The sequence below is a fragment of the Pezoporus occidentalis genome, unplaced genomic scaffold, assembly GCF_034315485.1.
Source record: "Pezoporus occidentalis ecotype Australia unplaced genomic scaffold, CSIRO_AGI_Poc_V1 ctg13, whole genome shotgun sequence".
NCBI classification, from domain to species: Eukaryota; Metazoa; Chordata; class Aves; order Psittaciformes; family Psittacidae; genus Pezoporus; species Pezoporus occidentalis.
This window is the reverse complement of record NW_026913103.1, coordinates 5,552,126-5,624,214: the sequence shown is the minus strand read 5'-3', so window position 1 is coordinate 5,624,214 and position 72,089 is coordinate 5,552,126. Positions and strand designations below refer to the sequence as shown.

Genomic DNA, 72,089 nt, shown 5'->3' with positions numbered 1-72,089 from the left:
AAATCACCACCGCTACCACCAACGACAGCAATGATAAGGGAAAATAACAAGGGAAGAGAATACAATACCACCCGCCGAGAAATGAGTCTGACCTGGAAGCCCGTGTCCTACCGGGTTACCCCTTGTCCTATCATTACATGCCTTGAAAAAAGTCTCTTTTTTTCTCACAAGCCCACTTTGAAAGGCTGCTCTTCCCAGAACCTTCTTTTCTCCAGGCTGAACAACCCCCAACTCTTTCAGCCTTTCTTCTATGAAGGTTTCTTCTATGAGAGGTGCTCCAGCCCTTTGATAGTTTGATAACCTTTCTTTCCCTTATTTATCTTAGAAGTCTCTCTCTGTTTTTCAGCATGTTTAATTCACTTTAATTCAGAGATCTCTATTCAACCCTCCTTCAGGATCTGTGGCAGTACTTCAAGGGCTGCTTCAGTGAAATCTCTTTTGCAGTCCTTCCAGAACACAATTGACCAAAATCCTTTCCATTTTCATCCATTTAACCTCTATTTCACTGACCACAATGATTCTCAGTCTCACCAATTTAATTTTATCTTTCCTGGAGAGCGCACACTTATTTTCCACTGATGATTGTAATTTCATTACACTTCTTGTTGTTGTACAGGAAAGAATTAGATGATTTAAGAAGATCCAGATTGATGAGCAGTATTTTACTCATATTTCCAAGAACACAGAAGGATGCAGGAAATGAAAGTCAACAGGCAATCATGCTGTAAAGGCTGATGTGCTAAACTGAAAGCAGATCCTGTTCTGCATAAGCACAAAGTATTACAGAGGTGAAATAACCATGTAGAAGGCATAATGCCTAAAGTGATAGTGCTTCCTCTTTTGGTTTGTATAGTTAGCCAGAATGACACACCTTATTAGCTATTTTTGCTACCTCCTTATCTCTGTTCAGTGGGGAATCTGATTCAATCTGTTTACAATGGATCATAAAGGGTTTTTTTTTCCTTTTATCAGAGGAAAAATCTTACAGCAAATTTACAGTGCTAGGCCTATTGAAGATTCTGCTGCTCATTGCAGGGGTGTGGACTATATGACCTTTCCAACCCAAAGTATTCCATAATTCTATTATCAGCCAGTATTAAACCCAAGAGCGCCCTCCCTGCGGAGTACTACAGATGTTTTCTCAAGCACCTGTGGTAGTTTGTCCCTGAGGGTCCTAGTGCTCATTAACCAAATACCAAGACTTTCTATGAAGTCCATTTCCTGACCTTTCATGCAGATCCTATTGCTACCTATATATGGACTGTAACTTTACAAAAACCTTGGCTTTCAGGCACTGCCCCTTTATGCCCATTTCAGGCACTTTTACCATGAAAGAGCTAAATTGCATTTAATGAGGTTGTCAAACCCCACTCCCACATCCCTCCCTGGGGTTTTGTTGAGCTGCAGTTCTGCAAAACATACACAGCACCCAAGAGAAAAGACGGTCATGCCTATACCAGTAAACCAGTCCTGAGGTCCACTCACTAATCCCCGCTCCAGCTGGTTTTCCATGGCTGTGCCCATACTGTTCATTTTTCCTAGTCTCCAGAATGGAGTGGCAACTTCCAAACTGGCTATTGTGAATGGACTCTGGCCCAACCTGTGCTGCTGTGCTGCTCAGAAGGGTACTAGTTCACTCAGATCGAAATGTGCTAGGGAGAGTTTTAATAATTCATGCATGCATACATTTGATCACATCAGTTTAAATTATCATTGAAGACAGCCACAATGATGCTCATGCTCTAGCATTTCAGTTACAGCACTCGTATGCATGTATTTTCCTCTGTGCTCCTGAGAATTATCCCTACTCAGGGTTGGATATTAGTAGTGCCAAAACCTCCATTTGCAGCTGTCAGAAGGTCTGGGAGTTCAAGAACTTCTAAGATTATATCTCCTGAATTACAGGGATTTATGCCTAGCAATTACCATTTTTGCATCCCCAGGTCTTGTCTTTCACTGGCATACAGGCAACCTGCTTGGGGTGCAGAGGCCTGTGGCATTTACTGTTTTGTTTAATGATTTCCAGAGCCTGGAAAAAAATTATTTCATTTCAAAAAATCTACAAAGAAGTACAATAAAAGTGTAAAAAGCTAAAAAAAAAATAAATAATAATTTCTCTACTGTTTAAGTATCATGACAACTGCACTGCTAGAGGCAGAGCTGTATTATTGGAAGTCTTCCAGGATGTAGAAGTAGGATAAGAAATAGGATAAGAGAAGTAGCATTAGAGAACCACAAAGCCCCATATTACTCACAGGATGCTTGCTCTGCAAGATGTCCAAAGGAAAGAAGATTGCTGAAGTGATGGCAAAAGGGAGAGGTAGAAGAAAGCTGAGCTTGGGGAAAAGAAAACTAGTATCAGCAGTCCCAGGAGCTTGAAAATACTTAGATATGTTGTCCAAGTTGTCCTGTTCTTATGCTGAAGGGAGAGTCAGACCATGGCAATTCAAATAAGGCAATTCTGAAGAAGTCAGAAGGGCCATGAGAAAGCAAATTATAGATAAAAAAAGAAGAAAGTTATTTGGAAATACTATTTTGCATGATAATGGGCAAGCCAAATAACACTCTGGATGAAATCACCTTATACAAATAGGGAAGATGAAACACAACAGCCATATAATTGAATACAGTACTGAGATGACTACTTCTGATAAGCATTCAGCACACAGGATTGCAAGTTCATAAAGAAGACAAGAGAAAGCACATCACAGAGACACCTACATTTGTGATCACTGTTTAACCAATCAAGCAGTTGAATAACTCAAGTGAAGATTAAGTATATTAAAAATCTTACTATTATATTAGGAAAAAAAAAACAAAACTGAAAAAAAACCCCTGTTTGCAAGAGAATTGATCTATTCCTTTGGAATTAGAAATATGAAGGAACCGTGTTTGTAAAACTGTGAAAACAGTTCTTAAGCAGCAACACATAGGGTAGTTCGACAGGTAGATATTCTGCATTTAAATTAAATGTATGCAGCAGTTAGAAGTTGCTGTCAGCACAGGATAAGCCATCTGTATAGCATGACAATTTGTTCACTATTTCCTATCTATTTGTGTATTTGCTTTATTGGTTTTGAGTTTTCATTCCATATCTCCACAAATCTTGCATTCTTCAAAATAAAAATAGGCAAATTGAGGCAGAGGTATTATTTACTGGGTGCTTATTAAGGTCTGGGTGTTAAAGAAATTGATTAGCCTTTCAGAAACCATAATACAACTAATCTAGATCAAGGCACAAGGTCACATAGTCAAATTAAGCTTCGTTTCCCATCATTTTCTATGGTTACCTGTAGGCTTCCAGATTAGACTAGACAAGGCATCCAGTTATTGCTAGCCTGCCACATTACAGGTAGAAATTGCTTTAATTGAAGTACCTGCCACTAAAAGATGCACTTTATGCATTTGAATAGTTTTCAGACGTTCACATTCTGAAAGATACCATTTCTTTTCCATAGAAATATTAAAAATATATTATTTCAGTCTGAGATCTTGGTAACATGGGTTCCAAGAAAATAGTTTTATATGCAATAAATTGAACCCTAGGATAACTTCATATTCTTTATATATGAAAGCAGAGATAACCTAAATAATCTAAAGTCAAATTGTCAACACATTGAAACCAAAGGTTATAACAGAAGATCTTTTAATTGTCTGCGTTTCCCCAGGTTTAACCAAAGTTAAATCCTCTACTCTGGGTTTAGGATGGATATATGTATGTATGTATGTATATGTACGTATGTCTCTGTGTGTGTAGAAACAGTTATTACTGTGTGTGGATGAGGAAATAGAATGTCGTTTGGGATGGTCTTGTTTAACCTTTAATCAAAAGTAAACAGCAACACATGAATGGTATAGACTTCTCTAGAACTCTCAGTGTTTGATAAAAATGGTAAATATGCATACTAAAAAGACGGTGTAATAGTAATGAAATTATCAGCAAGAAAATGTTTAAAAAAATAAAAACTGAAAATATGATAGAATTTCGCTGTAATCATGGAAACAAAAGAAAGAAGAGTCCTAAAGGGATAGACATAATATTGAATAATTTCAATATTCAGGTTGTTTTTTTTTTTAAAGAAAGGCAGAAATAAACAGAAAAAAATATAATTAAGAACTCCAGAATATTCTTCATTTATTAACTCAATTTTTTTTTTTCTTTTAAGAAAAGGAATGGATACCAAAATTATTCAAAAGTATTCCTTTGTACTTAGATTAGGAAGCTGCTAACATCTCAGACACAGCTGTCTTAAGTATTTGACCCAGGTTAAAACTGGAGAAACAGGAATTATAAATCATCTCAACTGCCTGGACAAAATGAGTATGACCTTTAGCTCACTTTGAATCACTTCAGGCTAAAGAATTAGGATCTCAACCTGCAAATAAATAAACAAGTAACAAAATACTATGTCTCAAGATTATTTGTGCTTTTCCCACAGTATCAGCGAGCCTTTTAGGATGACCCTGCACAGCTCTGAAGAGTAGTATTTATAGTATGTGGAAGAGATCATACAAAGCTAGCAGGAGGGTTATGAAGGAGGAGATAAGGAAAGAGCACCAACAGGGAAACGGGGAATTGGAATCCAAAAATAGTACAGTTTTTCCAAGGATTAAAGTAGGTCTTTAGCTACAGAAGGCTACTCAAAATAATAGCGTGGTATTGAAATGAAAGGCCTCCGTTAGAGACCCAAGAGCAGACCCATTCCTAACTTAGTACTTTACAAAGACAATACTATTACAGTGAAACACGGGGGTGGAGGAGGAGCATTTCTGTAAGACAAAAACACTTTTTTAGGATGTTTGGGTATTGTTTCTAAGTTTCTGGATGATCTAAGACTAAGTTCAAATCAGTAAAGCAGCCTGTGGGAAAAGACATAAATCAGTCCCAACCATAGTGCCCTATAGTGCCAGGATAAAAAATATATTGCCTATTAAATAACTTGAGAGTTTTCTTCTTTGGGAGCATCTTGCTTAAATTAAGCCCAGTATTCTTATAAATTATGTGTAGAGCTGAATTCTATCTTTTCAAAATTAAACCCCAATCAAATAATAACCTCCAAACCCAAAAGCAGAGGTTGAAATATTTCAGCTTGCCGCTGGTATATTAAATATTAGTTTGGGGCTGGGTTGCATGGCACTGAGGTGGTTAAGTTGCTTGAGGTGAGTAAGAATAGAGAGAAGGCACAAAGACCAGCTCTTCGGGAGCCAGTGCAGCTGTTCAAAATGCAGACTAAATTGTAGGAAAATGAAATTAAAGGCTTTAGTTAAGCTCACAGTGAACCCAGTATCTGGAAATGTCAAAAAGTGTTGTTTAGCTTAGAACAACAAAACAAAAGAATGGGATGCTGTGAAATTTTACTGCTGTGTAAAGAAAGTGTCAATATTTCTTTTTTTTCTGACAGAGCACAGATTTTGAAACCCTGGCATTTTCACAGGATGTAAGTATTAATTTGCAGGCAATTCTGATAAGTTCAAGCACTGTATACTGTTAAGCAAAGTATGTGTGTGCAGTGGCATGAGAGCCAGGTAAGGCTCTGAGATGTATGTCTTGACCCTTGCCTTAGGGTGGAGACCAGAAAATCAAAAAGCTCTTTCCACTTAAGGAGAGATTTTATTAAAATATAAACAGCTCCCTCTGATCCCTAAAGTTTCTCTCTGCCATGGTGGGGATTGAGTTATGGGTGAGTCAGGTCCCAGCTTCTTTCAGTACTATCTTGATGAGCTACAGCTCCTGCCTTCTTGCCATTTTTCTCTCACCCTTTTCCCTCCCCTGGGGCCAGTGACCATTTCCTAGCCCTCTGGAGGCACTGCCTGAGCCCACCACTCTGCTGAAAGGCATGTCACATTACAGGCAATCTGAGAACAAACTGTCCAGCACATGTGCCACAATCTGGTTTTATTTAGTTTTAGAATCTGGTGTTTGGACCACAGAGCTATACTGCTTGGCAAGATGACAGCTTTCTGATTTAGTGAGTAGAAAACTATCATTTATTTGAGTATATGAGAGGAATGTTGTTTCCTCTTTGTGAATCCATTGCCAATATTAAATTAGATTTTTCTCTCTATGAGGGTTTTTCCTCTCTCTAAGAAAGTCTTCTGATAGAGTCTTTTGGAAGTTTAAAGACTTTATTTAAGCTGTATTTAATAGCTTTTACATCAGCACGATACATTTTGACTTTTTAGTGGGTGCCATTTTTATAGCAGCAAATTAAGGAAAAAGTTGAAGAGCTGTCACCTCCAAAGGAGAAACGATTTCAATTTTGTTCAAAATAGCACAAAGAAAATTGTCTGAACCAAGAAAAAATAATGTACATGTATACTAATGAACATACTGGCACCTTGGAGATGATGAGCTCCAATATTCTGCTCCTGGAAGGAGGCACTGAACAAAAGACTCAAAGACAGGAAGATATCCCTGAAGTAAAGACTCACCATGTGCAACATCCAAGAAGATGTATTGAATCAATGTGGTCTAGGCCCAGTTCAGGACACTTAACTACAAGGAGTTACTTGCAGTAAAAGCTGCAATATTTGCTGAAGAAATTGCTTACATATATTAAAAATGTTTTCTTGCTATTGTAGATTGCTTCAGCAATTATCTGTAATTCTTGTTCAGTGCATGGCCTAGAACCAGTACCATCATGTATAGACATCCTTAGTGAGACATTATGCATGCAGTATAGCTAAATTAAAAAAAAAACAAGTTTCCATTACATTGTTCATATAAGCTAATTTAAACATCCGAGTAGAAAATACAGTCCCAAATTGGGAACATATTTGTGCAGTCACCAAAATTACTTGCAAAATCAAGTGTTCATTCACACAGATTTCCATTATACAGGAAAATGATGGTATTTCTATACAGAAACAAGCTCACTTAAATTTTCTGTCTCTGTCTGATGGCTGGATTTGCATATCTAAAAGCAGGAATGCAATAGATGTGGCACTAAGTCTTCCTTAACATCTTGCTCGATGAATGGACAAACCTTTTAGGTTTTCTGAGACTATCTCTGGAATATCTCAGGGTTCAGCATTAGTTGGATAAGGTACCAGAATTACTTTTAAATAGATTATGAAAAAAAGACATTACAGTGTGAAAATTACCATGAATTGCAAGAGTCTGGTTATTTCACTGTTTTGTGGAGTCATTCAGAAAGAAAATGTGTTGAAAGTTCAACTAATTAAAAGGTATATAAAATAGACATGTGGTGCTAAAACCTCAAGACAAATATACATAAGAGATCCAGGAAGAAAATACTGAAAAAATAATTGAAAAAAGAGCTATCTGTACAGTACAGCCATCTGGTTAAAAGCATTAGTCATGTTTAGACTATACTTGGTACTGGCTTGAGCAAATAGCTAACCTGTGCTTTAGAGAGAAAACAAGACAAACATGTTGTAATTGAGTAAAATTGCACATGGGGATAGATTAGAGAAGCTTCCACTTTTGTTGCACCTAGTCCTGTTAAGAGAACCATGATAACAGTAACATTAATAAACAAATAGCAGTCTTAATACTAAAAGTCATGTTCTTACTGGATTTTCTTCTAGCAGCCTTCCATCATGGAAATCTGTTTTTCCTCAGGAAGTCTTCTGAATTTATTCAGACAGGTTATTCTGTTAGAATAAAAAATAGAAGCTTATTGAAATTGCCCTTCTATACATATAGAGAAAATACACACATTTAAGTGGAAAGGATTTCATTAACAAAAGAGGGAAGTGAGCCACATTTTTTTTAATCTGTATGACCAGTTAAAACCTAAAAATTGTTAAATTGCTAAAGAAATTTTCTTTCCTTTGATTCCCTATTGTAATAATTTTAAATCCAGAAGGTTCCTTTTATGCTTTATAGCACTAGCATATCACCCCAGGCTTTACGCAAGACCCTGATGTTTCTGTGTGTGGTGTCAAAACTAAAATGCATCCACATTCTTGGCTGCTTCTGAGCCTGGACTTGCCATCTGCATCTGACATTTGCCTATGCCCCTATGGCACATCTACTCAGTGCAATGTATTGCCATGGAAAGTTGACCAGACACTTCTGAATACCAGTCTCAAGCAGAGGCGGTCCAGGGTTCAGATCCTGTGATCAGCCACTTTAGCACTTTTTAGAAGGACTAATTCATACGGGTGGAGAAGCCATTGTGCTTCTGCTTATAGACTAAGCTCAGGTTTCTGTGTGTAGCACTGCACTAGACAATATTGATACATTTTTTACTTTTTACAGTCAATGGGGAGAGATAGGTGCTGCCCAAAGGCAATGCACATTATCTGTTTCATGCTATTCTGTGATTCTACGCTTATCTCAAGGTGGGCTGAGTCACTTATCAAAGACTGTGCTTCAGTCTGGGCCCTCCAGGGCCTTTCCAAAGCTTAGGAAAGCTTTTGCCATTTGAAATGAAGGGAAATTATATGCAGAAAATTATTCATTGCTTAGAATGAGTTGGAGTAGAGCTCTTCGTAACAAAATGCTCTTGCAAGTCAAATGGGGAAAAAATGGTATTTGGACAGGAACACAGCAAAGACCTATAGAGATCAGCATACTAGGGGGACACATTTGGACAACTTAAGGAATATGGGCAGTTGTTACCCCTTTTAAAAATGACATAGGATTCTAGCGGCAAACTGAAGCAAAATTGTAATCTAATGTTTTAACTTGCTACTTAACAATTTGGGTTTATTTAACCTGACAACCTATCCTGTTAGTCTGTAAAGCTGTTCAAACTGGTGGCTTATAATCATTAATGAAACTTCATTTAGATTAATAAATATGTCAAAGTAAGGCCAAATCAATAGTAAAGCATAAAGAGTCATTGTTCTATAGAGTGTTTGATATATGATGGTGTGCTTTAAGATGTTGTCCAATGCATGAAGAAAATTGTGAGGATCATGTAATAATTGAGAAGTCTTGAAGAATATGTCACCTAAATGTCAGAAGCATTTTTCTGCCAAAGAAGATTGCTGTAACTGAAAACATGAGTAGTACTGAGATTTGCAATATGGATATCTTGTTCTAAAAGATCAACATAACACCATGTGGCCTCCTTTCTCATGGCTGCAAAGATGAATTGCAGAGAGGAAGCTTATCCTCTGAATGCAGTAAGTTTCCACAGAACTTACATTTTTTTGCTATTGAGAAATAAATCAAAAGCATTAAATTTTCAAAAGCATTTATTCTTATTCAAATACAATGCTAATGTCTGATAAATATATCTTTTTATTAGAATAATTCTAACCGCTTGAATTTGTACTTTGTGAATTGGTTATGGAGGTAATTATAACCATTCTTATATGTCCTCTAAAGCCTCATGACCATAGGGCTCAGTGAGGGTGAGTATGACAGAAGGGAGATCCTGTATTCTTACCTATTTAGCAGTCTTTCAAAATGCCATGAAGATTTATAGGAGAAGGAAAATTAATTGACATTATTTACTTAGATTTTGAATCTGCCTTTGACAAAATCTCTCACATCAAACAGATAAAGAAATTCAGCAGGCTTAAGGTGAGAGGCGATTTGTTGCCATGGACTAGAAATTGGCTAAGAATCAAAAAAAAAGGTGACTGCTGATGTACAGCAAATATATTCATGATATTAGTGCAGTTATATATGTGTAGCAGTGTTCTGGGAGGGTGATAAACAGCAAGATAACAAAATTACATAGATCAAGCAAACCCAGGCAAAACTAGAAGGACTAACATGGGGAAATAGGCAGTGTAATGAGGTGGCAATATGAAATTCAATGCTACAATAAATCTGGATGCAGTCCTAGATTACTAATCACAGCTCTCTAAGGATCATTGCTCAACAGAGATGAAAATCAGATGATAGTAAATATTAGGCTACAAAAGGCTGGTGTGAAGAATAAAAACAAAAGGAACAGAAGACCATTTATAAATAAAGACATCTACTACTGTGCAAGGAATACTGTCTCAAAATGTAGTCTTTCTAAGTGCGCAGATGGGAGTAATAAGAAAGATTAGGAAGAGAATCAAAAGTCTGTACTAAGAAAGATGAGAACTGGAACTCCGTGCTTTACAGAGACCTAACCTACCTTGACTTATCCAAGTGAAGACTGGTGCTAAGGACGATAAAAGGAATATAATCTTACAAATATGTGTGCTTCTCCCCTTCATGCTTCTGACACAGGTTGTGGAGGAGGAATATGTTTTTTAAACCATCAAAACAATGTGAGGTTCTATAGATATTAAATCCAGGCTTATATGGAAATCAGAACTTTTTGATATAGAAAGTGGTAAGATATTTTTCCATCTGAAGAGAACTTAATCATTGTCCATATAGTAGTAAGCACCATACAGAAGCAGCATCAAGTGTAAAATATGATGAGTCCCCATTAGGATTTGCTTATGAAATATCTGCCTTTTTAGGGAACTCCCTGAAGATGAAGAAGGGGAAGGAGCTGGATGATGCAGAAGTATCATGGCAGTGACCCACAGATAGTCATGAAAGGTGATGAGGTGAGGTCTTTTTATACAGGCGGTCATATTCCTCTCATGAGGGGGAATCAATCAAATGCAAGGAATCTTGGGGAAGGCAGGTGCAGTTAGGATCCCTACCCTGGATGTCATGAGCTGAAAAGGCACACCAATAGCTGAAAATCTCTTTGGTTGCAATGGTATGATATCTTGACACCTAACACCTCAATTTAGGAGGAAAAACCCCAGGCTCTAGTCCTTATTTTCTGACCTAAACATCATGCAATTCTTTAGTGGAAAATGAAACTTCCCATAAAAAGAAACTCAGCTGCATTTATGAAGAGCTTTGGGATCATTCTAAACTAAAGCTGCTTACCCAAATCTTGTTCATTTTACATTTATTTTATAGTGCAAGGAAAGACAAATGAAACACATTCCATTTCCCAGACAAAATTTACCAGGCTTCCTTCTCCCCATATCCATTCTTTCGAATTTAATTCTCAGATAGTTAAAACCCTTTTTCCAGAAAAGCAATTTTCCTCCACAGCCCAAGTCCTTAGATTCAGATTACAAAATTAACTGGGAAGAAAATGGTGTAAATGACATGGAAAATATAGTAAGTGCATTAATGCTAGCACTGGCTAGAAACTAGTGACATCTTTATGCTACATCCCTTCTGTGCTTCATTTTCCACTGCTGCATTCTGCTGCTAACCTTTGTCCTGTGCCACTCAGAAAGTGCCCATATTATCTGAGTAAGGCTCTAAGCCTTAATAATTTAGTTTATTGGTTTGAGCTGGCACAAAATGTGGCAGAACTGATGGCAGAAATAAGACCAAAATAGATTTGATGAAATTAATGGAGCATTCGTGGGCAGAAGTTGGCTTAACACATTAAAGATAATTTTTTTTTCCTAGCCTGACAGTGAAATGCAAGACTGTTATCTACAGGGGATGGAGTTAACAGGGACTGATAAATCAGTGTAATGCAATAGCTAAAACCACAGATACATGGGGAAGAGCCCAGAGGGAGACAAGGCTGTATAACACTTGGGCTGCTGGAAATGTTCTGCTTTGGAGGGTGATGAAACAGGCAGAGGCAAGTGCCATTTGCTGCACAGTGGAGCACAGAACAGAGCAGAACTGAGCTATCCGTCCCCTGACCCTTGGATTGACTACCCCATAGGTGTGGTGCATGCAGCATTTGCCTTTCTGTGAGCCACAGCTGCAAGGGACGTGGAGACAAGGGTGAGCTTCTGAAGCTCTCAGGTGGAATCAGTGATCTCAGTCATTGTATGGCCCCATGAAGATGTGGGGAGGGCCTCTGGATCTGTCAGATTTTGTTCATGATCAAGGTGGGAACAACACATGACACTGGTCTCTTTGTGAGAATGTTTTTTTTGAGAAGGAGAGAGATGACTTAATTTCTGAGGGAAGTGCCAGGCTGTCTTGTGGGAACTCCTAAACACAAATTTGCCTTGTCAGGGTACAGCTCGATGTCCAGATTGCACATTCATCTGAATAAAACTGAAACTTCTCAGTTCTTATATAGTTTCATGAGGGAACCTGTCCCACATGCAGGTTACCCTGCAAAGAGATTGCCCTCTTACCTTCTTCTCCTGGGTAGCTGAAGCAAGAAATTTCTAGCTTTAAAGAGTTGCAACACATTTAACTAGTTCAACTGTGACTCCCTGAGCTGCAGCTCCAGGATGGCCAGTACACAGCCTCCAACTTCTGGGTGACTCTGCAGCTTTGGAGGAATATCAGAGAGGCTCAGGGATGTTCTTTTCTGGGAACAGCAAAATCCCCCTGCATGTGAGCAGTGAGCTAAGAGAAGAAAGGTGGGCTTTGAAGGAGGGAGTTCTGTAGATCTACCGCTTCATAAATCGTACTTTCAGCATCTTCTATTCTTTATAACTGTCAAAGTAAAAAAGAAAGAGAATTATATAATAATCTGGCCTTCAGACTGAGAACCTTGAACAACTTCACCTTGATGAAATACTCCATCCATGCTGTGGCACAACACATCTGCAGGCTGGGTGGAAGGTCTGGCCAGTATAGCTGAATAGGCAGTTTGAAACCCAGAACATCAAATGTTCTTTATTTTGCTGCTCTTGAGTACTCATCTTATTTTCCTCACTACGCAACAATTATGCAAGTCTGAATAAACACCATCGAAACTATTTTCCTGGGGTTTCCCTCAGTGATTGGAGCAGTTTGTTGTACAACAGGCTATCTCTAATGCTAACAAGCAGAATTAACTTGAGCAACAAAAAGACCCTAAATCGAATTTGAGAGTGTAATTAAAAGAGTCATCATACTCAAGAGAAAAAACTTCCTTTGTATTTTATTTTAATGTTTTATTTATTTTATTTTATTTATTTTTGGTGGAGTTAGGAAGTAGGGAGGAAATTCTCCTATCTATTTTAGCAATGAAATAACATTAGAAATGAGACCTTAAAGAATGCTGCTGGGGATGAGGGGTGGGGGAAGCAAAAATCAGATTTAAAAAGTAAAGACTTCTTGTTAGTAGAAACCAAACCTACAAAATGTAAAACTTGCTCTATAGAAGAGCTGGAGGAAGTAGTGATTTAATTGTTTCATTTTGATACTGAAGATAGGCCTTTCATATTTACCTAGTCATACTGAGAAAATATTGTCCATCAGAAGCTGCAATTTTGTATAGATCAAAACATGGCACAAACATCAGAGATGTGTAAGGGATCAAGACTTGATTTGTGAGGAAAGGGTGAGTGTGAAAAGGTTGCACTTCTCAAAAAGAATACAGGTCACCACCTACATTGAAGAGAGAGAAGTAGGACTGGGATGCTAGAAAAAAGGCGGTAGCAGTGATTCTCCCATACTATTCTTTTCCCTTTCCACAATAGTCTGTATTTACACTCCACATCTGATGCGAAAAGTCTGCCTGGCAGATGTGGCAAACTACTGATGATGTAAACATCTTCCAGTGGAGTCAAGGAACACCAAAGATGGGCACAAGCACTTACTGAAAAGAGGAGAGATCAAAACCCCCCCAAAACATCACTCTCCACACACACATCTCCAGCCCCATGAAATCAGATGTATGTGCCTAGGCCAGAACACTTTTCTTTGGCTGGCTGAGCTTTCCGGATATCGGAATAAGTTGCTTCCCAATTTGACTGTCCCTCTGTTCTGTTCCTTATAAAAAGAGTCTAGAGGATAACAAAAGAGAATTTTGTTTTCCTCTAGAAAACAGAGTTTTCTAGTTTCCTCTAGAAAAAAGAGTTTTGTTCCAACCCCAAGTCTATGACAAAATCCTTTATGATTCATTACGCTGTGCTTCAGCACAGGTTACAGCTGTGAGGTCACAGGCTAAGTCTGTACGTGCAAAACTCAGGAAGATTAATTTTACTGCATAAGAAACTCAAGGGCCTGTGTGATTCGTCATTAATCACTATTGGTTCCTGTCTACGCCTTTAGCTTTAAAGAAACTTAGCAACAAACAAGATATGATGTGGGATGAGTTCCTGGACCCTGACAGTGAAATAAAAGATTTGGGGAAAGTCAAAAGGCTTCAAAGGAAGAGGTTGAACCTCTGAGAAACCTCTTGCAAAGTGACTAATGTAGCTGTCCTCAATTTGGCTGGCGAAGTGTTTTTGGCAGAAAGATAGGACATTTTCAAAGAAAAAGAAGTTGTCTTAAGAATACAGCAATGACAACTGTACTTGCTAACCAGCAATTTCAAGCATATCTAGATGCCAAAATTGTAGAAAGCTGCCTACATCAAGGCATTCTGAGGATCAAAAATGTCCATGGCAAACAATGTTCATTATAAGTACTCAATGCCTGTGCGAATTAGGGTACTTCTTCAACAAATGAATACCTAAATATAGATTTAAGAAGGTACGCTTGAAAAGCTCACCAGTTTACATTTATGTCAAACCTAATTCTGCCAGTCTTAATGAGGAGAGGTAGTAGCTGAATACATGAGTGATCTTATTAAATATATTTTGCTTTCAGTAGGAGTTATGCTCTTAGGATCAGGTCCAAAGATATTACAAAAGAAATATCAAAAAATATTTATTAAAGCAGGAGAGCATACAGAGGAGCATCCAAAGCTTGTATATTTGTAAACTGACATGCAAGGCAAATGAAAATAAATCTAATCCAACCCCAAAGGCAAAACTGGCTTTCTTATTGATACAACAAAAGCAATGACTAAGGAGCTGCTACTCTGGTCTTGCATTTCTAGAACATATATTTCTGAAAGCTTGACATTACTGAATTGCTCAGAAAATACTGAAAAACAGATCTTGCCAAGCAACAGTTTGCTGGAGTGGGTTTGGGTTTGATTTGGGGTTAGTTTTACTTATTTTTTTAATGTATTACTGATGAAATAAGCCTACATCAATGACCCTGCTATCTTGTAATCCTAGATGTGTTACCAGGCAACCATTACTTGCAACAGCACCTAGCTTGCCCCCCTCTAAAAATAACCCAAACCTCTTAAATCCTTCCACTCCATGCACTAATGGAAGTGGCATCTTTCTACTGCTAAATGCTTGTTCGGGTATTTCCTTAAAAATTTCAGAGTGACAAAATGTGGGTTATCCTTTCCTGAATGTGCTGCTCTTCAGTTCACTATGTGCTCAGTTAACGGCCTCTAACTGCATATACTTCTATTTTCATTCAGCTATATACTTCAAATAAGGCTGTATTTGGAAACTTCAGTCAATTATTTAGAATCTAGTAATAATGTCAACAAATGTAGTATGAGTCAAAAATTTATGATGATGACTATATAAAAAAATTTATCACAAGACAAATATACTTCTGTGTCTTCAATGCTGTACAGCTCTGAAACAGTAAATTAGAATCATAGAATCACAGAATGGTTTGGGTAGGAAGGGACCCTTAAAGCCCATCCAGTTCCAACCCCCCTGCCATGGGCAGGGACACCTTCCACTAGGCCAGAGTGCTCAAAGCCCCGTCCAACCTGGCCTTAAATGCTTCCAGGGATGGGGCACCTACAACTTCTCTGGGCAACCTGTTCCAGTGCCTTACCACCCCTCACAGTAAATAACTTCTTCCTAATACCTAATCTAAATCTACCTTCTTTCAGTTTAAATGATTACCCCTTGTCCTATCAATATCCCTGGTAAAATGTCTGTCTCCATCTTTCTTGTCAGCCCCTTCAGGTACAGGAAGGCTGCTATAATGTCTTTCCAGAGTCTTCCTTTCTCCAGGCTGAGCAACCCCAACTCTCTCAGCCTTTCTTCATGGGAGAGGTGCTCCAGCCCTCTGATCATTATTGTGGTTGAAATGCGTATGTATTGTTTATGAGGGATCACCAAAAGACACATATTTAGCATTTACATAGTGAAAAAATGACAGAGTAATGTTTTCTGTACATTTTCTTAAGGCAGATGTCATGTACTGATGAAATCCTGAATTTGATGAATTAAGACCAAGCATAAATTGAAAAAACTGCAGAAGTGTTAACTACTGACGCTAGAAGAAATAGTAAGTGGTAGTAAGCATCTTCTTGCTAATACAGGGAGTCCTATATAAAAGAAGAACTTTACAACAGAATCAAAGCCCTGCAGTTAATCACCTGTCATCTTAAATTTCTACAGATAAGCACTGAAATTAAATGCAGAGGACACAAAACCTATTCCAACTGGTCTTGACTGCGAGACTTTAGTCAGACTAGAAGGTGAGGTGTAAAAGACACTATCCATCAAAACCTGACAACCTGAAGCCACTGTGCAATTAGCAGCCACCAGCACAGTCTTTCTGATGGATTCCCAGCTAGTGATAAATCCAGCATAAGCAGAGAAAGTGCCACCTATGCTGGGCAAAAAAAAAAAAAAATCATAAGAGGAGAGTAACACCGCCATACATCATGTCTTTTGCACCCTGAGTTGAGCTTTTTCCAGGGAAGCATCCTTGGCTCTGTACCACTAGGAACTCTTTACCAGCATAATACAGGATTAACAACCAAAAGTTTTAAAATTAAGTATGAATATGGATCTTCATGCACTTGTGCAAGCCTGAACAGGGTATCCTATCACACTACATAATACTCTCAATGCTTGAGTCTCCCCCTGAATGATGCCTGAAAGGGTCAGTGGTGTCTTACAAAGCCAGAGACATTCCAAGCAACAAAGGTCCAGCAGCAGCAGCAGCTAGGGCATAAAAATGCACTCTGAAGCAAGGAATAGCAATGCAATAAGCAGAGTACTTGTACAAGCTTAAAAAATCTTCAAGACAGCAAACCTTCAGAGGCAGGTAGACATGTCAGTGGAATAGCAAACGGGAGATAAATGAATAATACTGTGCACTTGGAAGCCAATCTGCTTTATGGTATGTTTAAACTTCAAGGTAGATTTACCAACAAAGAACAAAGCTTTTGTTCTCTGAAGAAATTACACAGAAAAAACAAGAGAAATCACTAAGTACTCAAACCTGCAATTTTTAAACTGGTCTCAGTCAGTTTCACTCTTTTTTCCTCATTTAGAACATCTGTTAAGTGGAAGGGCTCCTCACATGGGCATAGACATGAGCAAAACGGAATGTTAAAAGGCTGGATTCAGCTTGGGAAGGTAAAAAAAAATGCTGTGAGAAGCAGAACTCTGCTGTGACTCTGTGGTACCATGAGAGATTACAGCTGGCTAGAAAAAAATAGTTTTGACTGCAACAGCCTGGCATCTGGAAAAAATCCACTAGCCCAGGAAGTGGAAAAATGAACAATGAGAAAAGATGTGCTTCTGCAGAATAAAAAAAAAACCTAAAAATATATTTAAAATGAGTAATTTTTTCAACAGCAGGGAGTATATTTCCTGAGATGTGATTTGGTGTCACTGAACTCAGTGACAGCTCCTGGTTCTGTTTACATTACTAAATGACCCCATGAAAGACTTCTGCTCTGATTTTCAATGAACCTGTGATAATATTGGCAGTGACTAGCAAGGCCAGTTCTAAGCATTTTGAAATTGGTTAGACTTGCTATCAGCTTAAAATGTCTTCAGACAATCCCTTTTGTCCTGAATTCTGAAATAAGTCATCACTGACATTATAGAATCATGAAGACAACATCAGGGAGGTATGTTCCTGATGGGTTTTATTCACGGTAATACCTTCCTAAAAATGTGAATTAGGGTATGCCAATTGTTATTAATGCAATCTCTGATGAAACAGAATTATTTAATTTGCCAACAGGAATACATTTATAAAATCTAATTGAGACAATGGTAGAACTATTCATAGTTACATTTTATGATAAAACACAGAAACTTGATTTTAAGTGTATTTCTGGCTGACTTGGAGTCATAGAATTTTATAAACCAGGGGTATGAAATCTAATATGCAATTATCCATTCAATTTGTCCATGGTAACACACAGAAAAACAAGGCATTTACAATACTGTCACAGATTATGTCAACCACACTAGCAGTTATACTGCAAATTAAGTAGTATAGATGAGAGAATAGCTGGAGAATGAAGACAGTGTTGCATCATGTTGAACTAAACTTTCTTAGCCTGTTACATGTATATTTTACAGTAAACCCAGGAAGCACAATTTGATGTTAGTCCCACATACCAAAATATAATCTAGCTATATTCAAGATCAAGCTGTGTCCTGTTTAGTTAAGGTATGACCCCGTCAGTTCTAAAACCAAGTGCAAATTATATGGTTTCTTGTACAATTGTGTACTACGGTTTGTATTTCCCTCTGGGAGAGAAGGGAGTATAAATTTCTGTAATGGAAATCTTCTTGTATCCTTCATCAGACAATCTGATATACCACCTCTAAGAACAGTAACTAATTTACAGTTAGAAGAAATTAAGTGCATGGTATGTACAAGTGTGTGTCCACACATGCACATACAAAATGTGCCGTGGAAACCTCTTTGCTAATCTAGTGTCTACCCAATTATCAGATTGAAGATCAACAGGATTCTTGCAAGAATATACATTCCCTGGGTTAGTAAATCCACCATGTAAATGAAACAATGTGTCTAATTTGTAAATTTCTAACACTATTTAAACAAACTCAAACATTATATTGCATATATGACACAGCAAAATGGTAACACTTAGTTTACTGAAATGTAATGCTACTTTGTCTCTCCCCAAGGTATTAAAACAGAAAAGTACTTGAGCATCTGCATGTTTTCTTGAAAAGTCTCACCTCTCCCTGACACTACAGCTCTATGGCTGGACTGCTACATTCAGATATTGAAGAGAAGGAATGATCTCTTTTTATTGGGCTTTGCATTACTTTTTCTTCTGTGACACATTTTGTTTTTTCTTGTTTTCTCCTTGTGACTTTTTCTAATGCCAAAATTAATAGGGGTCTTCATATTTAACTATTAAAAAATTCCTTTCCAGGTGGGTGGAAATCTGGCTTCCTTCTTTCCTTCTCATGTATTACCACCACTTGTGGTCAGATTCAATTTTTTTTTGGATAAATCTCAGCCATCCTCTCTTATTATGCCTCAGTAGCTGCATCTTACACCATCGACTCTTCTGTTCATGGTCAACAACAGAAGAGTTCACTTCGATCTCTTGTTTGAACTGACTCTGTATACTGCTTGAGGAACTGCTGTGTATATAGATACCATAGCAACTCTATTCCTTTGTTCTGTCCTTCATTAATGCTAAAACACAGGGCAGATTTTCATCTCTACACAACTCTTCCAAAAGTTTTAGATATGTATGTGAGTTTCAAGACTTCTACACAAACCACTCTGATAAATAGGTGTGAATGATTTTCAGTCAATTTTCAGTGCTTACAGCAAAACGTGTAAATTGTAAAAAGCATATAAATGGAATCCTGTAAATCACTATGAACGCTGTGGAAGACTGTGGATAAATTTTAAATAAAAGCTATTAAATAGTAAACCTGCTGATGTTTCTCGCAAAGAATCTCTACTTTGTTGCTGTGATACATGTTCAAATGCAAAAGTTTCAACATTTATGCATCTGTATCTAGGACACGTACGTAAACACATTCTTCTCTTGTCTTCTTCCAAATAAAATCTCAGTATTTATAACCCTATATAATATAAAATGTGAGTTCATTTTGCATCTTTTTGTCACTGTAAATCCAGTCTTTTTTATGAAAATCCAAAGCACGGTTTAACTAAGCCCATCTACTTGGCAAAGACAGGGGAGATGCTGCTGAGAGACCATGCCAGCTCAGAGGCAAAAGCCACACAGAAGTGTCACTACAATGTGTGGCCCTTGCTAATAGGTCTACATAGGTTTGGAGACTGACCTGCTATCTCTGCTAAATGTTCTTCATGCTAGGTTGTGTTTTGGTGTGGGAATACTCTAAGAAACTTGATTGTCCTTAGTAAAAAAGACAAAATAGCTCAGTTAAGCAGTCATGTGCTGTCTTTTGCCCTTCTCCCCCCCCCCCCCCCCCCCCCCCCCCCCCAAGGAACAAAAGAATAAAACTCCTCAGATCCATCTCAAGTTTTGTACTTTTCACCACACAAGCCATCAGCTAGCCCAAACAGACTGATAGTCTGGTATTTGTTAGATGCCCTGTATTTTTCTGAAAGGAGAAATAATAAGAAAGGATGCAAAAATGTGCACTTCCAAAATATCACACAGACACTAGGTCTCATTTTGCCCTGGAGCAATCCTACTGATTTTGCTAGCAGGGAATTTGGTTCCCCAAGTAATTCTCTCAGTCTCTCTAAAAGAGACAACACTAAGCATACCTGTCTGCTTCCTGGAGATGAAGGAATCTCTGGCACTGACATATAAAGAAGTACTCATAAAAATGGAAAGCCACATCCTCCTTGCTTCCAGGCACACAATCCTGTGAGGGCACACAGGTTGACAAAGTTTTAATTTATTAATGATAACTGTCCAAAAATAGACATATGACAAACTTCTTAATCTGTAAAAAGCACAATGTGCCATGAGCAGGAGAAGGAGGGAAACAAACAATAAAGAAAATGGAACTGGGCTTAAGGAGTGGCCAGGTTCAGTGTTTCTAAAAAATCAGACTGTAAATTGAGAAAAAAGAAAGGATCCAATTAATGGATCAAAGAACAAAAAGTCTAGCAGTAAATTAAAGAGATGACAAAGAAGTAAAAAATGGCAGTAGTGTTAATCATGTGCAGCTATGTGAGACTGTATGAGTTTGAGTGAGTGAAAACAAATAGTGAAGTAGAACAAGCTGAGAAGTCCAGCAGGACCGCTAGGAGGAACCCAGGGCTGGTAAAACACACAAAAGAACAGGTTTTGCTGTTGTTTTAATATCTTTTATTGCACAGGTGCTGGTTATAAATTAGTAATTTTGACTTCTCTGAAATCAAATTGATTAGAAGTGTTTTGCTGATCTTTTCCTCTCTAATCTCAGACCACTTAACCTTGTACTTAAAAATTATTAACTAGTGCTACATCCTGACTTCTTGCTCCTGGTCCAAGTTAGATCAGCTCATGCACTATGCTTGGCTTCGGCATTGCAGCATTCAAAGAACTGTAATCAGAAATGGGATAAATATTACAGTAGAACAAAAATAGCCATCCTAAGAGGGGCAAAATTTCAGGAGACCAGAGATCTGGCACTGGCTGTGTCTTCTGTTCTGAAACACAGTCAGATACAGAAGCGACTTATATGTTCTCCACTATGTTAATAGCAGTTATCACTCTTTTGCAGAGTTCTCAAACCGCTAAAATAAAGGAGTGTTCCACAGACTAGCATATCAAGAGCCCTTAGAAATGCAGAAGTAGTAGTTTAGGACAAACACACATCTATGAAATTGCTTTTCAATTTCAGAATTCAATAACTAAATACGATCATTCTAAACAGGCCCAGAATGCCTAACAACCATTCAATTTCAAAAGAAATGTTCCTAATTTCAAAACATCTCATTAACTGAATGTTGTCGCCATCAAGTTTCTGTTTACCTCATTCGACTGGCCTTATGAAACTATGAAATGGTTTCATAACTATTTTATTTTTATTTTTAGACTAATTTCATTAGTCTAAAATTGAATTAAGTCCTAGCGCCAAATCATGCTTTGAAGCACACAGATGGATCATATTCCTTTGGATCCTCACTTTGGAAAGAAAGCTTTGCACTGAATGGAATTCACATCTAATTGTTCTTTGTCAACATGGTTCATGACTCACCTGCACAGCTAGTTGAGGAATCTGTCGTGACTTTCTTCAAGATTCCCTGGTGTTCTGCTTCTCTTTCTCTAGGGGCTAGTTTCTTTCTAACTGTCCATGTACCACCCTATAAGAACTAAAAAAACCCAACCCAACCCAAAAGCAGCATGCAATAAGTCAAAAACCCTTTTCTCTTGTCCATTTCTTTTGTCTTTTCCAGTGGAGTCTGAGCTTTCAGCAGATGTGAAGGAGATGACTCTGTACAGTACACCAGCTATAGGCACTGGTAAGGAACAAGACAAACTGTTTTACAAGGAGACACGAGCCAGAAAAACAGCAGTGAGAAAACTCCATGCAGCTGTTTTAGCATTATTCCTAAACATATTAAATAATTCAGGCTTGTTTTGAGGCAGCTCAGCAAATTTGAGCAGAGGAAACATCAGAAAATGCTACTCAAAGCCTGGAGATCTGAAGGCATCATGTGAGCTATCAAGTGTACTAGAAAAAAGTCTCAGCACAATGAATTTGTTGAATACAGATGAGGTGTCTCTGCCTGGTGCTTTTCTCAAGAGGGCCCATAGAGGCCATTGTGTGGGTCCTCTGAGCCCCCCGGGGTGCTGATAGCTTCATCAAGAAGCAGGGCCAGAAGAGCACCCTGTGGAGCAGTTTGGGAAGGTGTCATTCTGAGAAATGGTGAAAACGTTTTGATTGTGCCAAATGGCAAACTATGTGACAAGATCAGCTTTCTCTGTAGCATGTTGGAGAATTATTCCTACGGTCTGGCCTGTGGTTTCTTACTGCTCTACCTGAATAGGACAGGAGGAAGAAACATCAGAAAAAAAAACCAAACAGCATGCAGAAATGCACCTACCTTTTCTTTTTTCTTGGTTTTTGGTTTTTGTTTTTTTTTTTTTCCAGTGGATCTTGCCTTATGGATTGTGTTGTTTGCCTTGGCTTAAAGAGAACAGATTGCCCTCTCCAGGATGTCTGTGTTGTCCCCATACCCTTCCTTAACAAGGATATCACAATGCTGACATCTTTCCTCCTTCTCCAAGGTCTTCAGGATATTCCCTGTCCTTCACAATATAGCTTTGGCCAGCCTGGCATCCAGTCCCAAACAATACCACCAATGTTGATAGACCTCAGGTCCTCTGAAACATTCCTGTGGCTGTGGCAAAGCTGCCTTTAATTCTTTCCTTTCCTTTACCTCCTTTCAATGTTTACACCCAGAGGCAATTCTGTTGGGCTTTCTGAGAGAGACTTAAGACTTCAATAAGATGTTCCCATTTTTGTATTTGCATTCTCACAAAGCTGGAGGACGAATATCTTGGAACACAACAGGAGTGGAAGTAGTTCATGGGAACATGATAGGCCCTCCGTGAACAGACCAGTGGTCTCTCTACTCTTGTTTCTGTTTCTGATCGTGGCAATAGGAAAGGTTGTCTAAGAAAAGCAGATGATGCTGAGCCCTTTCTGTAGTCCATTCCTGTGTAAGCTTAGGGGCACCTTCACATACTCTTAATCCAAACTGAGGTCACTGTTACCTCAAGGGAACAAAATTCAAAATGGTGAGCAAAAGCACCAATGCACAGCTGTGTGTTCAAGGGTCTGATGAGGTTCTCAGCATCTCTGGCCTCAGAGCTGTACCATAAATTCCTGCCTGCCATGACAAAGACATGTTCTGTCCTATCCTCAGCCCCTCCTCCATAAATGTTTCTTTCAAATGACCATAACTAATTCTACAGAGGTGGAAAACACAGCATAAAACAGCTGTCATCTCGTTTCCAACCATACAGCCTGGGTGAGTGCCCTGAGGGATGCGCACTTTGGGCAGGCACATGCATCCCCTCTGCACTATTTGGCAGCAGACCTGTCCCAGGGAGTTTTAGAGGATAACCAGGTATCCACTACTCACCCTGCGTCTGCATGCAGCAGACATTTGTTTCTACCTCCATTTCCAGTACTGCACAATGTTTGTAAGCCATGGTTAACCTGCTGTCAGTGTGGCAAACATAATAACGCTGTATGACAGCATGGCCATGTTCCAGAGTTTTCCCAGAGCAGGTGACAGGAGAGCAGCGAGTGAAGAAGGAAACACGTTTCTCTAGACACAGCCCTGGCAGACCTATGGTATGCACACTGTCCGAGCTCCTCTCTGCTCTCAAGTCACGTGCATGTCTTTCACAGAGGCCACCACTCACAGATGTAGATAACTAGCCACCCTGACTGAACAGGAGAGTGCTCAAGGGATGTAAATTTGGTTCAGGCTGTAAAGGGCCACGTAACTCTACTACAATGAAGAGCCTGTTTTTTCTAGCCAGAAATAAAGCTGATGCTACCTGCATCCAGAAATAAAGCTGATGCTACCTGCATCCAGAAATAAAGCTGATGCTACCTGCATCCAGAAATTGCTGACACACCTAAGAGGAATCACTGCTGAGAAGATAGCTGTAGCTTTCCAGTACTTCACATTTGATTTATGCTAATGGACATCACTGAAAGCCCTCTCACAGCCTGCTCAGCTTTCACATTCCTGGGAACATGAATACCTAGACTGTGATAACCCAGGAGTTTCCTTCTCATCTCTTGCATAGCAATCACCTCTCTGTTGGTATTGGGTATATTTGGCATACACTAGCCAGGTCTTTTCAGTCCTCTGAAAAGCAGTATCATGTTTCCCTTGGAAAACAGTATCATGTTTCTGACCTCTTGATGAAGCCAAAGTAGTGTAAAGAAGCAAGGCTGCAGAAGGTGTCCTTGGCTGCTGTTACATACATAAACACCTTTATGCCATGCACTTGGAAAGCTGACTGCAGCACCTTGACTTGTTAGAGTGAAATAGAAATATTACTTTCCCAAAGGACAACCACAATCCCCAGGATTTATATAGGTTTTCTTATCCTTATCCTTCATCTGAAAAAAAGGATCAAAATCTATCAGACAACTGCCTCTTATCGTGTCTGTTTTGTTCTATACCTAAAGAATGTGCAGCCCTTAAGGCTAGCAATGATAGCTATGCGTACAACTACCTCTGTTGGTTAAGAGACTGACCTTTGTTCTATTAATATTTATAGACTTAAATTTTTAATACACAACAATTCTGCATTATTGAATAGGTGACTTCCTGCATTTTAATGGTTATGGAGTAGGAGTGGGCTCTTTCTAGTTAATATTGCCATAATTTTTTCATGTTTAAATAAGAAGTTGTTACCTCTTAACTTCTTCAAATGACATATATGATATTTGTGGCAAATTTGCTTGGGGGATTTAGATTTACAGTTCATAAACATTTTCCGTAGCTGGAAATATTTAGTAAGTTTCTTTTTAAAGTTATTGAATCATTGTAACATCAATTTGGGACTACTTAATCAGTTTTGGAGGCAACTATATTCGTATTTGCAAAATTGATCTTCACATTTTAGAAGGTGCACATTGAAAAAATGTTCACATTCAAAATGTTCACTTGAGTTGGCATCTTGGACTAGATGTAGATTCAGGCTTCCCTTCATTTATTTTGAAATCAAGACGTTTGCTAAAGGCTTTAATAGCTGTATTGCAGAGAATTTGTATTTTGGAGGATAATGTGGTATTTCAGGACCTCTTAGGTGTTACATAAAAATATGAACCATCTGGCATAAGATGAGGCCAGGTAATTTCTTAGGAAAAAAAAACAAACTGTCACTACAGTCACTGACACTTTTTTTTTCTTGATCAACTGGGTGTTGTTAAGGTCTGGTTTGTGTGTTTATGTGATAATAGCACATATAGTGGTGGCAGAGTGTGTGAACAGTGAAGAAGAGTTTCTCTGGAACAGCAGATCTGGACTGTTTCATCTTCAGGTGCGTCAGAATGTTCACAGTGTCACTCACATGGGTTGTTAGTGTGTTAAGAAGTACCTCGCTTTTCAAGTAATGGAGTGAATCCAATGAATTTTCATTGAAGAAGAAATGGATATTCCATATGAACACAGGAATCACAATCTAGTCTAGTAACATCTAGTATAATTTTCTCAGATTGGCTTTTAATATAAAATTTGTACTGCATAAGACTTAGTCATGTCAAGGTTTTTGGTCTCAAAAATATGAATATGATTTGAATTAGGGTTATTTAGATTATTTTAATGGTGCAATACTCAACTTGAAAAAGTTGTACAAAACCAAACCCCATTTCCAATATCTGCTTTCTTTAACATCATTTTTTTTGTTTGTAAATTTTGAGTAGAAATAAGTCCATCTCATCTTATTGTTGGAATATAGTTATGCCTGTGAGCCAAGGATTCAGCTGATAGATTTGCCACCATAATTCTTTATTTGCAGGATATAATGGCTCTATTTACCCACAATGAATGTAAAGAAAGATCTAATTCTTGCAATCTGTGCAGAAGAGTTGGTGTTGCTTTGACAGCATCTTACACTAATTGGAGCAAATTGGTCACATGTATGTTTATGAGGTATATTTCAATATTCAAAGTGGTCAAGAATGGCCAATAATTTATAACTGTATATTCTGTATTTGGATCATGGTACCATCTCAGAAGGGGTGTCACAAAAGATTTCTCCAGTTTTAGAGAAGAAATGTTTACTGAGGAATTTGGAAACAGGACAACTCAAACAGTTTCGTTACCTATCCTGTGATGTATCTACAATCTGTGACAGTCAGATGAATATACGTGCACACAGTGGCTGAAAGAGCTCATAAACATTTTATGGCACTCAATGAAAGGGATTATATTATTTTAGATTCGTTCATGTTGTTATTCTCGTGTTGATTTCACTGAAAAAAATGTTTTGCAGTAGACAATTGGGCAATTAAATGTGTTCTTAAATCAAAATAACAAATATCACTAGCCCAGTCATGCTATACTTAAAGCAATTATGATTAGTAATAAAATATTTAGGATGCAATGTTTCCTTTTGAGCTCTGATTTCACAATTCCTCAAATCCATCCCATTCTGTAAGGCTCAATTTATTTTCATTTTTTATCTTCACTTGCAAATGAATATTCTGGTTTCCCTTTGAACGTGAATCAATTGAATAACCTAATCAAAGAGCAGAGATTTCTGTATATATAGAGTATAATAAATGTATGCCACCTGAAAAAGTGTACCAAAGCAGAGTAACACTCCAAGACAGGCACTGTTATATTTCATATCTGGACACTATACAAAATAGCAAGAAGCGCACTCTCATTGGACAGTGCTGTAAAACACATACTGGCCAATAATGTTATTTCCTTGCATCTTCAAAAATGCAGGCTGGCAAGCTCTCCTGGGATGTCATTAACAGCTTGTCAGCTGGGGGCATTTACAAATAAAAGTTTCTTTAGCTATTTACCTTTGCCAACATCGGTAATTCCCACATCTAGGACAAAAGAGGGTCTGGTAATGGACATGGAGGAGGAACATGCACTGATTCATGGTGCAAGCAGCCGCATCAAAACACAGACTTTTGGATGGGTTTAACTTCCATGTCAACAGCCAAGCAAAAGCCAAGTTTTCAGTAGCAGTCAGTAGCTCATGGCTCCTGCAGTCATGCTATGGGGAGATTTTCAGAAATATTCAGGCACCGGCTTCTCTGAAAAATCCATTTACTGCTTTAGGTACTAGAAACAGCTGCAGTCATCTAATGAGCTGCCCCTTACAGACATTTCTGAGCCTTGGGGAACAGCTTCTTGGAGGCACTGCCTTATTCTGCCATTCCTGTGCCATTATTTTCACTTACCCCTTACCTCAAAAGCCTTTGCTGCCAGTGCTTTACTGCTGTCACAGCTCGTTCCTGTTTCAGCTGTAAGTGTGAACTATTTTATTTTATGCCTGCCCAGCAGAGTGGCATTTCCTTCCTGCTTGAATCCTCTGGGCACGACTCCAATGCAAGGAACGTCTGTTTGCAGATTGCCCTAGTGCTGGGAGACAATGATATATGACCTTTCACAATATTGGGTGAAGTATTGACGAAAGCCATTGATCCCATTTTTGAGTGACTGTCTCACCCAGCAAGACAAGAGAAATAAAAGATCTGGCAGTGTCTGCAAAAGCCTGTGCCTGTTTGCAGACATCAAAGCTTTTTTAGTGTTTTTTGTTGACCTTTGGCCTCGACAAGGTTAACGGGTACCGTAATATTGCTGATGTGTTATTTTTGTGTAGTTTGTTTATTCTGTATTTTTATTTTTTTAAGAGCCTTCTTCTGTTGAAATAATTTGTTTGTTTGCTTATTTTGGTTTGGGATAGACAAGAGACAATTGGATATCATGTAAACTTTTACTTGTATGAGCAGCCCTTAATAAACGGGCTACTGCTCCCCAAGGTAGGAAAGATTTTTGCAGATGAGACAACCTGCAAGTATATATTACATATACAATTTTCTGTTTCGGAAGAAGATCTTCTATTTTTTTAATGGGTAACCACCTATAGGAATCAGCTATTATTTCTTTCTGCTGTTTTATTTGTTTTCTTGTCATTAACACAAAACTAAGACTGTCTTCCAAAGAGGAAGTGGCAAAAAACATATCACCTTGTAAGTTAGCTTTTAATACTTTCAGACTTACAGCTGTAACATATGGTGTTAACTGAAAATAAATGTTCCATAAAATTGTTTTCATTTTTTTTTCAAGCTGCGCCGCATATATGTACCGGTAGCATCATAGTGGGTTAGTGAGGTTACGTAATGGCAACCTATTTCTGAAGGAGCACGTGGATTTAGCATGCATGCATGCTAAGGTGGGGTGTGGAGATGATGGCCTTGACAGCTGAATCCATGTTAAAATGGAAAAATAACTGTATTTCATTCTTAGACCTGCAAAGCCAAACAGATCTCTGGTATCACTTGGGCAGGGAGATGCACATCAGAACAGGTTGCTGTGAGGATGCAACAAAGAGTTTAAACATATATTTTCAGTTAGAAAACATAGCAGCTGAGGAGATGGCTGAGAAATTTGAGCATCAGTTCTGCAAAAATCCTGAATGTTGTGAAAATGCTTTCATACTGAAGCCGAACAAACTAATCAACACTGATTCTGTGCAAGAGTTTTCCCATGCAGGAGATGCTCAGCTACCCAATATACTCCATCTCCCAAAGGATAATTCTGCTTTCCTTCTTATCCATACTGCTTAGTAACGCTATACTGCTTAAGAGACATGCTGTACAGCATTTCTCCATTAACAAATCAAAACATACCACATTTCATTTCTTTTTCCCCTTTAAGATTTAAAATTTACATATTTAGGATGGTATGAGAAATCCTTCTTTGTTAAGGTCAGCACCTTCACAGTCAGCCTTCAAAAACCACTTCCCTTAGCCTTCCTGGATAATGCTGTGCTCATTGTTCCCCTTGCCAATATGTCAGACTGCAAACCATTCCTTGGGTTACCTGAGGTAAATCAGTCCCCCCTTTGTGTCCAGTCAGCATTTCCCATTAGCCTCATCGTTAGGCTCCCTGCTCCTGATTATTGTTGATTAGGTGATAACAATGACAAATTAAAACGTTTTAAGGGGTGAAGCACATCTCACTGGAGTCCCACTTTTTCATAATTCTCCACTTTTAAAACAAATCCAAGCCAGTCTCCCACCGAAATCCCACCATTTGAACATTCACGTCTGGAAGTAAGCCATGAACAAGCACAGCCAGGTCCATATAGAAACGTTATAATCTATACTCTCCCCTCTCCTGCTATTGCCCCCTAATGCTTAACAAAACAGGCATGACAGAAATGAACAGCAAGTTAATCAAGTTTCTCTGGTTTAGTAAATGCACAGTCATGTTTTACTTATTTCCTAGTCACTGAAGTGTTAAACAGGAATTTGGGACTCCTCTGTCCCTGAAATCCCTGGGTTTTACCCTTGTTGATGAAAGAGAAACATGATACAAGCATAGTCGAAGCCAAGCCTCCCCAGCCAGGACACATCTCGGGTTTCTCACTACAGAGCTCTGGCTCCAGAGCAAAGCCTAGATTTACCCATTCTGTCACCTGCAATGCTTAAGCAGCACCAGCCCATGCAACCTGGGGACTTTATAAAAGCTGATCACACTGGCAACCTGTCCTCCTTGGGCTTCCAGGCTTCCACTCACCTCTGCAGAAGAAGAAGGAAAGAGATTCCCTGCGTAGGCACCTCCACGTTCAATGAACTTGTCACCTCTCACATCACTGTCAGGGAAATATGCTGGCATCAAATACACAGAAATGGAAGAAAAAGCCTTTCTCTGCTGGACAAATCAAGTCTGACAATTGTCTTGTGGTGGATGCCAGAGAGATTCTGAAAAATTTGGCAGAAAAGCCAGCTTTTGCTAGGTGAGAATCTGCCTACATAGGATTTATGCAAACATTTCCTCACTTGGTCTGTAACCACCCCTTCGCAGCTAAGCCGTTCAGCATTATCGCCAATTCTTTACATAGTTCTAAGTTTAAAATACTAGCACTGCCTAAAATAAGAGGAATTTCAATTACAGTGCTCTCTGAAATGAAAGAGGTGGAAGCCAGTTTGACAATTTAAGCTGATAGCTGAGATACTGCCACGCCAGCATTTTTGGCATCTGGCCTAGGGAGGAAGTAACTAGAGGAAGGGAAGGGACAAAGAGAAAGAAAGAATAAAGGATGGTGAGTGTGATCCAGTCCACCTAATATAATGACATATATTCCCTATAAAGAGAGCTTTATAGTCAGTGGAAAAAGAACTGCACTTTTCAAATGCTACTGAGGGCATTCTTATCCACTAAACAGAAGCACCTCTTCCTCTTTATTGACAGCATAGGGAACTTAGGTGTTTTTAGGTAGCAATGAAGCACTGAGTCTTCCTCAGAGAGTACAAAGAGACTGTGGAAAATATCAAGATACTTTTGTTCACTTGGAGTGTGTCCTCCTGGTGCTCTTCTGAGAACTGGCACCCACTGGAGAAGAGCATACTGTTGAGGGATCACAAAACTTGACTTGGGATGGTGTGGGAAGAAACCAGACTAGAGCTGCAAGAAAGCCCTGGAGGGGACACTGATTTACACCTACTCAGAACAAGTACTTCAGAGCTGGTGTTAATAACAGGCTAAATTATTCATAGCAACCAGTCTATGGGAGTCGTTGGCAGGTCAGAAATTGTGCATAATGGCAGTTGCAAATAGAACTGTGAGACCAGAATGATGATGCTCTACAAAAAACCAAACCAAACTAAACAAAATCTCAACAGATCAGAGTTGAGGAGCCCAAGGTTTCAGTCCCTAGCTTCCAGCTGAAGTAACATTGCCAGCCACATTGGGAGCAAGTTGTACCCAGCACTCAGTTGTACCACTGATATAGGTGCTCAGAGAATGTGATCAAAAGGATTATATTTACTATGATGAAAACAATCAAGCCTGCAGGTCAGAAATGTAATGAAGGATAGTACCTGCTGAGCCAGAAATGACTACCTTGGCTGGCAGCTGATATAAAGGGCGGCTTCTAAGTCTACATGCAGGAAAGGTAAAACTCAGGTAGGAAATAGGTATTTCTGCATACACGCACATACTGAAAGCACCAGTGTGTGAAAATTGATTCTTCATCCAAGCAGGGCCAGCACAAGATCAGGCATACAAGAGAACAATGTTAGCATCAGCAAACCCTCTTTCCTGGGTGCAGGTATGAATTGCTGAATTAGGCACTGGAGAGAACAGCTTTGAAGAGATCCAAAACATCATCTCAAATTGAAGCAAAAGCTGTGCTCTCAGACTGAAATAAGTATTCTGCTGCAGGGAGGGGTGTACAGGGGTATCAAACATTCTGAAAGTCACTAAGGCACAAAACTTGTAGTCATTGCTTGGCTGCCTAAGCACCACATGAATGTAGCTAAAGCAGGGACAGACAAAAGCTGAGGAACAAGGAAGTATATGAAAGCCAGCACACTCCAAATCAGTATTTACCTCACAGTTACACCAAATCTAGCAGAACATTATGGAAAATCTAGAATGCCAGGCAGCATTACTGTTCAAAACAAGGAGGTTTGTCTTATCATACTTGATATGTCAAGCTCGCCACTCAGGGCAAATAGCCCTGTGGAAACAAATGGGAAAGCAGCAAAATATGCCCAGGCAAGACCATATTTGTAAATGCATCAAGCAACTTTTGTCTGAAGCTGAGGGAAACATTTTGCCACACAACTCAAACTGGCCAATGTAAAGAACTATTAATAACTGCAAAACATGCAATTTAGAAAGCTAAATAAGAATCACTTATGGATTGTACTGTCAAGACCAACTTATTCAGGGCCAAGACGACAAACAGAAATCATCTGCAACTGATCTGCAAGATGATGGGGAGGGGCAGAGTGCAGCAGTGGTTCCAGATTTATTATACTCTGTTGACATAGACTTCTCATTTCCAATATGCAAGAATTAGAGAGGTAACAGAAGGCACTGAAGCTTCTCTGGCCAAGCTGTAAAGATTGCCAAGCACCAGCTGTGGTCTGGTCTTCCAGTCCTTTAAACAAATGGCCACAGCTAATGCAGCAAGTTGTCGTAGTATTCAATGCTTTCTTTGTGGCTAAGAGGTGATGTGTCCCTTCTGGAATTAAAATGTCCCAAAAGAAACTGGCCTGTGGAAGAAAGGCTCATATGTAATGTCTAGAGAAAGAGGGTTTGCTTGTCAACTCATTTAAATGTCAAGTATTCAGACAAGGTATGTGATAACATAGAGTATCTTTCAAACCATCAGTTTTCTCCAGTAATGCCCTGGTTTCCCTCTGTGATACCAAACATGCTGCAGTTCCTGTGCAGATGGTGTAATTGTGCTTCATTGATGAAAACACCATGGGTAAATGGTTGGTTCTTCTGGAATGGCCATGGCTCTCTCTCTCTGTTCTCCCTCACATTTCTTGGGCATTAAAATCCTGGGAAATGTCTGTTTACCTAGTGGGTGCTTGTTAAAAAAGAAACCTATATGCATGCTATATACCGCGGACATCAGTGCCATGACAAAAAAAAAACATCCAAACTTAAAATGTAAACTCAGTGAAGGCAGCTGCCCACAGAAACGTGCCATGCCTCTGCAAGCCTCGGTGCTTCTGTGGACTATAAAAGGCTATGCAGTTCACAGTGACTTCCCCTGCTGCCTTCATCATTACTGTCTCCTCCTGCAATTTCTCTCTGACATTTTTTAAGAAGAATTAATCTCCCTGAGCACCTTCCCTTCTTTTTACAAATGTGGATCTTCAGATTCGGTTTTAGCAAGCTGTGCAGTGTGCAGAAGTTCTGTATCGTTACCATAATTTGAATCACTGGACTAGTGATTTAATACTTTAAAGTAAACCTCTACACACCTACAATCAGCAAATGCACATTTAGGAATAAAAATTGTTTCAAAGTGCCACCAACTGTTGTTTTTGCAAACTGCAATTCAAATAATGTGTTTTTTAACTGCTTCTACTGGACATTGTAACATTTTCTCGTGTAGCACACAGCTTACAAGAACAAGCCTACATTATCCTTTTCCCAAGCTAGACAAGCAGAAAATCCCATTATAGTATCTCCCCTATGGCGAGATTTCAAAGGCAACATAATACCATATACCAGGCACACATTTCTGTTGTTTGTAAAGTATATTTTTTTTCTCAGATTTGTCTGTTTTAATGACAATCTGGTTTACAAAGATTTCCAGAAGCCTCCAAAATTATCTGACACAACCAAGCAGTAAAAGTTTGGTTTGTTTTTCAAATGTCTCCTATTGATGCTGTGTGAGTTCCTAAGCATTAACTATGTGCTGACAATACCATGCTCCAGTGCTCAGCTTTTACCTCCTCCAGATTTTAATTTTCACTTTTCTCAAACTTTGCTTTCCTCAGTTCCCTCACCTATTTTGATTTCTCCTGAATCAGACAGGTCTCCCCACAAGAAGAAACTCTTCTGTGATCCACTGACAGTGAGCAAAGAAACAGGATCATAAAGTGTACCAGAAAGGCATAATGGTACAGATCTGTTGGTGCCACAGACAGGACAAATAATCACAGAAGTATGTCAGTCTGCATTGTGCATTAGTAATACAGTGGGAGACAGTCTTCCAGGAGACTGAATGGTTACAATTCCTGGTGATCTGATTTCCATAAATTGCAGCTCTAAATCAATTTTGTTTGCTTGCTGTGATCATATGACATGCATCGGCTGTTAAATAAATCAATGTGACCCCAAAGATTCCTTGGCTTAACACCTTATTATTTTGTGGCTATAGGCTGATTAGGCATTTAAATAATTTCCTGTGATAGCATCTGTATTATTTGAATATGCCAGATTGTGAACACAAACCTTTAGAATTCTCCAGTGCTTTATTTGCCAGCAATAACAATAATTAAAATAACAACAGTCCTCCCTTGCTTTTGTTGATACCATTTAACTGTCCAGAGGACAAAGTAGGGATTTTTGTGGTTCAAAATGAAAAGTGTTCGTCAAGGTCTGGGTTATTCAGCTATCGACTGGTGGAAGCATTCATTTTGAAGAACAGTAAGTTACTCCAGTGTTCTTAGTCCAAATTGATCCAACAGAATGAGGCCCCCTTTGATGTCTGAATTCCTCCACAATTATTCTTTCAAAACTACAGCTCTGAGCCCCCCTATAGATGTAGAGTGTAATCAGTGCTGATTGATTTCTGAGTGTGTGCATGGTAGAACAGAGAAATAATGCAGTGACAGGACAGGATGCAAAGTTGAGGAACATCGTAGGCATGTGTCAAGGAAACCTTTCATAAGAGGAATAGAGTGCAAAAAAGCCAGTGAGGAGAAAGAATGAAAGGTAGAGCTGAAAGGTGAAACAAGGAGATTGTAGCTTAGAGGACACCGTCAGCCTGCTGACTGGGGGAGGGAGGAGTTTTCAGCAAAACAGCACATGGCTAAATGGAGATGAAAGTGAAGAGGGTGCAGATTTACAGAAGTTCCTAATCACACGGCAAGAAATCTGCTAAGTTTTCTGTTCTGACAGATGAGGAACCCAAAGCAGCACATACTGACAAAACACTAGACATCTGAGCTGTGTGCCAGTTCCTTTTACTTAAAAAAGTTTCAAAAGAAAAAGCTTAATAATTTGCTTAAGAAAAACACTGACTTATGCCCACGATTTTCCTTGTAAGAGGAATTCTGATTTTTAAGATTATCTCAAAGGTTTGAAATATTTTCTGACTGTTTCAAATGAATAGAAATATCTAGATCCTCAAAGCTGCCAGTGCCTTGTTGGTAAATGGCTTTATCACTGAACTTCCCGGTATAAGAAAAACAAAACAAACCAGTAAGAAATGCCTTTATTTCCATTTACTGTTTTACAAGTAACTATGTTATTATTAGCTAGATAAATCTCAAGTGCTGCACAACATGACTCCCCACTTTTGACTGGTCTTACAAGCGTAGTTTTGACTGCAAACCATCAATGATAGCCATCACCACATGAAAGTATTACATTAAATAAAAATAAGGCTGGATTTTGCAACTGGCATTGAAAAAGCAATGGAGAGCAGAACAACAGTTGTCAAACAAAACAAAACCTTGCAAATTTTCAGTGTAAAATATCAGGTTTCTATGGCCCACACTGGTGAGGCTCTGCAGATTTGTTTTCCTTTCCAGTCTAGATCTAGGAAAACCTAATTAATTAAAGTACTCTTCTGGTGGCAATTTAGGTGACAACATATAAAGAGTATATCCTTTTCCATAATGAGGAATAAATCTGAGTGTTGTAGAGCTGTAGCCAAAGCTTACTGCCCATATTTAACATAGGCTTATAAAAAATACATATTTTCAATTTTCCTTGTCCCTAATCAATTGCTTCAGCATCCTTTTCTCACAGTGTTTTCAAGATGTACATGTCTCACCATTTCATTAATACATTGTTGAATAGCAGGGCTTCATTTTGTAACAAATTAGCATTCTGTAGTGTGCAATATGGAGTTGAATCTCATTTCCATTAAGATCCTTTATACCATTCTGACAAAAGAGAATGTTTTATAAGGAAAATTTTATATATGCTGCAAATATTTAGTTGCAGAGGGAACTAGGCTAAGGCAGCCTCCCTGTTTTTTTCTGCAGCAGAGAGACACATGTAGCATCAAATCCTCTATCCTGCGTTGGTACAGTCTATAATGCTTTTAACAGTACTCATCAGCATAGACCAGGCTGTCCGCATGTATTGATGGCTGAATGTTCACCCCCAAATTCCTCTTATCAAAGAGACACTGTGAGTCTTTTATTCTCATTAATGAGGGACCAGAGAGGGTGAACAGGTTTGGGATTTTGTTGAGACTCCCATACCACAAAAATGCATTTTGCGCCATAGAGTCATGTCAATCAATCATCAGAGAGGTGGTTATCAGAGAGAAGCTGAACTCAAATGTGCAGGCTAATTTCTAAGCCTAAAAAAAGACTCAAATTTCTGACTTGCCTGAAACAACTGAAGTAATTCCCTGTTCTTTCCTTAGCTATGATTGTTACAAACCCACTCCTACTGAAGTGGTCAGGTGTCCTTTAAACCTCATATTAATTTCAAAGTACAAACCTCTTCATTTAACATTCCTTGTGAGTATTTGAGGAGGGAATAAATATCCTTCTGCTTTTCAGAAAAATGCCTCTGCAATTGAACCTTTTATTAAATTCTTAAATTATTAAGAGCTGTCCTGTCATACAAATACTCTATTAGCATGAAAAAAAAGAAAAGAAGCCACTCAGTGTTCCTGCTAAGTGAAAATTCTTATGAAGACCAGAGGATCCACAGGGTTTGCCCAGTACAGAAGCAATCTTTATCAAATTGTACTGGATAACTAAGAGGTACAGCAATAATAGTAGCAGAAATCCAAAACTTCACTTTTATATGTGCGAAGGCAAAACTTTGCCTTGATCAATAAACAGATTTGCTTCAGTCCACCAATTTTGCTCTCGAGTACATTGTATGCCCCCTTTAACCACACACAGACTGGTGAAACGCTGCTGTTTCCTGACGGCCTTTTCCACATTCCTGTCAATCCCCCATATCTCTCACTTCATTAGTCTGATTCCTATTTTCTCTAATTCCTGTCATTTTACAACAGTTCATTCTGAAAACCAAACAGCACACTGCCAGAATCAGGTCACACTTATTTTGCTAACACCTGGCGCTGGGCAGTGGCACGACAGGGCAGGGCCCAAATGCTGCTGGGATTTTAACCCAAATGGTGATTCTCCCCATTCCCACCCATATACAGTACTTAAAGTGACAAGTCTATATCAAGGCTGACAAAATGTTTATTGGCCTGATAGCTAAAGCTGCCTTTCCAAAATTCAGTCATTGCTATTTATTAATCCCTAGTGGCTATGTCCAGAGGTCCTGTTGCATTAGTGCATGGAAACATAATGCAAAGAAATGCCATCTGGAGAAGGATCCTCTGGAAGTTATCTAGCCTGACCTTCTCTGGAGAGCAGGCCTGTACCAGCACTAGGTCAGGTGAGCCTGTGGCTTTGCCTTGCCAATGCAGCAGAGGTAGATGCAGCTTCTCTTTGAAATTCGCCTCCTACTTTGTTTCCACTTATTAGTTTATCAAATGGTAGAGTACATCTGCAATTTACTAGTGAAGAACTATGTCACATATGTATATTTTAAAATCAAATGTGTAGCTCTGATTTTATACTAGTCCTCTTTTGTGTTTATCCTAGAAGCAAAACAGCTTAAGAGCTTCACTGTTCTCAAGGTATACTGTTTTCCAAATGTATTGTAAGAAACCTCCTGACTGCAATTTCCCATTACTTCTTATACTAACCACAATAGATTCTTCTCTCACTTCTTGTGATTGCCTTTCATATATATCTGTATCATCACATATACACATATATCCATATATTGGGGTACATATTATATCATATATATAATTATATATGTATCAATATAGAAAATATACATATATAATACATGTGCAGATCATATAAATCTGATATCTATCTCTATATTTTTTTAGTTTTCTTACACTAACTTCAAGTAATGTAAGGGAAAAAAATTAGGAGAATGGTGTAGGAAAAACTAACAAGACTGAGAACTCAAATACCACAAAAATTAGGAATGGGGATACAAAGATTTGAAGACAGCAAGTCTGGTTTACCTTCAGAAAGAGATTGAGAAGAAAGCTTGATTGCAGGCTATTCAACTGCAGGCTACAGAGAACTATATTGGCAGAAGTCATTTTATAGCAGATACTCTTTAACTGAACAGACAAAAGCATGGCAGGACCACCTGTTGAGCACTGAAGGCATCCAAGTTCATGTTGAAAAGAAGATGGACATTTTTATCAGAGGAAGCAATTTACCAGTGGAGTACATTAAAAAGAGAGATTAAAAAGTGGGAGAATGAGTTGGGATAGGTTAGCACTTGAAAGTGTGACCCGCTGAAGACAGGTGCTGCTCTTGTGTCCCTGAGGATTTCTCTGCTTTTCTTCCAGCTATATCATCTAGGTAGATAAAATATATTTCCTTCCTCCCTCCTCCATGGCCTGATTTTCACTCCAGTCACAAATGCTTGAGTCAGAACAATGCTGGTGGAACTGTGTGGTAGAAACTCTTAACACTCCTTGGGTCTTTAAAAATCTGTTACTTGACCAATGATTACAAGAAGCCTCAGATGGGTAGATGCATTTTGCCAAATTTTACGCATTTTCTGTATATAGGCAGATGTTATTTCTTAGAACAGGTTGTAGATACACTCAGTCTGCCATTCTGTTCTATCCTCCTGCTATGTCAGCATTATATTGCTTTTCCCAGGACTCTTTGACACTATGATTGTTCAGTTTCAAAAAATTACATTTAATGCTTACTTTATTAATACTGTCTGCATTGGTCTCTGAATATTTTATAATCACAAGAAAGATTCCCTCTTTGAAGAATCATGTTTACTCAGCTTTTGATTTCTGCTACGTAGTTATGACAACATTTAACTATGATGAACTTTGTATTATCAGAGTGATGGAACTTATGTCCTTAGCAGCCCCTCTACTCTCTCACCTTTGGTCATCGATAAATAGAGAAGGATGGTATCACAGGAGTACCTAACAATTTTCTTTGTCCTGTGTATGAAATACGGTTTTGCATAAATGTTAGATGTGTTAGACAAGGGCTTTGTCTTCATCCAAACATCTTCAAGCATAATTTTTACTAGCCTAGTTATGCCTGACCTCCAGTATTAGTCGTTTTGTTTTTTCACATTGTTTATATGAGTTCCTGATAAACTCATCCCACATTGTGCCAAGTTAAATTTGATTCCAACCTAAAAAAATTATTTGTCAAGATACTGCCATTATCTCAAACCTTTTTTCTGCATAAAAGAGGTGATCTCAAACTCTTTAACAACTTTCAAATATTCAAGAAATGCTATCCAGTACATAGGTGGAACTTAGCTGCAAATGTACATAGCTACATTTCTTAAATGATAGAGGGGTTTGGTCCTTATTTTGTCAAAATTGGGTTCTGGTCCCTGAGATAATTCGTTGTTCATCTTCTATAGTTTCACATTCCTTGCTTTCAGAGTAACCCCCACAAACTTTTCCTACAGAGATATATCCATTTGCAAATCACCTCCATCTTAATACTGTATAATTTAGTGAAGCTACCACTTGTATAATCTACTATTGTCAAGAAGCAAAGACTTAAATTATCTAAAACAGTTGCATAAATATCCTCAAATTCCCCTACTGCTTTCCTTCATCTGGCTGTACCCACCAAGTGTTCTTTAAATTACACAGAGTAAAATTGTGCCCTTTAGGTTCAAATATGTCAAAATGTAGAAACTTCACTAAAAGAACCCTAGAAACATTTCATCTAGTCCTCCCTGCTTATGGTTAGAGGTCCGAGCAATTAATTTCTTCATTTCTCTGGTCTTTGATAAATCTGATAGGCAATTCAATGGGAAGTGCTGATACATCAGTGAAAGTCAGAGGGGTTGAAAATGGTTAATGGTTTGACTCAATGATCTTAAGGGTCTTTTTCCAGAAAAAATGATTCTACGATTCTAAAAAAAAAAAAAAAAAAAAGCAGCAGTCTGACCCTTTTAAATGAAAGCAGGATTAGGTCCAGAGAAAGGAGCAAAGTACTGAGAAGACAGTAGATGGTTTTAAAGTATGCTTAAAATCTCTAAAAAAAGTGTAAAGTACTCCCTCCATGAAGGAATGGAGGATGTCTAAACATACTCCAATAGTTTTCACATAACAAAACCAAAAAAGGGAAGGCACATAATCATTATCTCCCAGGAATATCTCTCATACTGTTTCAGCCAGATAATATTAGGCTGTCAACATCTGACTGACCCGTGTTTCACAGCTCCTCAGAGGACAGTGTCTCAGAGGACTTTGTGTACTCAATGGCAATCAAAATGGCAAAGACTGAACAATGCTACCAAAACACTGTTTTTTTTAAAGGGAACTCCTGAAATCTTACAGGTCTCTCAGAACATGAAACTAAAAACTTTTTGCAAGAATTTATGAAGTGTCCTTGATGAAGGAAGTAAGAGCCCTGCAGAGATCTTACCAGATTAATATTGAATCAAGTAGAAAAGCAACCTACATTACTGGTTTTGTCACCACTAGTCAGAAGGCCATTCACTGATAAGCCAGCACAGTGGAAGACAAGAGTAAATTAACATCTAATGTTACATATAGTGCTGAGCCAGTAAGAAAGCCTACCTCCCTGAGGCAAGAAACATACCGCTAATGAAAGAGATTTCCTAGAATAAGTACCAATGGTTGTACTATAGCCAAAGGAAAAAAGAGGCCTAGAAAGCCACTGAGAATAGAGATACTGTCTGCCATGACCAGGTGCCTAAGGTTTTATTTTAAGTGAATATACTTTAGGCAGAGGTTAGGCAAGATCACTTAAGATTAAACCACTACTTCTTATAATAAAACTTTAAGTGATGAATTCTCATCTGGGGAAATTTTGGAGAACAGAAACTTAGGACAGATAAGGATCAGATGCAGAAGGGAAAGGGTAATCATGCTCTCTGTTTTGCAACCCCCCCAGTCTTTGGGAACTTCTTTTCCAGCAGGTTTGTTTTTTTTTTTTCCTCCCTTTTCTCTCTACAGCTCAGAATTCAGAGCTGCAATAGAAGAGAACAACCAGAAGCATATCATATTTTAATAGTCTGCTCTTCTATTTTATTTCTGGTTAGTTGCATAAGGGAAATAAGGGACAGTTCTTCTCATCTTTTAAAATAGCAAAACATTACAGTTTTCCTCAAACAGCAAATGAGGATGTTTACATTTGTAGGTTCTGCCTGATTTTAGAGTTCTCTGCTGCACTGATCATGCCAGTTTATATGGATCAGTCATATGTTGCTGTACTGTGTTTGTGTGGCAAGGTTTGAGGGGGAAAAGGGGAGACTACAGGGGTGGCTTCTGTGAGAACCTGCTAGAAGCTTCCCTGGTGTCCAAAAGAGCCAGTGACAGATGGCTCCAAGATGGACCCACTGCTGGCCAAGGCCAAGCCCACCAGCAACAGTGGGAGCACTTCTGGGATAACATTTAAGAAGAGGGGAAAAAAATCTGCACAACTGCAGATGAAAAGAGTAGTGAGAATATGTGAGAGCATCAACTCTGCAGACACCAAGGTCAGTGCAGAAGGAGGGCAGCAGCTGCTCCAGGCACCAGAGCAGATATTCCCCTGCAGCCTGTGTTGCAGACCATGGTGAGGCAGGCTGTCCCGCTGCAGCCCATGGAGGTCCACAGTGGAGCAAATATATCTACCTTGTCACCCTCTTCCTTCCCAGGGACAGGAGTGTAAGCAGGATGGGGGAACAAAAGGTTGGGCTCCTGTGGAGGGCCCCAAACCAGAGCAGAGGAATACCCAAAGGAGGCTGTGAGCCCTTGTTCATTGTGCTGGAGCAAGGTCCCAGCAGGACCTGTGGCCCCATGGAGAGAGGAGCCCATGCTGCAGCAGGTTTGCTGCAGGACTTGTGGCCCCAGGAGGACCCACGCTGGAGCAGCCTGTTCCTGAAAGACTGCAACCCCATGGAAGGGACCCACACTGGAGCTGTTCATGCAGGACTGTAGCCAGTTTGGAAGGACTCAGTTTGGAGAAGTTTCTGGAGGTCTGTCTCCTGTGGGAGGGAACCCACTGGAGTAGGGGAAGAGTGTGAGGAGTCTTCCCCCTGAGGAGGAAGGACTGGCAGAGACAATGTGTGATAAACTGAACACAACCCCCATTCCCTGTTCCCCTCTGCTGCCGGGCAAAAGAAGGTAGAGAAATCAGGAGTGAAGTTGAGCCCGGGAAGAAGGAGGGGTGGGGGGAATGTGTTTTTAAGATTTGGGTTTTATTTTTCATTATCCTACTCTGATTTGATTGGCAATAAATTAAATTCCTTTTCTCCAGGTTGAATCCATTTTGCCCATGATGCTGATGAATGATCTCTTCCTGTCCTTATCTTGGCTCATGAGCTTTCTATTATATTTTCTCTCTCCTGTCCAGCTGAGGAGGAGAGTGATAGAGTGGCTTTGGTGGGCACCTGGCTTTCAGCCAGGATCAACCCATCACAGTTGATACCTTGTATTGATTTGGGATTATTGACAAAGAGATTTCTGAACTGTACAGATAAGAAACAGCACAAAAGAAGATATTGTTAATAGTTACTATTGATATAAAACCAGTTCATAGCAAGCCACTTGAAGGACAGGATCAGGACCCTAAAAGCTATTTTCAAGGCTCTGCAACCACTTAGAGCAAATATGTAGTCTTTGTTCTAAAGAATCAAAGTCTGAGATTAGTGCTAGCAGAGGCACAGAGGTGGGAGAACATCAGCAGACAAAATACTACCAGAAAGAATAATAGGTAGTAGTCATAGCTTAATCAACAGCCTGACTTCTGTCAAGGGTGTTTTGTAGGCATTACAGCAAAGGAGGATTTTTAGGCAAGATAATGAGGATATCTGTGCCTGTTAAGGAAGCTTCTCTCAAGCCTGGGAAGGCATGAAGATGTCTGATTGAAATCAAATAAGACTCTGGGAGGGGCCAGCATCAGAGTCTAGTGGAAGGCAGTAATTGACCTGAATATGTGATGAGAAGCAGATAAACTACCAAAGGCTTTGAAAGTCATGTAAAGAAAATGTGCCTATTAGTGAGGTATTAGTGGAGGAATGGGATAACGGGAGGGATGCACAAAGAATGGATGAAGAGAGAAGGGGATCATGGCCACAGCAGCAGGCTCTGGAAATGTGTAGGCTAGGTATGGTGCAGATTCCAAGGCTAGGAAAAAGTAACTGAAACATGATAGAAACCAGGCTGATAGTTTTAGCTACTAAAGCTCCCTAGCTCTACTCTTAAGCAGAGGCAGCTTGGGCAGTGAGGTAACTTCACCTGAGGTTTTTCCAGCATCTTACATGGGGCTTAGAGTTTTGAAATGCAGAAATCCACTGTGATTTAGTGCTCTTATTTAAACATAAAAGAGAGACTGCGAGTCTTGGAGGGACATGCAAGGAAGTCTTTCCTCCTCCCTCCCAAGGACAGGAGTGTGAGCAGGGTGGAGGAACAGAATGTCAGGCTCCTGTGCAGAGGGGTGCCCAGATGCAAGGAGCAAGACATGGAGAAGGCAGCTTGGAAGTGAGGAGAGAAAGTTCATTACTAGGATGAAGGGGATATGGGGACAGATCTGAGCAAAGTCCAAAGGAATTTGAGAATGCTGAGAAAGCCAAGGAAACACAAAGAGAGCTTAGGTTATCTTTTTTTTGTTTGTTTGTTTTAATAACAGATGCATATTTTTCTTGTACTTGGTAAGAAGAAAACTGCTAGGGTTTGGAAGCTTTGGCTTCCTCTCACAGAGGTGAACTGTACACTCAATGTGCCTTTGCAGACCACCTGGAATGTAGAGGCAGGATTATGAAGAGAGTAAGCATTGGGAAAAAGGCATAACAAGATTTTCCCAAGGAAGGAAAGGCATACCGATGAAATTCACAATTGAAATATAAAAGCTATAAGATAAAATTGTCTGATTCTGCTTCCACACAGACGTGAACCAAGGCCAGGTTGGACAGGGCTTTGAGCAACATGGTCTAGTGGAAGGTGTCCCTACCCATGGCAGAGAGGTGGAACTAGGTGATTGTTAAGGTCCATTGCAACCCAAACCATTCTGTGATTCTATGATCTTTCAAATGAGAAAAAGACCACATCTCTTTTTTTTTTTTTTTAAATAAAATAAAATAAATCCATTCACATTTTAAAGGATACACCCAGCAGAACAGTATTTTAAGATCAGCTCAATATCTCTATCTGAGCATCCTTTAAGACTGACTTCTTCCTGTAATGAAAAATAAAAAGTACTTTTCTAAATAGAGATTACATCTATATATGCATCTTATACAGTTTAAAACTCCCTTCTCCAATAAGCACATATATACACTAGACGTGAAGAAGTTGAGTTTTACAGGTTTCTATGAGACCTGTCAGTTAGAGAATCTTTAGATAATTAAAATATTGATAAATAATAACAGGTCACATCCTTTCGTAGCATTGGCTACAGCTTCCTTAAATCACTGGGTTGATGCTGATCTGGGCTGTAGATCTGGCTCTCTAGATTTTCTTGGTTACTTTTCTGTCATATTACATACAGTTCTGCTTCCAGCCAGCAGGACGCACCAATGGCTCATATTTGGAGGAAGTGACACAATTATATTTATCTACCTCTTCTGTGCTTTTTGCTTCTCAGAGTCTTTGTTTTCTTCCTCAAAGAAAGAGCTACTCATGAAGCAATGGTGATAGTGATGGCCTTTGCCGGCTCAATTATTCTTTAGGTAGAGTGGATTTCACACTTTGGAGCATCTAGACCAACAGTTTCATAACAGCCTTGCTCCAAGACCAGGTTATATTGAATTTAATTGGTTTACAGAAGCTCTCACTTGTCATCAAAATGAGATCTTTGGCTGTGCACTACCTTGCAAAGTGCTGCTGAGAGTAAACTGCACATAGCCTGAATCTCTCAAAGGGCCTCCGGGCCTTGCAAATCTCTGGCATTTGGACGATGTCATAGCTTTAGTCTTGCTGCCTTACTCTGCTGATGTAAGTAGGCCTACAAGACCTTTGTGGCCATCAAAGTTTCTTCCTTTTCTGAATTTCAGCATGTTGCAAACATCTCTGTAAGCCTCTTGCTAAGTAGAATACAGAACTAAATTTTGCAATTAAATGTCATACTGCAGAAGAAAACTGTCAACTAGTAAACACTGGCATCCTAAAAGGACTCAAATTAATGGATAATGCATTTTATTTAATTAGCAGCCCAAATCTGCATGCCAGCAAACGCTCCTAGCTTCTGATTATCTCCGGGAACAAAGAACGACTAGAGCATGCTTATAAATAGTGGCAGTGGGCTTAGCATATGTTACCTTCTTTCCTAGATAAATATTAATTAACCACGGTGAAGAACCAGTTCTTTACTAGGAGGAAATCTTTGTACCTCCCCTTAAATCAGTGTTGACATGCTGATTTCACAAGGAAAAGATTTAATTCTTAATTTTAACCAATTTTACTTCTTTACTCTGATTCACTGCATTGCACAATTTTCCATCAAGCTTTCTGCATTAGTAGTTTGCTGCTTTAAAATGTGTGCAGACTTTTTTTAAACACAGAATTCAGTGTTTTGTTTCTGAAAACTTTATATTTGGGACCCATTTGAAATCAGATCTGGATCCTGAAAGTAGACCACTGCAGACTTCATCTCCAAAAGAAGGAAGATTTGAACATACTGAAGTGGGCCAATGCTTTAAAGCTGATATGGGTCCATATCTGAAAGTGGAGGATTTAGTCTGCCAGGTCTGAGCACAGAACATGACACTGAATCCCTGCAGAGTCTAAATGCAGCATCCTTTGCCTTCATGCTGAATGGGTGCTCCTCTCTTTTTTTTTTTTTTCTTATGTGGTAGGCAGGAGTTAAAGGTTATGTCATTGACTTTCAGTCCTAGTAGACAGCTGTACCTTTATGTTGTACTGTCATGGCTATTTCCCACAGTTCATTCCCCAGTGGATCTGCATCTATTTCCTCACAGACAGATCCTGGAGGGTTAAAACCTCTTAAAGTGTACAACTGGAGACAACCTGAACTGCAGGGATGATTATTCAGGAAGACTCTCTGGCAGCAAAACATGTATTTGCACTGATTTTAGTGTGAATGAGAGGCCCCAGCAGCCTCAGATGGAAAACACAATAACAAGGAGGCAATACAAGTAATTTTTTCTGCTTTGTAATGAAGCAGGAGAATAATGGGCAGTGTAGAAGGAGAGGAGATGGGTCAGGATTGAAGCAGTTACCTGTGGAGAATCTGTAGAAACATTAAAGAGCAATCCCTTGTAGATGAATTAGGAACAGTCACCAACCTCAACTGCAGCCTCCATGAACTGAAATGAGTCAGGATGGGTGCAAAATGGTAGAGACAGTGTAAGGGAGGACTGGAGTTTCTTTTTGCTTGACCTCAATTGCCTACTTAAAGTAATCGAATACTCTTTGGAGGGTATCTGAGTGCATTTTTCAGCAACTGTACCTGACCAGTATGAAGAATAAGGAAATAACTTCATCTGACTTTATTCCCTTGGGTCAGAAAAACTCAGCCTATACATGTGCCTACTGAGCCCACGTGCTTGTTTCTTTTTCTGGGTCCTTAGCGTCAAAATCAAAACCAGGCCCAGCTGTTCCTTATAATTAAATTTCAGTAACTCAAGCTGGGTGTTTTTATTTTGACTAGTGACTTAAAAGTGTTGGCATTTAAATGGCCTTAGCTATATTTCAAAGTTAACATTGAGAAACTTCACACATACATTAGTGTTATTTGTCTGTTGGCAAATTCAACAAAATACCACTGCATTGATTTACATAGTGAAGGTTATCTTTGCTAACAGAAGGACTCAGAATTTCATTATTTAAAATATGAGGAGGAATCTCATCACATTGCAGGAGGCTACAGATGGCATTACATACAACTTGCCACCTGAGTCAAGGGTAGAGGTGATGTTTATATTGTGCGCTGAGCCCTGTGTTCAAATATACCTAGAAGATCCAAAAGCCAAAACCCAGACAACATTATCTGTGGCCAGGACAGATCTGACTATAGGATGAGGACTTTTCCTTTCTGGTACTGAGGTTTGTTTCTATGTGTCTGTCTTCTCTCTCTGATTTATTTACTATGTCATTGATGACATTTATGCCATACATGGGCACTTTGTGATGCAATAAACCAGTAATAGGCTCAGTTTTTATTGCAGTTTCTATATTTGTATTTTAATACATCAAAATATGGATAAGAAGTATTAACAGTCTTATGTCAACAGAAATAAATTAATTTTATGCCTGCCTCTGCACAGAAGCCAGAAGCTTTAGGAAATAGGATCTCTTCCCTTAAGCATTTTTTCAGATCCAGTTAGGAGAAGGGAAGGTACACAATAAAATGCAAGCTTCAGGGTGACAGCACAACAATGAGATATCATTATTCATGTGATAATATATATGATTCACAATATGGTTTTGAGTGGTACTCCAATATGCCAGTACTTATTGATGATCTAGGTAGAAGCTGGTGCCTGTTTTCACCAAGCCTTATCTCATGGGAGCCCAGGTGTGGCACAGGGCTATGTAGTGAAGTCATCACAGTTAGACCTGCAATGGGTTGGATGCTTTCCTGACCACTGGCAGCAGGACTACATAACTGAATAAGAAACAAGTGAGCACAACAGAAGAAAACAAACATGGGAAGAGAAAAGCATCTTCTTGCCAAGTCAAAGAGGGAAGCAATGAATGATGATTGCTGATGAATAGTAACCCAGAATTAATGGATAAGGGCAACAGCAAAAGCTGTGCACAGAACACAAACATTTTATAATGAGGGTAAACAGTGACATTAGCAGGGTGGCCAGAACACATTGCCCATTCACATAGTACGTGTCTGCATTACATGACATGACTAATGGCAGTGGCTAGAGCTAGAACATTACCCTTGGAGACTCTAATTTTATCAGAAGAGCCCTTCCACCAGAGGAAAGATGCCCCAAAACTGAATGAAGAACTAGGTTTTCCTTTTGTTATTATTGGTGTTTTAAATTTAAATCAGTTTGAGATATGTAGCCCTATTTGGGAAGAATGTTGAGCTATGGATGCTCGAGGGCAGCTGCCAACTTAAGCACAACTAAATTAAGCCAGAAATGTCGAGCAGAAGTGGAAGCAATATCACACTGTGTTAAAAAGCAGGATTATAAAATCTCTGCCCATCAAAGAGACCAGAAGACTGTAGATAGCTCTGTATTATTATTTTTAACGCAATAGAGCCTAGAGACTCCAACCAATTACCAGGCTCCGCTGAGCACCAGGAGGCACCATAAAATAAAATCATGGAAACAGACCAAACCCTATCCCAAGCCCTTTTGGGAAAACAGAAAGGCTTTCTGACATTTTATCTTCCTATCAGTTTGGTGAATGTACGCAAACCTTCACTGACACACTTTGATTAATCTAAGGCAACCCTCTCCCTACCTCAGTTCTTGACAGAGCCTAATTAAAGAACTGATCTATGACTGATATTACAAAATCTCAAGCACCATCACTGCTTGTTGATCTCAGGGGACCTGTGGGTGCTTAGTGCCTCCCAAGATCAGGGCACCTTGCCCAGTACTGAAAAGAGGGAGCAAAAGGGTTGTCCCTGCAGGGCTCTGGCTTTCCCACACTCCTGTGCAGCCTTGGCTCTCCCGCAGTTCAATGCTTCCTTCCTAGAGTTTTCAGTCTCACCCAGTGGGGTGACCTCTGGGCCACCATGGATTGTCTCCAGCCTCCTCGTGCTGTTCTTCCTTGATTTCCATCCTTTCAGGTGTGCCAGTTCCTTTTGCTCAAGGATGACCAACACGGCACTCAGGTTTCTCACCCTGCCATCAGCCCAATGTCCCAGGGAGATCCACACAGTGTTTATCCCTGTGTGGTGCTGAGCATGGCCCAGGAAGAATGAGGGCACTTTGCCTTCCTACCACAGGGGAAAACAGCCGGGAGGAGATATGCAAGAGGGGAGCACTGAGAGTTTGCAGAGAGCTTGCTTAGGCAGGTAGCAGCATGCGCAGGTGTGCACAAACATGCCTGCAGACAGACATGCGCCTGCCTCCTCTTTATTGGGTATGTCGTGGCATCTTCGGGAAGATTTGCTCCATGGCTGGAGACTAGATATTTCACTGAGCTTGGAATTACCCTGACCCAGCAAAAAGCAAGCTCGCACTTCCCTTTGTGTGCAAAACTTCCCTGCGGCTGCGGAGAACAAACGCCAGCAGGAGCTGCGGGATATGGACAAATGTGTGCTCCGGGTACAGCTCCTGCCCCCGCCCCCGGAGCAGTAAAGGATCCTGCGGGGCACGTTAGGGCTGTTCGGTCACGGGTGCGCATTTCCAAGCACAACAGGGAAAAAAAAAAAAAAAAAAAAAAAAAGCGATTAGAAAGAAAGAAAAGGTGAATAAAAGGTAAAAAATCCTGAGCCCCGGAGGCGCTGGATTGCTAAACGTTTAAGTGTAAAGTAGGCGATGTGAGCCGGTGGGATGTGCAGCACCTGCAGGAGCGAGACCTGCCGCACCGCACAGCCCCCTACCCGCCGGGCAGGGCGGGCGAACCTAGCTGTTAGTCCGTTCCGGCTGTGCCTCTGTCCTTGTCCAGCACCATCCTGCTTGCCCCTGCCCTTCCCCGTACGCACAGCTCCGTCACGGAGCGGCATCTGCGAGGCCGCCTTGGTACGGGGCAGCGGAGAACAGCCACTCCTGCGCGGCCAGAGGGCACCCTGGGGGCCCCCCATCACCCAGCTCAGCATCGAGGCGCCGCGGACACGGTGCAACAAGGGATAGGGCCAGGCGAAGCACCAGGGCGACCCACATCCCCCAGCGCCGTCGCACCTCTCATGTCGGATCCGGAGGGTTGGGGAGGAGGGGGCCGCTCCCCCTCCGCGCTGCAGTGGGACTGGGGACAAACCCGGGCTCCTCCCGACGCCTGCGGGGAGAAGGGCGGGGGGGCGGTGCGCGGGGCCGGGCCGGCCGCGCCGGGTCGGACTCCCCGTCGAGCAGCGGGTGGGTGCGGGAGGGAGAGAGGAAGGAGGGCCGAAGCAGGCGGCGGCTCCTCCTCCGCGGGCAGGCGGGCAGCCCGCCCGGGAGCGGCACCGGTTGCTCGGTGCCGGCGGGACTGCGCTGCCCGCTATATAAGGGGCGGCGGCTGCTCACCGCTCCCTCACACCGGCCTCTGCGCGCGGGTGCCGGCGGTGGGCTGAGGCAATTCCCCGACAGAATGGCTCGCGGCGGGCCGCCATGGGAGGTGGTCTCCCCTCCTGCCTCCTGCGGACCCTCCTCTTCCTTCTCCTCCCCCTGCTCCTCCCGCACCCGCGGCGGCGGCTGCAAACTTGCTGCGGCGGGCTGTGTGTGAAGGCAGAGCCCGGCGGGGCGGCTCCGCTGCCCTTGCAGCCGTCGCGCTCGCAGCCCGAGGGGCGAGGCCACCGCCCGCGAGCATGCAGCGCCGCCGCTGCGCCCGTCGAGACGCGGTGCGGAGCTGCGGGCGGAGGGGCCACACCTAAGGGCGACCGGGGCGAGAGCCCCATGCTCAGGGCTCGCCGCTGTCCGCAGGGAGGCGGCGGGGCAATGTGCTGGCGGGGCGAGCTGGCACGTCTGTCCCCCGATCTGGTCTGCTCCGTCGCCGGCGGGGAGTGAGACTCCGCGGAGCCCCGCTCGGTGCTCCCGGAAGGGCGGGCGGGCGGGCGAGGGGTGGTGCCGGCGCGGGGATGCTGCAGCCCTCCCCCGGTGCCGACGGGGTCCTACAGGGGTAGCGGCCCCGTGTGCCGCGCCGAGCCCCGCCGTCTGCGGGGCGGGGGGCGGCAGCGGAGGGATGGAGCCGCCAGGTCCCTGCCGGGCGCAGCTGATCCCCGCCAACGATTCTTACCGAAACTGCAGCGCCGAGGAAGGGATCTACCAAGATTCCACCCCTCTCTCCTGGAAGATCGTGCTGGCCGTCGTCCTGGCTCTTGTCACCCTGGCCACAGTGCTCTCCAACGCCTTTGTCATCGCCACGGTCTACCAGACGAGGAAACTCCACACGCCGGCTAACTATCTCATCGCCTCGCTGGCTGTCACCGACCTTCTCGTCTCCATCCTCGTCATGCCCATCAGCACCATGTACACTGTGACCGGCAAGTGGACGCTGGGCCAGGTAGTCTGCGATATCTGGTTGTCTTCGGACATCACCTGTTGCACGGCGTCCATCCTGCACCTCTGTGTCATCGCCCTGGACCGCTACTGGGCGATCACCGACGCCGTCGAGTACTCCACAAAACGGACTCCCAAGCGGGCAGCGGGCATGATCGCTCTAGTGTGGGTTTTCTCCATCTGCATCTCCATGCCCCCTTTGTTTTGGAGGCAGGCGAAGGCTGAAGAAGTCTCTCACTGTGTGGTGAACACAGACCACGTCCTCTACACCGTGTACTCTACGGTGGGAGCCTTCTACTTCCCCACCCTGCTGCTGATTGCCCTCTACGGGAGGATCTACGTGGAAGCCAGGTCGCGGATTTTGAAGCAGACTCCAAAGAAAGCAGGTAAAAGACTAACGCGGGCTCAGTTAATCACAGATTCCCCGGGGTCGTCCTCCTCCGTCACGTCCATAAACTCCAAGACCCCCGAGGGATTCAGCGAAACGGGCTCTCCCGTGTACATGAACCAGGTGAAGGTGAAGGTCTCGGATGCCCTCCTGGAGAAAAAGAAGCTCACGGCCGCTAGAGAGCGGAAAGCTACAAAGACTTTAGGGATTATTTTAGGAGCCTTCATCGTCTGTTGGCTGCCCTTTTTCATCATCAGCCTGGTGTTGCCTATTTGCAAGGACGCTTGCTGGTTCCACATGGCCATCTTTGACTTTTTCACATGGCTCGGATATCTCAACTCCCTCATCAACCCCGTCATCTATACTATGTCGAACGAAGACTTCAAACAAGCTTTCCACAAACTCATACGTTTCCGATGCACAGGCTGAACGTTTTGAATGCGATGTGTCCTCCGGGTCTGCCCCCACGCACGCCGGTGCCCGGCGCCACAGGTGGGTGCGCTCCGGGAGAGGACTGGGAGGGGTGTGGAGGTGATCGGGAATGGGGCGGGAAGGTTTCGGAAACGGGAAGAAGGGGGTACGACCCCACAAATAGCTGGTTTCAGCCCCTTTGCAAGTGGCGGCGAGCAGCGACGATGCCGCACGCTCCTGACATTTCACAGCGTGTGCCGGGTTGTTCCCCCCCAGCTCGCAGGGAGTGACTCACGGCAATCTGCTTTTTATTCCACCTATTAAACCAGTCTGCCACCATTTCGCATGATAATGTCCGTGTTTAGACCAATTAGTGCTAAATTGCACTTGCTTTCCAACCCGGTTGCTGACTGGGGCAGGGCAACCCCCCGGTGCCGTCGTCGCCCCCGCCCAGTGCCGCCTCCGGTCCCACGGCCGTAGCTGGAGGCATCCCGACGCAGCCGCGATGCAACCCCCTCTGCAGGGAGTCGGGTGCAGTCCCGGTGCCAGCATCGGCTTGTTTTATTGTTTTGGGGTGGGCTGTTTTTTTGGAAAGGAAGGTAGGACAGGCCGCAGATTAAGGCTGCTGGTAAAGTTCAGCCTACTTTCTGTCCTCCTTACGGTTCCGACTGCTCCTGCTGAGAGCGGAGCCGGCCGGGAGCAGGCATCCTGAGAGAGCTGCTTTTTAGCCACCATGAAAGACTCGACACCTTTGTGTTTCTCTTCACACACGGTAAAGCTGTGCCTTTTTGCGCGGCTGACAGAAGTGTCTGCCAGCTAATAGCTAAGCTCAGCTCCATGTTCTGCACACTTGCCTTTATTGTGATACTTTAATAATTCTGCCAATCTTTTGCTTTTTGTCTGCAGAATCAAGTTGCTATTGTAAAGACCCACTGCTTGAAACTTCCCCAAGCCCAGTTGCCAGACTCATGATGCTGCAAAAACGTCAATACATACTGCCACCAAACTGCTCAGCTCTGCATTTCAGTGTAATGACTCTGGCAGAGATGCTGTTCCAATAGTTACGCAGATCAGTTGCAAAAAAAGAGGGCAGCCTCGTATCAAGGTCTATAATTCATCTGGACTGAAGAAAAAGTTTGAGAGTAAACTCCATTTATTTTGCAGGCTTAACTTCTTAATTTGTTCTCTGGCCGGTTGTAGGGGTGTGCACAAGAGCACAGTTGTCTCTGTCTGTGTTGGTAGCATAGTTGTACTTCTGCACACCTGTAATTTCTTTCTTTCAGTGGAAAGAGTTGCTCCCTTCACATATGAGGCCAAGAGGAGGGAAAAAAAAAGGCAGCGTTTAAAATAGGAGTATCACAGTACATTCTGTAAATGACTCCTCCAGCTGAACATGTGTGAGAAGTGACAGTGTGCAAAAGTTATGTTTGTATTTCAACACAATAGCAAATGCTGTAGAAACCAGAGTTGTAGACCTGTTCAACTGCACTGCATATCTATAGTCTGTCTTCATAGTTGCATTTACAAAGTAAATACTTCTTGCTTCTACTCCAGAAGAGCAGAAATCAGGAAGTCCAGTGACCTTTTCCATAAACCAGCTGGGAATAGAAGTAGCAGTTTGATGTTGTAACCATGTTTTCCATTTTGTGTCAGTTGCACACCCTTACTGCATGAACCACTGCGAAATTTAGAATTCCCTAAGTAATTACATTATTTAGTGTATTTTGTAAAGAAGTGAAGCAGTTTGTTCTATCAGAAGAGCTGTGTCACCTGCAAAATAAATACCCATGAATCATGAGTAAACTGATGTTAGTGAAATTACTCTCCTCCCTACTTTCCTCCTATAGTTTTTTTTTTCTTTTTTTTTTTTCCCTCTGATTTGACCCTAAGACAGGTCTATGCATATTCAGCAGTCAAAGTTAAGAGTTTCAGGATATGGTCCACCTGCTGTGATAGAACTGCATTGATTGTTCCTTCTATGTGTAAATGAAAATGAGTATAAACAATAAAATGCTTTACTGTGTTCTCAAGAGTTGTGTGACTGAAAGGACTGTTTGTTGGTTTACCTGTTTTTTCAGTATTGATTTTCTAGGTAACACTGATTTGATGAGTCACTCAAGGAAGCAATTGATGAAGGCTGAAATTGCAAGCTTCAATCAGTGGTCAAATTTTTAACAGTCAGTTTTGCTTTCATCCTAACCAGTACTGTTAGGTATGGTCTTACTAATTTCATATAATCCAATATTAAATTTTCAGTTTGTTATTTTTTTTATTTTTCTTCATTAAAAGCAAACAAAACTTATTTTAGCACTCGGTGGATGCTGTAATCAATGCTTTTTTAAAACTATGTATGTATTCCAGATGAGGGCTCTTATAAAGACTGGAAAAAACTTATAAATCATATTTTATCTATCTGTTATTCTTCAGAGAGTCATTCAAGTAATAAAGATTTATTTGCCTAACTAAATAGTAAAGAAAAAACTTGACCCTCTGTGCCTCTAAAATTTCCATTAACTGTAACAAGTAAGATGTGGTCATGGGCAGGAAAGAAGTTTGCAAGATATTAATTACAATAGTGGGAAATACACATTTTCAGCAATTTGAAGAAATCCAGAAGACTTACTTCAAAATTGCATACCTCTAAAAAAGAGAACTACTCTACTATGCTTCTAGAAAGTACCCTCTTAAATTCTAAAAACCAAATAAGATTAGAGGAATTTTCTAAGCCACTCTTATTTGACTGAAGTGCTTATGTTGCTTTTAAATTTATTTATTTTTTCATCCATGGGGTGGAAAAAGCAAGGAAGGTAGCATCAAAGATAGCATCAAACAATGCTTAACTTGTCATTTTCCAGTCTTGTAGAGTGAATTTTGTTTACCTCAAATTCTCAGTAAAATCATTAGGCTTCTTGTGTGCCTGAAAAATTGAAAATGAGACTGTAATTTTCAGCATTTGAGGTCTGGCTTGAGTCTTCTGGCAGTTTTACAAAGTTCCATGCCTTGGCGAGTGTGAGGTTTAGGAGTTGGACTTTTCCAGTCCTCACACTGCTAGAGTATACCTTCATCTTCAGCAACTGGCAGCAAATACTCCCAGCTCCTTGTTAGAATTTCGCTGAAAAGCTAATTCATCGAGAAATTATCCTTCGAAGTTTATGCTGGGACTCCAAACTTCCTGCACAAGCAAACATTTCAGATAACCATGCTCACTGTTGGGAAGACAGTCAGTGTGAAAGCTGCGTTGAGTGACTTGGGGCCAGAGAAGAGGAAGCTAACTGGAGCCTTGCTGAGATACCTCCTAGTTAAAAGCCTTGTGCTACCTGAGCAGCATCATCTAGTTGAGAAAAACGTTCCTGGAGGGAGATAGAGTGAGGACACGCATCTGTTCACAGTGGGAGAGAAGAAATGTAGGGCAAACATCACTCAGTGCTGGAAAGCATAAATATTTAAAACACGTTCCAAGATTCACATAGTGTGTTTAGGACAGAGAGGATGGCCCATGTGAACTTCGCTTCTTTATGACTGGCAGAGTGTATCCTGGTTGAACCTAGGGTTTAAAAGATGTTAGGGTACAGAGATGTGGCAGTGAAGTTTTGATTCTCGGGGTATTGCCCTCCTGCTTCTCAATTCCTTTGCTGTGCCTGGTCACTGTGCTCTACCTATGGAAGGATGAAGCTTTTGGAATTTTCACTAGGAGAGGCTGTCCTCCTGTACTCCTGTGGAAGGGGCTCAGACGACCCTGTCTCTTGGCATTAGTTTGTCATGGGAGGAACTTCTTCGTGACTCTGCAGGTAAACCCCAAAGGTGCTTAAGCTCATGCTGTGTAGTTTCAGTCTTTAATTACAGAAGCAGCATGCCTTCCTCTTACCTTGTTGCACTGGGTTCAAACACTGTCAAATGCTGTTGCTGAGACAAATTTCTGGCACTGAGGTTTGAAGTTGATCACACGTTTGCAAACCTCATGCTTCTCACGTTCCATGGTAAGAGATATGCACATGATAGTGTTGCTGACTGCACACACTGTGAGACATATGACACTTCAAGAGTAGCTGCAGTTGTGGGAGCAGCTGTTTGCAGCCTGGTAGCTGCACTATTTTTTCACTATTTCTCAGTTTTTCTTAAGAGTCATTTCTCACTATTCCAATTAATAAAACACGGGTGCAGAATATAGAAATTGAGAGAGGAAATCCTTTGCAATGAACCTTCATACAGCCATGCAGCAACCTACAAAGTTCTACCTCTTCTGCAAGGTAAGAAAGCATGCTTGACTAATGGAGGCAAGGGTCCATGGGATAAAGGGGTTTTCAACTGATTCTTTGGACATTTATACCATATTCTCTGCTGCAGCATTTGAGGAAGCTGACCTGGAATTCAACCTCCAGCAGGGCCATGTAGAGTAGGAATGACAGTTAATATTCCATTTGGAGCAGCCAGATTTCCACCCTCCTCTGCCCCTGCCTGCAAAAAGCCAATCTGCCTTCCATTAGGAGAGTACGCCTGTGGCTTTCTGATCCACAGTTGCTGCTTTCTTGATCAGAAAGGACTGGGTATTGTCAGAAGTAAGCACTTTTAACTGAAAATCCAGGTCAGTCCAGAGCTGTTCTTTCAGGGAAAAAAAGGGAAAAAACCCTAAGTAGTAGTAATGTTGAAGAACAAGCATTTTGATCTGCAGCAGCAAATAAATCTGAGCAGTGTGGCTGAGAGCAATTTTATATGCAAGTGGTGAAATCCCATTCAAATTGAAATGTAGCAGAGATTGAAGAACATGTTTCTCAAGAAAAGTGAGCCTGTAGGAAAGAAAGAGGGCAAGAAAGTAATCCAGAATCTCCAATCCTTGATCTGCGTGTAAGGAAAGAACCCCAGGGTTACTCCTGGGTTTCAGCAAACAGTTTCAGAGAGAAGGACCATGCCCAGAGAGACGTAAGAAAATTACAGGGATGCGTTTATTCAATAAAATGGATGCCAACTTCTTTTTGTGTGTTGGGAACCTTTTTGTCTTTAGGGGAATTGCACATATTTGAGACATATCCTTAAAAACCTGTCTACATCAGACAGAAAGATTTGTGGTTTGTATTAAGAAGTTTTTTGCATATTCCAACAACTAGTACTTAGACAGAGTTTAAGTGAATTCTTCTACAGCAGTGAGTTTGGCTGATAATAGTAATGAGTATGAAAGAGTTAAGCCCAGAATAATCACATAGAAAAGCAAGCAGAAAATGAAGCTTTTTAATCAATCACATATTAAGCTTGAAAGATGTAATATAACAGGCAACTCAATAGGTGAGGTGAAGAGGAGATCCACAGGATATCAAATTTACAATATGGAGATCAAAATCTCTTACTGAGTCATTTTCAGGAGGTGGAGAAGGAAAATCTTTGCTGTTCTTCTTAGAGAACAAACTCCTTTCACTCCTTGCAGTCATTCTTATAAAGGAACAAGACTTTTTTATTGTCTTTATAGAAACAATACTTTGAAGGCTACAAAACAGAGAGAGTTCATGGGTGCAGAGCTTTCACTGGGTAATCACGTTCTGTCTTTTAGGCTGAATGTTCAGAGACGAAAAATAGGAAAGAAAGGAATAGGGGATGATTGTGTAAAATAACCCATTTTCATAAGTTCTTTCCTTATATGGAACCAAGACAAAAACTAGAACAACAGGAGAAAACAAGATCTGGAAGATTTAGGCATCAGTGGATTTCAGGAACATGTTTAAGGTAGAACGAGACAAAAATAATAAATACATTTCCAGAATTCAGAGAAGTGGAAATTAGAAGTTTCCTTCCATCCAGATAGCTCAGAGGTCCAACTATCCTAATATTAGTTTCATAATGCCATTTCTAAAAATCTTGATATTCCCAGATATGTTCAAATTGACATTTATTAATGCATTCGTACCCGATTTTATATTAAGGCGTATGCTTCCCAAGCTCATTTGCTTTTTTCTTGTAGATTTCAAATATCAATTACTTTCTGCTCTTTTCTTCCTGTGTGCTGAGTTCAAAACATGAATCTTGTTTGGACCCAGACCTCTAAAATTCAGTCACTAAAGGATAAGAAACATTGTTTTCAAAGGGAATATTCAAATTAGTACATGTGAGAGAATTAGTGCAAAAGCAAGCAAGGTCTCTATCTCCTATCTATAGGAGAAGGCTGTTGTTTCCTGAATTAATTTCCTAGAAAAATTTACTGTAGAGTTGAAGGACACAGATGTGACATAAGCCACACCATAAACCAGTGCTGACATACAAAGCAGCCAGGTGTTTGGGCAGCAGAAGGAAAGCATCAGTGCTAAGCCTGTACTGGGATGAGTCTGTCTGACCCACAAAGGACATATCAAATCTTTTCGTTTAGTTGAGTTTGGAAAGATTCAATGGATCTGTCAGGGAGTGAAGGGTGAGGAGATTCAGGACTACATAAGAGATGACTGAACCTGCATTCCCACGGGCTTCATGGGCTTTCTCTCCCCTGGGGCTGGGTGGCCCAGGGCAGCTCTGACACAGGATCCACATGACTGTGGATCTGGCTACTGGGAGGACTGTGCTAGGGGATCTGGGTCCAGTAGCCTGGTACAGGTGAGGCTGCACAGCTCCGTGCCCCAGCTTCAGTCAGTAGTGAGGCTGAGCATGTATTCCCAGGTACATGCATACATATGTGCAACATATATATACACATAGGCAGCCACACAGATCAACACAGGCAGACACTCAGTGCTCACACCAACCTAAGCAGTACCAATAGCCTCATAGTGCTCACCTCTCTGGCTAATTAGGATGGAGGTCCAATAGTGAAAAAACCCAAACATATATATGTACAAGGTGGATCCATCCAGCAGCTGAGCTCAGATATCACATTCCATCATCCACAGTTGTTTGCAGCCCCACTTCAGCTGCTAGTACAACCCATTGTTCACACACACACACATGCATATGCGTATACACCCATTAAGGATGCTGTAATAGCTCACACACACACACACACACACACACACAGATACACATGCTCAGCTCCCAGTGCACTGCATCCGCTCTCTGGCTACTCTGGCTTTACCTCTGTAAGTGATCACACATGCATGCATGCTGGTCTCTCCAGTTTTTGCACCACAGACATTCATCCCCTCCCACCCATGATCACATTGGAGTTACTGGCTCTTAGACCTTACTGGCTCCTCAGGGAGCAGCTAAACTTAAACCACGATAGACCTCAAGGTGTGTATGTGCACACAAAATAGAGACCCTACCCTGAAAAGAATTAGAAACAGAGTTTAATAAGACACGACAGGCTGCACTGATGGCCAAGCAGCCATATCAATCAGCCCTTGTTTACAGAGGGCCAGTTCTTTTATTCCTGTATCACTCCTTCATGTAATGTTTCCTACACTTGTTCCTCCCCAAATGACTTTGAGCTCTCCCTTTCTCCATCTTTGGTTCACCTCCCACTTTAAGTCTGTCCTGGTTTTGGCATGGTACTTCGTTGCTGACTGGGTTTAAACATGACAAAGTCTTGTGCTATGCTCTTCCCTTGCATCTCATTAAGTGTCTCATTCCCCTAGGTAGGAATCTCCCCGGTGGGAAAAGTGTTCCTGCTGACTAATTGTGGCGGGCTTCATGCCTGGACACAATGGGTGAGGCTCCCCGGGGACAACTCTGGGAAGGATCCAGGCGGGTTGTGCCTTCTTCTTAATTTCTTAATTAAGTCTTAATTTCTTAATTAATTTCCACATCCTTAATTTCTGTCCCCCAGAACTACCTGCCTTTGTGCTCTTCTGGGCCTGCAGAGTTAGGCCTTTGATGGCCATGTGGCCCCTCTGTGATGGGTCAGGGAGGACCTAAGAGAGGGTATAATTTAGCATCCCCCACCTGCCATTGTTTCTGTGCTCCTTTGTAGGGGAACAGATGAGCTTTTTGACATGTAACCTGACATATTACCTCTTCTGGGAAAAAACGGGAAGGGAAATAGTTGGCAGTCAACATTCCAGATGTCAGAAGACTGAACGTCTAATATGGGTTGAATAAATTAGAATGCCAGAAACTGCCTAAAAAAATACAGCCAGAGCATAAAAAAAATCTGTTGTGAAGTCTTCATGTGGCGTGAATGTATGGACATCATAGGCAAAGTGTGATTATTTAGATGGCCACCAATCTTCAGCACCTCACAAAGAGCTACTCTCTGTTTTGGGACCTTGAAGAATAAAGGTCTTTATGGGGTCAGGGCTAGATCTTGCATAACCCAAGTTTAGATCATACATATCAGAGAGCTAGATCTGAAATGGCTTTGTTCAAGCTTTCTGCACTTTGATTAATTCCACGCTAATGGAAAAGATGATTGAAGGAGTCATCACGATAAGTTAATCAGTCTCTTTCATTTATATACTTGTGCTTTGGCTAAAATTTTAGCAGGAGCAGCTATTAGAATCTTACAAGATTACCAGTTAGGTACTGGACAAGTATTGCTGCCTGGGCAATGTAATTAATGTATTTATATATACTTCTGAGCAGTAAATATACTGTATGTAAATATACATACAGTAAATGCCTTGTTTTCCAATAAGAATAAGAAGTGATCTCGAAAGTCTGTGATTCAGGGTCTCACAGGAGCCTTGGGGAGAGGCACTGTCCTCCTCTTGGACAACAGCCAGGTCCCACAGATGTGTGTGAGACATACACCATTTGACATTTTCACTGGGGAGGCTGGAAAGTCAGTGAGGAAAAGCAAGAGGTGCTGAGGAGGGAAAAATAATGTAACATGGGAAAAATAATACCCCCTATGAATGCACAATCAAATAACAAAAATGCCTCAGACACACTGGGGACACTGTTCTGTGAAAATAACTGCGTTCAAAAGAGCAGACAAAAAAATGCATATAGAAAACAAGGCAGAAGACAGCATTGTTTCACCTTGTAAATTCCTGTGTCCTTTATCCAGCATACTATGAGAAGGTCAAACTTGCCCCAGAAATTATATAGTAGAACTATAAAACATTCAGGAAAGCAGAGTATCGTCGGGGTGTGTCTGAAACTTCTTTTGGATACAAGCAATCCTGCACTCCAGCTACCAAGATAGATGAGGTGGTCCTCTTTGTACCATGCAAGGACAAGTTAACAGCAAGGCAAGGAAAAGAAGGCACATTCAGACCACAACCATTATTATATGAAGCAACACATTTGCCCATGCAGTTGTGCTTGGTCTGATTCCACTGTGCCTGAAAATCCCCAGGAAGCATTTCTGATGCTTTTTTTATCTAGTTGTGCTGAGGAATGCTGATTCCCCAGCCTATCCTGCCCTGCTTCTGCATTAGGTAGACAGGAATTAAGACTTTTGGCTAGTCTGCAGTTTTCTGGCCATGATTCCTCTATCAGTTGTTAAGTTGCAGGTAAAAATGGACACTGAATGGTACAATAACAATTACATTCAAAGAAAGCATCACCTTAGGTCTTTCAGAGTGAGTATCCAACAAATGAGGTTTCTGAAGCTGATAGAATGCTTTGAAAATCTAGGGCCCAGTTCCTGATGCTCTGTTTTATTAAGTGGGTCTCTACACATACAGAAGAACTGAATATTTGAAAAAAATAATCATCCTGCAATTTCCCAGATCTGGGCACTCCAGGGTTTTATAAAGAAAGAAGGCTTACATATGCTTCTCTGTATTCTTCATCATCTATACACAATTAGAGGGCATTAGATTTCATTTATGAAGGATTTTATCTCTTCTGTCTTTAATTAAATCACAGACCTTCTCACTAGTTCATAAATTGGCACTGTTATAACTCAGCTTCCACAGAAAGCAGTTGGATGTCAACACCCTGTAGGATACTCTTGCCCAATTAGAATTTTAAACTGCAGTATTTATTTCAATTAAATAAGAGCTGGTAGTACTGGGAGTTTTACATTTTGCTATAGGAGCAGTGAATTTATTTCTGCCTGAATGATAGGTTTCAGTCACACTTCAGTTACACTACACAAACTATTCTGACAATTTCATCAGCAGATATAGTTGAATTCCTTTATTCAGGCTTAGGGTAAGATCCTAAAGGGATTCCACCAGGCTTTTTCCAAGCTGCATGGTTACCAGCTCAGTTACTAGAAGAAGGTTCTTCACATTCTTTCAACTTCCCTTGCATGTGGGATTTTTGCCTGAATATTGTTTGTGGATTAAATCCTTGAATTGGCTAGAGGCAATATTTCTGCTTGAAGGATAAGAATTCAGACCCATCGTTAAAAAGAATGATGCAGTGCTTCCTATTGCATTTAATGAAGCAGTTGTTCTTCATAAGAGGAGCAATGCTGGGGTTTGTATAGCTACAGATTAGTTTTCTAAGGAAAAAAAAAAAGATTTTGAATGCTTTTAAAGTAATCCTAAGTGTTCTCTTCAGCTGTTTGAAAAGTTGAAGTTTCTGAATACAGCTTTTTCAAATGCAAGCTTTGTGCCCTTCCCTCTCAAAATGTCTTATGCATTTCTAAAAAAAACCCCAACCTTATAAAACTGAAAATTATGAGAAAGGAATATCAAAAAGGTGTGTCAATACTGGCAAAGAAAATTGTATCTTCTCTAAGAGACTGCCTCAATGTGGCAGTAGCTCTTTATCTGAGGGACCTGCATTTATCAGCATGAGGCTTCTAAGTCCCCAAAAAACCTTTCAGGGCTAAAAGACCCATTTAGCTTAAGACTTGACATTCTCTGATCCACTAGATTAGCAAAGAAGTACAGTTTTTCAGTACTGTTGCGGAGTTCATGTTGGCAAGTATTGATTTCTTTTTATATCTGAAATTACTGCAATTTTGCTTTCATGTAATGCATAGAAGGCTGCTGAAGGCAGTGAAGGGGATATCACTCCCTTTAACTGAGGAGCATGGGGTCTGTCAGTGACCATTTGCAAGTATTTTAGACCCCTGACTGCCAGAAAACAGCTATAAATCAGTCAGCTTTCTGGCCAAAAAGACGTGGACTTTCAGGAGTAGATATCAATCAGCTGTTCCTTGACTGTATTTTACACACCACGGAGGGGATGATGTGACTGCTTGGCCAGCCAGCTCACTTTGGGCAGGACTGCTGGAATTCAGGACGTGGTTCACAGAGCCAGGCAGCCCCACTCAAGGCTGGGAAGGTCCTATGAAATGCTGGTGAAGGCAGGACTGGGAATGGCTGCTCTTGTACCCTTACCATGGTAGTCCATCTTGGGTCAGCGGAGGTGTGTGAGATGGCTCCCACTGCAGCTGAAGAAGAAGGATGACTACCTCCCATTTCCTGAGAGAGAGACACAGGTATTTTGGGAAGGACTTGGCTAGCAGCCCAGGAATAAGGAAGCTGGAGAAAAATGCTTTTTTCCTTCATTTAGTCAGCAGCTGGCAGAGGCAGGGCAGGGTGCCTATCTGAAGGACAGCTGATGTTTAGCACCAACCATGCGTTTGACTGTCTGGACACTTATTTTGTGATGTTTTGATCAAAAGAAACAGTAGACAGGTAAATATATTTTTACTGCCTGACCTCTGTGAGCAGCTTAACGGGTTGTTTTCCCATCCTCACTGCGTATAAGATGTTCCATGAATTCTATTTTTCCTTGAAGAGCTGAATCCAGTGTGAGGCAATATCTCAACATAGCTGCTGAGACATTCTGCCCCAGGGAAAATAATTCCAGTTCTGCTCCCCATGCTTTACCACTTTACTTTTGAAAGGAGACCCAAGGCTTTCCAAGTCTCAGTGATTACCCAAGCAGCATTTCACGGTGCTTCTCCCCTCCACCAAGTCCACGTCACCCACCATAGCACCTGTCTCATGGGCACTGCCCGTTGAATGCCCTGGGATCCTGCAGCAGTGTGCTGCCCAAGGAGGGCTATCAAGTGGATGCAGGAGCAGAAGAAATACTGAGTTGGTTTTGACCTGCTAAGTGTCCCTGAGAACTCTGTGCCTTACATCCCCTCTGTTAAGGAAGACAATGATACCAGTTTTCTTTCTTTGGGGAAATAAGCATTGTTTTAATTCTATACTTTTCAGAACATGTATCTGTCAGTCCTAGGATAGCCATTTCCAAGGGACTAGGAATTCATCAGAGTACTCACATGATTTGGCCCTTAGTGTTTCAGAAACAAAAATGATGATGGTTGTAGCCTCCCACCACATCCACAGTTGCAGATGTGCTATAGATGACAGACAGGATTTTTGATCTTTTTGGCTTTCAGATGATGTTATTGTTTCCTGACTTGTTGCATGCCAGACCTAAAAGTTCAGAACCCACACTGTTCTTTTCAATTCCTGTCACATCCTTCTTCTGTGTATCTGATTTCTCTGCTGTGAGCTTCCTTTTTCCATGTTTCAGGATACAGTGCAAAATGATGTTGAGAGCAGCTAGTGATTTACCTGCAATCTGACAGACAAATGGCAAAATTAAGGTGATATCAGAACTCAAACCTGTGCAGAAATCTGTATCTTTACTGCACAAAGTGATGGGAGGTTCAGGCTTGCTTCATTCCATGGCAGAGCAGTCCACTAGTCCTCTGCTTTGCAACTCCATTGCACTGTCACTGATCTTCAGCTGTGAGTACCATATGCTGTCTCAGGATTCCTGGGGTCTGTGCATACTCCTCTCTACCTTGCTATATGCTGCAAAGGTTCCTTAATTATGTTTTCTCTATTACCAGCTCTCAAATAATCCCTATAGTGTCCCAGGATCCTGATTTTGAGGAGTGTCAAAGCTGGATAAAATACATTGCTGTTAAAGAGTTACCTTTAAAATCCTTGAAGTCTAGTTAAAATAAACAGAAGTATTTTTATACATGTCAACATTAAACAGCAGAGTGGAAGAGGCTTTATAAAAATGCATGCATACTGAAGTGCAAGGAAATAGCCACACACTTACTATTAAACTACCTTTAATACTCTTCCCTACCCTGTATATTTCAGCCAGGGAGCTCACAACCATCCTTGCTAAGGACGGGGATCCACTTGCCTTTTGTAAACCTCCAGAAGTGTCAGGTCCTGCTTTGTCTTTTTATTCCAGACATGAACCTGGACTTTGAAGTCAGGTCTAACTCTTCAGAGCTAGATAAATGTCTGTCATTCCCAGCAGTTGCTTCATCCCCAACTGAGCCAGGAGAGAGTCATGACGCCATTGTTACTTCCTTTCAAAACTGTTATCTGTTCCCTCTAGGTTTGGAAATGCTACTCTCCTTTGGGTGTTGAGATGGTGTAGTTCTTCTCTTGGTCTAGACAGTAAGTAAAGACAGTTCAGTGGGATTTCTGTGCTTGACTAAACTAGTAGTGAATCATGAATCCACTGGGAGTATTCCTATTCAACACAGTAGTCTAGAGAAGGAAGCCTTTTCATCCAGTGATCCTGGATACCTTAACCATCATACTATACACAGCAATAGAAATCCAACTTGATATGGTAGAAGAAAATCCATGGAACCAAAAGGATGCAGCTGGATCAGCATTACTAAAATTGTTACCTATTTTATTCATTCAGAATAGGACTAATAGATCTAAAAATATATAGTACCTACAAAGTTTTCCTGTATTCATTGGTTAAATACGTGTTTCAGGATGGCTGTTAAACAGGCAGGCTGAATATGCTAATTGGGAGATACCGTGGTAACCTTCATCATGGAAGCTTTAGGAGGAGGAATGAGAGAGAGTAATTCCTTGTCCTCTGTATTGTATGGCATCACTCACAAGCAAAGGGCAGGAAAGTTTTCTTCCAGAGATGAGACATTCTGCTTTGAGATGAGTCAGAAAGGAGTTCTCAGCCTTTGTCCTGCACTCTTCCGTGTCCAAGAGGATGTGAGTGTGGGGAAAGAAGGCATGTAGCAGATGCAGAAACCATATAGACAACATATATGTATATACAACAAAATCATTCCATCTTAACTTATTAATGGCAGTAAATTTCCAGCTAAAGCTAAGAGAAAGTGAGGTAGAGCATAGCTGCTGTTGAATTCGGCCAGGGAGAGCGTGTATTGTTAAGTGTAATCATAATGATGCCATTGTCATTTTCTCTTTTGTGAATTTATTCCATGACTGAAAACCTATGTTTCTCAAGTAACTTTCATTTAATCTGTAATTTTGTCTAGCAATAAATCTGGCTAGTCATCTGACACATAGCAAAGCATGCCTTATCCCAGCTTGTTACATATCTTAGAGCTGTGGCGTTGGACATCTTGAAAAATTCCTAAGATATCCAGTAGGTCCCCATAGATGTTCCATGGCAGTTTATCACAAGATTAAGGAGAGGAAGGAATGTCTTTTTGGGATCAGTGATGGCTAGTGAAATTATCTGACCTGAAGTAAAAAGCAGTGAATACGACTGGTGGCCTCCTTAATGGCTTTTGACTGAAAACAGACATGACAGTAATCTGTAACTTTGGGGCAATGTTGCATTTGGAGTTAACTGTTCACCTGATTTCATCTTTGAGGAATACTGTAAAAGTCATCATGTTGCCTTTGATCTGCATATGTATTCTTTCTCTCCCACATCTTATTTACTAGGACTGCAGAATTTTTTGATGTGTCCAGTCCTCTTCTGTACATCATCAGAGATTAGCCCAGCTGGGAGCCAAATTTCAAGTAGAAATTTTAAGGGAACAGTAATATAAGGCCAAAGTCCCTCCATTGAAACACTGTTGATTTGGTGTGCCAGTTTTTTGCAGTCAGTAGTGACAAGAATGCTGTGCCACAATCATATTTAGATCTCCCTGACTACACAACCTGCATGGCTGTGTACCTGTTGTCAGCTGGGTGCACAGTGTGCATTCTTGAGAAGAGCCAAACTCATAAATCAGGAGCCAAAGAAAGAAGCTAAAAGGGCTTTTGCTTCTCATTGATAGGAGAGCAGTGTTAGCTGAATGTGAGGGTTGAAATTAAAAAAAAAGGAAGACTTCTTCTATCTTTTGGTAAAGATAAAAGAATAAATGACAGTTTAAAGAATCATTCTAGATGTTACCTGGAAATAATTACTTGGACAACAGCATATTGCATCCAGACTGCAAACACACACCAAAACCAAAAGAGGAAGTATTTGATCAGCAAATAAAATGTCTTGTTTGGAATAACTTGATAGCACTCAGATTCTGCTAGCTGCTACACCCTCCTCCCCACAAAAAAGTGGGATAGAAGATTTATGCACATAAAAAATCTGAAGTGAAGAATTCATGTTTTAGAAGAGCATGAAATAGACAGGAAAGATTGACAACATTTGCCTGAGTGTACCTCTGCCCATGAATCAAACTCTGACTAGATGCAAGCAACAGATGGCTTATGCAATTTTATTTTTTATTTTTTTTTGGTTTCAATACTTATAGGTTGGGGTTTTTTCTTTTTTTTTTTTAAATCTTTTTGTTTTGTTTTATTTGGTTGTTTTGTGTTTTTTTCTTTTTGTTTGTTTTGGCTTTTGTTTTGTTTTGTTTTTTTCCCCCCGATCGCTTTTTGATTGCATTTAGCCCTGGCTGGTCTATTTTTTTTTTAATCTTTACACAGTCATTAAATTAAATCTTCCCTTTCCTCAACTTTATAAACTATGCCTATTAATAAAAAACCCTCTTTCAGTTGAGCTCTTGGTTTGTTTGTTTTTTTTTCCCATCTAATATAAGTTTACTTTAACTTTTGTCTGATGTTTGTATTCACCATTTGGCTTTGTAGTTATTAGCTAAACAGCTACTCTTATTGAGCCAATGGAAGGCTTGATTTGTATCACTGGAAAGACAGTGTGCTGGAAACTGGTAGCTGGTGGAGGGAAATGGAGTTCTGGTGATTGGCATGAGTTTATTCCCATGAAGAAAAATAATAAGAGAAGACTGAAAGTGTGGGACAATCTCATATTACTGGCCCTGGGAGAGGTCTGGAACAATATATCCCAAGGAGTTGAATATGATGGTTATTATGTCTCATACAATAGAAAATGTCAGTAAAGGTTTGATCCAGAGAAGACTTGCTGCTGTCAAGAGGTCACAATTCTAGCAGAAAGGCTGCTGCTTCTTACGCAGTATTCCAGATTTTAATCCCAAACTAAGCTTTAAATAGATGAATCCATAATAGTCCAATTGAGGTCAGTGGTGAAACTCTCACTGACTTTCACGGTAAAAATCAGGCTCCTCAGGTAATAATATGTCTGACTCCTCTTTGGGCAGCAACAAGAAAATATGTACCACAGCAGGAGATTTCAGGAATATGGTTGGTTGGTTTGGGTTTGTTTTATTTTGCCTTTTTTTTTTAATTGAATCAGCAAATTTATACTGCCACTGCCCTACTGAAGCATTCATATAATTCATTAATAATCCTCATAACAGACTTTGGCTTGGCCAGTCTGATATCACATGCATTGCAGTTGAGGTGGAGATCATGATTCCACGCTTCTGCCTGCAGAAGAGATCAAGCAAACAAGATGGGTTTTGATGTTCAGTTGCTAGCAAGCTGTCTGCAGATATTGATGGATAACTGAAATTGATATATTTAGGTGGGGTGTGGAAAGGGAAATCTGCCCTAAGGTCGTTTACATGAATGTGGCCTTTAAACATGAAAATACAGTAAATGAAAGGATAGATCAGTCACAAAGCATTGAAAGCACTCTAAGCAGCTTATGTTTGTTGATACAGAATACAAGGAGAAGAATGGCACAGTCAAAACACGGAGCTAAGAAAACTAACTGGAACTGACAGGCTAGAAGAAATGCAAGATGGCATTTGTCAAAGCCAGAGAAAAGAATATTGAGGGAAGCAAGTAATGAGGTTGTGAGTGATGTGGTTCTAAGTTTCAGCTGTGAAGAAGTGTTAGTTAAAGAGAATTGCAAAATACACAATGATAAGGAGGTAAAATCTAAGGTGATTCCTGATCGTAGGTCTTTGTGACGTTTCCCACAGTGGTAAAGCTAAAGGTAATTGGAAGAAAGATAGCATTTTGCTTTGGACATGTTGCACTTAAGCTTAAAAGTCTTAAGTCAGAGCACTAAGAAGAAACATCAGTGCAACAGACTTATTTTAGTTCAACTTAAATGAGAGATGTCTATGGATGGGTAGTCAATCTGCTGGTAGCTGACCTAGAGAGGATAGATGATTCTCTATTTATCTATATGGCTTATTTAAAGGCAAACAGCATAGAAGGAGTAGTACTGCAAACTTTCTGCTGAGTGCTGGGTCATGGAGAAGGTAAGTACCTTCAGACCTATGCTACAGGAGCAATTGTAGAGGAAGGAGGTTAACTGGGAGAAAATCAAGTTTCAGACACCAAGCAAGAATATTTTGCTGCTGATGAGAAGGCAGTAATAGGATGGGTTAAATATTAGTTTTGCCATTTGACCAAGAAAATTATTAAAGGCTGTCTTGAGAGGATTTTGAGGGCATCACAAAAGGCACATATTAAGTTGTAGAGAAGAGGAATCTCATCTAGATATTGTAGATGGCACTGGAAGATGGAGCACTAGTAATGAAAATATTGGAATAAAGAGTGAGTTTCCCTAAGATGAAAAAGATTAAAACATGGAGGCAGCAGCACTTTTATCTGTCTTTGTTGCCCATGTTCGTTTGGCAAAGCTTTATCTCCATAAGCATGTATATCTCTTAAATGGTGATCTTAATCCACTTAGTAGTAAGGCTACCAAACATCTGTTTCATGTAAGAAACTATATACCTTAAATCCATATGTGCTGTCATCTGCATAAAGTAGCCCCAAAATTAAAAAATTACAAAGACATTTTGCTGTTTTTTTTTAAATAAATATTTAAACTCTCAAGATCTGTTACATCATTTCACTAGTGACATCTTCAAGATGTGGCCTTAATGATGGGTAATGGACATAATGCTGTAGCACTGTGGTATCAAAGGCATGGAACTTCAAATGATGCGAGGCAATGCTACTGTATTTTGCTATCTGCAATGACAGCCTTCTGCCCTGTACTGCACAGTCAGAACTTTTTCATGGTTGTCACTCGCCTTCCCTGTCAGAGCCAGATCAGCAGTATCGGCAAGGCCTCTCTGCACCACAAGGCTTATGAGCTAGTGCCACAAACTGGCCATTTTTCCCTTTGCTCCCTGATAGAGCACCTACCTCTGCTCTTCAGAGCCAGAGGCACTGTAGAGGAGCAGTGAGTAGAAGGGGAGCAGCTTATGCTGCGACAGGAAATTCTATGGGGATGACAAAAGCAGACTCAATCCTGCTCATGACCAGGTAGTGTTCCTCTTTCATTTACAGATGAGGTGAACGAATAGTTATGCTTTCTCTTTGGGGATGACTTACATTGCCTCCCAAGCGCGTATACTGGGGTGGGCAACACAAACCTACATGATCATTTGGAACACAGCATCAGGGAACTCAATAGAGGTGAAAAGGGCATCACATGGTGCCTATTCCTAGAAAGTCCCTTGGAGGACTACAACCTGGACTGCTGTTTTGTTTGACTGTTTGTGGAGGAGAGAGTGAGATTCCTTATATGCCCTTTTTACCACTATTTCTGGCATCCTGTCTTGACATCCAAATCTTCTGCGAGTGTGTAAGGAAGAGCAATGAAGTGAATCGGAAATGTGATGTCAACTCCATTTGCTATGATAACTCTCACTTAACGTAAACTATGAAGAGCAACTGGCATCCTAAATCAATCTGTTCCCCTTTTGCCTAGCTAATTCCATACACATCTCTATAGAATTATGTCGACAGAGATATAAATGGCCCAATTCTCTTTCTGATTTAAAGAAGCAGGAGCTTTTGTGTGTCAGTTTCCCTGGAACAAACCAAGTTTATAGCTTAAGTTAGTAGTATTTATAGCATCATTAACAAAGGCAGTGGAGCTATAAACCAGATTTAGAGAGATTTAAATACAGTTTTGAGGAACCCACTTTTCAGGCCAAATATTTTACCAGTAGGGATTTTCAATTACTGAATTATCTGATCCTGTGTGTTCTTCTGGTCCTCAGGTCCTTTGTTTCTGGATCTAGACATCAGACTTTTCAGTGGTGTGGATTGGTTTTTGTTTCTTTGTTTGGGTTTTTTTTTAATTGTTTTGTTTCTTTTATTTTTTTTCTCTCTTTTTTTTTTTTTACTTTGATTTTTCATTTTAACAGCGGCTGACTGTGAAAAGGCCATGACTGGTGTCAGAGCACTCAGTGAAGCATTTACCTTGGTGATTTTTTAAAGCAATGTAGGATATACTGCCCTGCGGTAAAGTTGACTCCCCTAAAGTCAAGATGCCACTTATTTCAGCAGAAAGCCATCTGGGTCAGCTTAAATCACCAATGAAGTGAGGTTATTCTTAAACCAGTTCTGTAGGAGGACACCTGCCCAGGCCCCAGGGGCATGTGCTCAGGCTCATTTCTAAATTAAAATGTTTTGAAGGAAAGGTAATCAGAATCTGAAAATATTTGCCTGTGATTAAATTTGGAATTCATGGATAATTAACTGGGGAAAAAAAAAGCTATCTGCAGATGCTGAATTCAGCATGTGTCAGTAGAGCTCCAAAGGCACATCCCTCCTAGAGTCTTCAAGGCTGCTCTTCTGGGGTCGTCATGCAATATTTTGGGAAGATACTACCTGAGCACAAAGTACAGAAAGTAAAGATAAGACATAACATCAGGGCTCTACTTAGAGTTATCTTTTATTCCTCTGACCTTGTGAAGCCACCTTTAGAGAGCTATTCAAGTTGTTAGAAATCTATTTGCAGATAGAAAAGAGCAGTTCCTGCTGGGAGTTTTGCTGTGCTCCAAGAAACTTCTGTTGAGTTCCTGAATAGTGGGGAAGATCCTAATTGCTTTTAACCATCTCTGTCCTCTCCCCTGCTTTGTTAACTTTTCTCTGCTTTCGACTCCTGAGATATTCTGAACAGCCTTTCACCTTTCAGAGGAAGCAGTGGAACTGATACCAAGATCTCCACAGGCAGCACTTTGCTGTGTACCTGTTTTATTGATCTTAACCTGAAGAACAAATCTACATATTCTCAAGCTCTACGTCCTGGTATTCTTTCTCTTAGCTATTTAATTTCAAATAAAGAGGTTTCCTGTCACAGTTCTTGCTTTTGCCCCCACTATGTATGGTTGTATTTTTATTTAGGTGGGATGCAATTGTGACCATACTGCAGTCAGCAAGCAGTTCTAGAGTGGCTGAGCTGCTGTTCTATTGGACTCTCTAACAATATCTGTAACAGATATAGGTGTTGTGGAACTAATCAGCCCCACTTTGAAGATGCTAAGCCTTTACACTGCTTTGGTCTTCCCTCTGCAAGCAGCTTCTCTGTCTTTCTGGTAGAAGGGATTTGCAGCATTAGCTTCCCCCAAAGAACAAAACAAATACAAAGGACTTCTTAAATAGGATACATCCTTATCCCAGATTAAGGTGAGATACATCCCTTGAGAAAGTGATGTATCAATAAATTAGCAAAATAAGCACGATTGCCGTCCAATACAAAAAAACTGGTGTTAATCCTCTTTTAAGACGAAGGCAAAATCTCTTTGGTTATATGGGCAGAGGACAGACAGAGGGGCAGTAATGACCCTGTCTGCAGAATTAGTGATGCTGCTACTGGAACACTGCTTGCGCTTCAAAAGCACGGTGAAGAACTGAAGGAAATTCAGACAAGCGCTGCATAAATGGTTTGAGATCTGCAAAAGCAAGCTTTTTAATGAGAAACTAAGGATGCTTGATGCATTTTAAATCATCA

At 40.7% G+C, this 72,089-nt stretch overlaps 1 protein-coding gene and 2 long non-coding RNA genes across 3 annotated transcripts in view; 1 reads left to right on the top strand and 2 right to left on the bottom strand.

Annotated features, from left to right (window-relative positions):
- Positions 1-20,408: 20,408 nt before the first annotated feature.
- LOC134158328 (uncharacterized) lies at positions 20,409-48,910 on the bottom strand. The gene is made up of 3 exons (XR_009962722.1): positions 48,237-48,910; positions 43,704-43,773; positions 20,409-21,826 (listed from the first exon to the last, which is right to left on the bottom strand). It is a non-coding gene; the product is annotated as an uncharacterized LOC134158328 (long non-coding RNA).
- Positions 48,911-50,348: 1,438 nt separating this feature from the next.
- HTR1B (5-hydroxytryptamine receptor 1B) lies at positions 50,349-53,494 on the top strand. Its single transcript, XM_062608235.1, has 2 exons — positions 50,349-51,545; positions 52,371-53,494. Exon 1 carries the CDS (start codon positions 50,349-50,351, stop codon positions 51,480-51,482), a length of 1,134 nt encoding a protein of 377 aa, XP_062464219.1. The 3' UTR covers positions 51,483-51,545; positions 52,371-53,494.
- A 9,593-nt stretch (positions 53,495-63,087) lies between these two features.
- The window catches only part of LOC134158382 (uncharacterized), a 19,598-nt gene continuing 10,596 nt past the window's right edge, over positions 63,088-72,089 (bottom strand). The window contains exon 3 of the long non-coding RNA XR_009962745.1: positions 63,088-64,659. This is a non-coding gene — a long non-coding RNA (uncharacterized LOC134158382). The remainder of the gene's footprint in view (positions 64,660-72,089) is intronic.

Excerpts from the sequence above, each read along its gene's own strand:
- HTR1B (XM_062608235.1), top strand. The coding sequence starts at position 50,349 with ATGGAGCCGCCAGGTCCCTGCCGGGCGCAGCTGATCCCCGCCAACGAT.